This window comes from Quercus robur, chromosome 2 (genome assembly GCF_932294415.1).
Source record: "Quercus robur chromosome 2, dhQueRobu3.1, whole genome shotgun sequence".
Lineage (NCBI taxonomy): Eukaryota > Viridiplantae > Streptophyta > Magnoliopsida > Fagales > Fagaceae > Quercus > Quercus robur.
The window spans coordinates 496,384-563,113 of NC_065535.1; the positions used below are offsets into that span (position 1 = coordinate 496,384).

General features: G+C 33.9%; 3 protein-coding genes across 4 annotated transcripts; all 3 read left to right on the forward strand.

Annotated features, from left to right (window-relative positions):
• The first annotated feature begins 7,300 nt into the window (after window positions 1–7,300).
• LOC126707791 (aminopeptidase M1-like) lies at window positions 7,301–18,294 on the forward strand. The gene is made up of 20 exons (XM_050407612.1): window positions 7,301–7,436; window positions 9,138–9,689; window positions 11,181–11,326; window positions 11,864–11,966; window positions 12,081–12,267; window positions 12,345–12,438; window positions 12,622–12,775; window positions 12,892–12,996; window positions 13,265–13,381; window positions 13,488–13,604; window positions 14,176–14,358; window positions 14,511–14,793; window positions 14,885–15,006; window positions 15,085–15,182; window positions 16,238–16,415; window positions 16,499–16,613; window positions 16,702–16,769; window positions 16,871–16,945; window positions 17,658–17,735; window positions 17,943–18,294. Exons 1-20 carry the CDS (start codon window positions 7,383–7,385, stop codon window positions 18,081–18,083), a joined length of 2,970 nt encoding a protein of 989 aa, XP_050263569.1. The 5' UTR covers window positions 7,301–7,382; the 3' UTR covers window positions 18,084–18,294.
• A 10,872-nt stretch (window positions 18,295–29,166) lies between these two features.
• LOC126707834 (aminopeptidase M1-like) lies at window positions 29,167–58,925 on the forward strand. Of its 2 annotated transcripts, XM_050407615.1 has the most exons (19): window positions 51,602–51,979; window positions 52,061–52,206; window positions 52,649–52,751; window positions 53,134–53,320; window positions 53,404–53,497; window positions 53,671–53,824; window positions 53,948–54,052; window positions 54,141–54,257; window positions 54,363–54,476; window positions 55,433–55,615; window positions 55,769–56,051; window positions 56,146–56,267; window positions 56,346–56,443; window positions 57,348–57,525; window positions 57,605–57,719; window positions 57,803–57,870; window positions 57,985–58,059; window positions 58,236–58,313; window positions 58,483–58,925. In XM_050407615.1, exons 1-19 carry the CDS (start codon window positions 51,755–51,757, stop codon window positions 58,666–58,668), a joined length of 2,631 nt encoding a protein of 876 aa, XP_050263572.1. In that variant the 5' UTR covers window positions 51,602–51,754; the 3' UTR covers window positions 58,669–58,925. The 2 variants fall into 2 exon arrangements, with proteins under 2 accessions (XP_050263573.1, XP_050263572.1); XM_050407616.1 differs by lacking the exons at window positions 51,602–51,979; window positions 52,061–52,206 and adding an exon at window positions 29,167–29,283.
• LOC126707759 (aminopeptidase M1-like) lies at window positions 37,893–49,745 on the forward strand. Its single transcript, XM_050407610.1, has 20 exons — window positions 37,893–38,044; window positions 39,389–40,051; window positions 40,376–40,521; window positions 43,322–43,424; window positions 43,699–43,885; window positions 43,968–44,061; window positions 44,245–44,398; window positions 44,515–44,619; window positions 44,888–45,004; window positions 45,079–45,195; window positions 45,823–46,005; window positions 46,166–46,448; window positions 46,545–46,666; window positions 46,745–46,842; window positions 47,885–48,062; window positions 48,147–48,261; window positions 48,348–48,415; window positions 48,517–48,591; window positions 49,085–49,162; window positions 49,379–49,745. The coding sequence occupies exons 1-20, from the start codon at window positions 38,024–38,026 to the stop codon at window positions 49,517–49,519; spliced, it is 3,048 nt and encodes a 1,015-aa protein (XP_050263567.1). The 5' UTR covers window positions 37,893–38,023; the 3' UTR covers window positions 49,520–49,745.
• Window positions 58,926–66,730: the final 7,805 nt, after the last annotated feature.

The window sequence follows — 66,730 nt, forward strand, 5'->3', positions numbered from 1 at the left end:
ATGACGTGATATTCCAAACCAATACAATTAAGTTGCCAAATACAAAAATATTTTTTTCACCATATTTTTGTAAGCTTAAGTCATATTTTTGTTAGGGCTGTAAATGAATTAAACTATTTAATAGTAGCTTGGATTTTACTTGAGAAAATCTTTTGTTCATTTATTTAGCAATTGAGAAGGCTCTAACCTAAACTTAGGCTCACACTCTCAGTGTGACAAGTCCAACTCCATGAACATGGGTAACTAACTCTCAATTCTTATGGGCCAACTACACATTGTAGACATTGTTTTTTCTTTTTAATTTTTTATAATTATAAATATCTATTGGAAAATATCATTGTAGGGACACGATTTTTTTAACGGCCCAATAATGATGTTGGGCTCGTACATGAAAGATCCCTCACAATATGATTTGTAGAGAGTGGGCTTGAAAGGCTTGCCTTTGATCACAAGGCGATGGTCCGGTCTTGATTTTAGAGGAATTCATGCAGAAAAAGGAGTTGGGTTTGAGCATTTAAACCTTATAGCGTCGTATCCTGCGGGATTGGTCTCCTCGGACTTGGTCCGAGGATCATTAAGGTCTTACCCCGGTTACCCAACGGTGGGTTTTTTCTGTCATATGCATGAGTTGTTAAGATGTTTTCATCCATGGAGTCTTTTTCCTGGAAGTGGGATGGGAGTCCCTCCTTTTTCTCCAGGCCCCTTCCAGATTTACTTACTTTTTCTTTTATACTAGCCTGCGTTCGCTGTCCTTCGTCCACGTGTAGGGTCAACCTTTACAAGACTGATATTTGTCCCGTCAGTCTAATCCCAGAATTGTTGGGGATGGTTGATAAAGCTGAAGGATACGGCTCTGTTAGGTTCAGAGTCTTATCTGGGAAGGGTAGTAAGGGTAACTTTCCCAAGATATTTTAGATCTCCTTACAGATTTGTTCCTATACCTCTTTTTTACCCCTCTTCTCAAGGGAGCTTTGGGTCTGCCGAGGACTAAACTGTCCTCGGCAGCATCTCGGGGCCATTTTTTGCCTTATATTTTTGAGCTTGGGCCATGACCTTTTTCGGCTTGGGCCTTTGGGCTTCCCATGAGTAAGTGGGCCTGGCCCATAAACTGTTGGGCCCCACAATAGCCCTTCAAAACCCTGCTGTCCAACATCATGGTTGGAGAGGGGGGTTTTGGTAATACCGAGCCTTCATTATGGCTCATTTAATTCAGCCCCTGACTGACGCCGGCGACTCTTCACCTGCCCAGGGAGTGTACCGGTCTACAAGATGTTCCCCTTAATTTGCGCACGATGCGTTTATGCCGTTTGGTTATCCGAAGCGCGTCTTTAATATCTTCCCTTTACGAGACCTCCCAGATTCAACGGTTTTTGATGGCGTGGGGGAATGAAACGGACGTATTCCTGTTTGCAGATTTCCTTGGAGATCTAAACGCATTAAGTACTCTCCTCTTCGTCCCCTATATAAAGAGAAGAAACAAGAGTTGTTTCTCCCACAGATGAATCCCTTTAATCCCCCCAAAATTTGAAACCCTTAGATTCCTTCCGGAGTTTACTTTTACTCTCCAGTTATACCTTAACCTGAAATACACTCACCGTAGTAATAAGCAATGAAAAAACCATTCCCCTCCCAGAAACACCATGTTCTAACGAAGCTCGAAATGGCTCGGTCAGGGCAAGGATGGCGGAGACTCAAGATTTGTCTCGCCTTCCTTTTAGCCAAAATCCGAAGCAGGGACTCGTCACGTCACATTTTCGGCGTGACTGAGCCGAGGAAGCACATCATCAGTACCACCCGCTCTCTCACGAGCATATCTAACACGGCACCAGTGTGTTAGGAGTCAGGACTGGGGCAGGGACTAAGTGCCCCTGCTTCTTCCTCTCTTCATTCACTGACGCCTCCCTTTGCCTCTCTTTCTTCTTCTTTCCACCACCAGGTCCATCCTGGTGCTTTTCCTTCTCCCTCTTTTGCTTCTTTCTCTTTCTTTTCATCTCTTCCCTCTTCTTCTCCTCCATCTTCCTCATTCATCTCCTCCATCTTCCTCATTCATCTCCTCCATCCTCTTCTTCCTTCTCCTTCATCTTCTTCTTCCTTCTCCTTCATTTTTTTCTAAAGCAGGTTCTTCTCTCAACATGAGCAATACTGAGGCAGAGATTGGAGAGACTTTGAAGACGAGTTTAAAAGACACCTGACTGTTTACTTATCTGTATTGCGAATGTTATCGCTGCTTCGGCAGTTCACCTTTTGTATAGGCTTGTTTAAACCCCTCTTTGTACGTTGTAATAATTTTTCATATTAATAAAAATTGTTGTTATCTTACTTCGCATGTTCTGTCTCTATGTTTTTACAAATTTGCAAACGCTGCTCGGCATAATAGTATAGCATTTGAATCAATGATAACTAAGGTCAAAATACTTGCTAACAAAAAGATATCATTATAACTTTAATAGAATGGTTTGACACAGCAATGCCTACCTGTGAATAACGATACTTACCCAAAACAATGCCGAGATTAGAACTGGATGCTCTATGCGGTGTAGGAAGTAATCATCCGAAGACATATCACCCGCAAAAATGAACAGCCCCCTTAGGCTACCGAATAGTGGGGCGTCTCGCCATCATCCTAACACTTTTATTGGCCTTAACATTTTACAGTGTTTGAGCTGAGGACTTTCCCCATCCGAGTAGTTGGCGTCCCAATAGGCTTAGTCCGAAGACTTCGCAACGCCTTGGCTCTGTCCAACACCTAGTTTTGTCATCCAAGTAGTTGGTTTCCCCCATAGGCTTGAGTCCGAGGACCATGCAAGGCCTTGGTTCTGTCCAAAACTTTTTTGAATTCTTGGTTTCCCCGTAGGCTTGAGTCCGAGGACCATGCAAGGCCTTGGTTCTGTCCAAAACTTTTTGAGTACTTGGTTTCCCCATAGGCTTGAGTCCGAGGACCATGCAAGGCCTTGGTTCTATCCAAAACTTTTTGAGTTCAGTTTCTCCCTTTCCTCAGGTATTTCACGAGGTGCCGAGCAGGAGGTTGTCCTCGGCAACGGCTATTCCTCGACGTGGGCCATAGTCCCTGGGCCCCCATGTAGAACGGGTCTGGGCCGCGAATTCACTAGGCCCACAAATTAAGAGGTATTTCTGTAGTCTTTGGTCACGCGGTACTCTTTGGCGTCCCAGTGTTCGAGGTGCGCCTTCACGAGACTCCTTTAATCTCTTGGTTGCAGGTGGTGTTGGAAATTGAGCCAGAGCCATTTTTTCTGTAGCGTTCCTTGGGACGCTACGTGAATTAAATGCCACCACCTTATCTTTTTACATAAATAGGAGAGAAAGTTGCTTTACCTACGCACAAATCCTGCAGTTTCCTCCTAAATCACAACTCCCATATCCGGTGCTATCCTCCCTTAGTATAACATGTTTGAGGCGAGGGTTGGGGAAAAGGAACTCTCTTCGCCACAAAGGCGCCGTGTCCTCCTGAGACTCAAAATAGTGAGGTACGGGCAAAGGAGGCATAAATTCAAGAGAATATTCCGTTTCGACGGAGGGGAAAGGGTGTTTCTCCCCCTTTTAGTCAAAATCCGAAGCAGGTTCTGTTCATGCCAGAATTTTGGTGTGTCAGAAGAAAGATTCTCCGCCATCATCGCCTCTGCCTCGTTGCAGGCAAATTTTTGGTGAAGGCTCCTCAACTTTCGGCTCCCTGCACCTTTCCTTCAGCGGTGTGAGGCTCAAGTTGGGTTTCATGCACCTTTTCTTCAGCTACGCTAGCCTGAAGCTGGGCTCTCTCTGCACCTTTTCTTCGACGGTGTAGGCCCCAAGCTGGGTTCTTTTGCTGCCTGAGTTATGGGCATGTAAAAGCGTTGAGGAAGAACAAGGTCTTGAAGCAGTAGCCAACCTCTCCTCTGTGCCACCACCTCGGCTTTGCCTTATTCTCTTGTATCTTCCTTTTCAATTATGTAGTAAGCTTTGACATAAGCTGATTCCAACTTTTCATTGTACGCTGTACTATTTCTTTGTTTTAGTAAAAAGGGGAATTTATTTACTTGTTTTGAATACTATTCTTTTTGCAACACTATTTTGTGAAAGGGTGTGCTCTATGTGTGTGTTTCTTCAATGATACTTTAGAGCAGGAAAACTTGAAACATAATCCAACTAATTCTAATTTACCAACACTACCAGGCATTACGACGATAATTCATAGTAAGTTAAACTTAGGAAACTAACCGAGGTAACAACTGAATATTCTGTGATAAGTGCGAGAATACCGTCCAAGAATGATAATCTCTAAATAATCCATCCGAGGAGTTGACTGAGCAGTAGGGAACCCCAATCGTTTTTCAGGCGACATATTGCTCTATATTGCATCGATCCCTTTGGTGCTGAAGATTCGAAAGCAGACTTGAGAATCCTCGCAATTTAGGAACTACCCCAATTGCTAATGGAGAGTTTTCCTCGGATAAATCCTAAGGTCCCTGTAATGTAGTTTTTCCTTATAAGTAGTTGGTTTTCCCAGAGGCTTGGGTCCGAGGACCATGCAAGGTCTTGGTTCTGTCCAAAACTTTTTGAGTACTTGGTTTCCCCATAGGCTTGAGTCCGAGGACCATGCAAGGCCTTGGTTCTGTCCAAAACTTTTTGAGTACTTGGTTTCCCCATAGGCTTGAGTCCGAGGACCATGCAAGGCCTTGGTTCTGTCTAAAACTTTTTGAGTACTTGGTTTCCCCATAGGCTTGAGTCCGAGGACCATGCAAGGCCTTGGTTCTGTCCAAAACTTTTTGAGTACTTGGTTTCCCCATAGGCTTGAGTCCGAGGACCATGCAAGGCCTTGGTTCTGTCCAAAACTTTTTGAATACTTTTTTGTACTTATTTGCTTTTTCACAGGTCAGCCCCTTGACCATGGCAGGGAGAGCTGACTTGGGGTCAGAAGCCCCTAGAGCTGCCCGTGCTGTTGGCGCTACAGGATGTAAGCCCTGGCACAAGTTTATGTCGGAATAACAACTGCATGTCGCCGGAGATGGGGGAAAAACCCGCGAATCTCTGCTTGCTAGAGAGTTTATTCGAACGCCACCCGTGCCAACACGCAAGTCTTCCCACAGACGGCGCCAATTGTAGGGACACGATTTTTTTAACGGCCCAATAATGATGTTGGGCTCGTACATGAAAGATCTCTCACAATATGATTTGTAGAGAGTGGGCTTGAAAGGCTTGCCTTTGATCACAGGGCGATGGTCCGGTCTTGATTTTAGAGGAATTCATGCAGAAAAAGGAGTTGGGTTTAAGCATTTAAACCTTATAGCGTCGTATCCTGCGGGGTTGGTCTCCTCGGACTTGGTCCGAGGATCATTAAGGTCTTACCCCGGTTACCCAACGGTGGGTTTTTTCTGTCATATGCATGAGTTGTTAAGATGTTTTCATCCATGGAGTCTTTTTCCTGGAACTGGGATGGGAGTCCCTCCTTTTTCTCCAGGCCCCTTCCAGATTTACTTACTTTTTCTTTTATACTAGCCTGCGTTCGCTGTCCTTCGTCCACGTGTAGGGTCAACCTTTACAAGACTGATATTTGTCCCGTCAGTCTAATCCCAGAATTGTTGGGGATGGTTGATAAAGCTGAAGGATACGGCTCTGTTAGGTTCAGAGTCTTATCTGGGAAGGGTAGTAAGGATAACTTTCCCAAGATATTTTAGATCTTCTTACAGATTTGTTCCTATACCTCTTTTTTACCCCTCTTCTCAAGGGAGCTTTGGGTCTGCCGAGGACTAAACTGTCCTCGGCTGCATCTCGGGGCCATTTTTTGCCTTATATTTTTGAGCTTGGGCCATGACCTTTTTCGGCTTGGGCCTTTGGGCTTCCCATGAGCAAGTGGGCCTGGCCCATAAACTGTTGGGCCCCACAATCATCTTGGATATGGAAAAATTTAGAAAGAGAGAAAATAATTTAAAAATCGGTTGAATCACAAATAAGATCTCTTCATAATTTTATTATTAGTAATATAAAAAATACAACGACAAATTTATATTTTAAAAAAAAATCCCAAAAGAACAAGAAAATTATAAAAAGAGTTACATAACAATGAAATAATATAGTAAAAAGATATCAATGAAATAGATTATAGTAAAAAGATAACAATGAAATTAATTATAATGACGTTCAAAAATATGTATTATAAAAATTCTTGATTATATAGGAAGACTACAATATTTGTTATAGTTGTTAAGCAAAAATGATTTTTTCCAAAGTTAAAATTGTCAAAATCCTATTTAAGATTGATTATCCCACAAAAAGTTTTAATGAATTAGTCATATTATCAATTAAAAAGAAAATGTTAGCAAAACCTTAATTAGTAGTTTTGCAAAAAAAAAACAAGAAGAATGGATTTTAAATGAAAAAAAGATATAATTAAATAAATGATATTTATTAACATTTAAATACTATAAAAAAGTTTTTGAGTCAAATTTTATTAAGCCAATATAGTTCTTTTTTTTCTTTTTTCTTTTTTCTTTTTAATCTGAAAGGGTTAAATTTTTTTTTATCCATTTGTATGTATTGCTCTTGATTGACTAGGGTCTATGATATTACAAACTTCTCTCGTAAGAAAAGAAAAAAGTTTTAGTAGTTTTATTATATATGGGAAAACATATAAGTTAATAAAGTAGTTTGTAAATAAACTCGAGCTTGTTTAACAAGAAAATTTCCGGGTCATATGCAGTTAGTCGCACACAATTGAAGTAAACAATGGGAGATAGCTATCACACAAGCAACGCAACAATTTTGTTTTCGCTACAAGTCTACAACTAAGAAGAATCAATTCTTGTGATATAAAATTGAAGTGCTTTTAGTAGTACAGACTCAGGAAAAAAATTATGCAAAACCTTGATTCCTTGAAATTCCATTATTCATTCCCCTTCCCTCACGTGAGCTACAAGTTCAGTTTCATCCAACACCTTAGATTTACATTGAGGCTTAATTTGCATCTGAGTGAGAATCAGAATGTTTCAAACCAGTTTTGTTGCCTTTTTTCAAACTAAACTGATTCTTTAATAATTTTGATAATAGAGGAGGAAAAGAAAATTGATACAGAGACCAGTATATAGAATATAAAATCAAATCATAATAAAGAGTGGGAGAGAAAGGAAGCAAAATACAAAATAAAATTCGTGAAGACGAAAATTGGAATTTAGAAAAGAATGAGAAGAAGGAAAGAAAAGAATAGATTTCTTTCTTCATTCATATCAAGCTTAAGCTTCAATCACTTATCTGCTCCTATATTTAAGAAGCTTGGTCTGTCCTTACAAAGGTAACCTAAAAATCAGAAAACAATCCTTGTTAGAGGCTGCGAAAGCTCTGAAATTGATTCATAACATCTGACTTTATTATTTTCTATCTCTAAAATTCCCAAAATGGCCTTCCTCCTCCTACCGTTTGCAGCGGCCGCCATAGGTGGCATCATCGCGGTATGAAATTCATATTTCTTGTTATCAATTCAGTAGTATGAATAAAACCTGCCCTTTTTTTTTTTTTACTAGTTATCATATATATATATATATATATATATTTGGAGATAGTTATAATATGTTACTTATCTCGCAGTTCAAACCATTTACCTCCTAGATCCCAAACACTTTGTGCATGGAGATATGCCAATTAAACTACAACACTCTTGACAGTAACACAATTTTCTTAAACTTTAGTTTCAAACATTGAGTTTTTCCATATACAAAGTCTAAAAGCTAACATATGAGTAATAATAGATTATCCTCTAACCAATTTATTATATACGAAATTATCTTATAATAATAGATTATCTCCTAACATATTTATTGAAACCTTTTACAGAGTTCCTCATTCTATATTTATTGTCATCAGCATTTGACCATCTTGGTTGCTTTTTTTTTTTTTTTTTAAAGAACCACCATCTAGGATGATAGCGTGGATAAAGCTGTGCACTTAATATATAATGTAATTGTATATAGATTAATTATATTGATTTTACAATAACAGTAAGCAGCTTCGTTCTCAAAACTTTAGAAAGTTGGTTATAGATATTTAATAGATTAGTGAGGCTCAACTTATGTTTTTTTTTTTTCCTTCATTCTAATTTATCAAAAGACATGTTCTTCATCCCCCTTCCCCTATATATGTGTGTGTGTTTCTCAAATAATAATAAATAAATAAATAAAAGACATGTGCTATTTTTGGTTAAACATACTCATAATATTAATTAGAAACAACTAGTCGATTACAAAAAAGGTCAACTTTATCATAATATGAAGTATGTTCACTATTGGGGGAAAGGGGGGGGGGGGGTTTAATTTCTTTAAAATCACAAATCAAATTACAAATTAAATAAAAATTTAGGACTTGGCTTATCTCCAATAGTTTTTTTAACTTGACATCTTCTTTTGTTTTAATGAAAAACTGTCACATCACCCACTAACTAAACAAAATGTGGAGATTAAAATCCACCACCACATCATTTTATCTCAACAAGAAACTAACTAAATATCTAGTTGAAAAAATACTAGAGATAAGCCAAACCTAAAACTTTATTCAAGCCCCTAAATTTTAGATTAGCTTTTTCAAAATTTAAAATTGGCCCTCAAATTTTTATACTGGACCAATAAAAGTAAAACCCAACAAAATCAAAATTGATAATAATATAGGGTTCGGTTAATGTATGCTCTTAAGGCACACATTAACTATCCATTTAAGGAAACTTTTTATAGAAAATTGAAAAGGTAACAAAAAAACTAATCACTTTTCATTTTCCCATAAAAAGTTTCCTAAAAGTGTTTATTAATGTATGCTCTAAGGGCACACGTTAGTAAAACCCAAATAATAATAATAATAATAATAAACCACCAAAAAAGTAAGAAAATTCTTACCTAGCCCATTCCTCAACTTGTGGCCCTCCAAATATTAAAAAAACTCTAATTCTCCTCTATAACCCCCCTCCCCCACCTCCCCTCCACCCCCAAAAAATGAAGTTCACTAGTGTAACACATCAAATACTTCCAAGCATTTAATCACTGCTCAATACTTGAGCGAGTTGGTCCCATCTCCACACTTGCCAAATCCCAAATAAAGTTCCTAAATATATTCCCTTAGTTCCCATGCATTTTGCTCCATTGATGCCTTATTGTGAACTTTTGTAGGCGGAAGAGGAAAGAAAGCGGAAGAGGAGAAGAGAGGAGGAGAATGAAAGAAGGAGAAGAGAAGAGGAGGAGAATGCAAGAAGGAGAAGGGAAGAGGAGGATGCAAGAAGGAGAAGAGAAGAGGAGGAGAATGCAAGAAGGAGAAGGGAAGAGGAGGATGCAAGAAGGAGAGAGGAGGAGAATGCAAGAAGGAGAAGGGAAGAGGAGGATGCAAGAAGGAGAGAGGAGGAGGATGCAAGAAAGAAAAAAGAGGAGGAGGATGCAAGAAGGAGAGAGGAGGAGGATGCAAAGGAGAAATTTGAATCTCACAAAAAAAGGATGGAGCAATTAAAAGGGCAACCTCGGCTTCCGACATTTTCTGTCCCGAAACGCTACGACATATGGTTGAAACCAGACTTGAGCACATGCAAGTTTGAGGGGTCTGTGGCAATCGAGCTCAACATCATTGCGGATACCAGCTTCATCGTCCTCAATGCTGCAGAACTCTCCATTGATACTACCTCTATATCTTTCACTCATCCAGCTACTGTAAACTCTTCTAATTCTAACCAGGTCACGGTTATCTAACCTATCTTATCTTTCTATTACCCTAATTACTTTACTTTCAAAATTAATTTAAACTAGAGTTAATTGCAAAGCACATCCCTGAAATTTGGGTTTTTTGGATTTTATATCTTGAACTTTGAGAAACTTGATTTTACACTTTAAAGTTTGGTTTCATTAGTAAAAACATATCCTCAATTAGTTTTGGCTATAAAGTGATACATCATCGTGTTGACGTCTTTTTTCTTTTTTCTTTTTCTTTTTTGCTAAATTAACCCCAAAAAATGCTTCGTTTTGCCCAAAAATAAAAACACAATTCCACTATATTTACACGACATCATTTCATAGCTATTCCTAAATCAAAATAGCAAACAAACCCAAAACCCCAGATTTTCTCTTCTGCTCATCGTGAACCCCACAAACCCAGCTATTTCTAGAGGTTCGGATGGAGAGGTTTCTAGGAGATTTGAATTTGGCAGAATAGTAAGTTTTGCAGAAACTACTGCAATGAAATAAGAGAGATGAAGACGATGACAATACTCAAGTTGTCAAAGCACATGAATATAACGGCGATGAAGAATAAGAAGAAGCAAATAAAGGCGCCTCCATTTTCAAAGCTCAAAAATGTAACTCTCTCTGTCTCTCGAAGTCTTTGTGTCTGCCAGTGAGTAAGGACTTGAGAAAGTCAAAATTGGAGCAAAAGAGAAGAGAAGGAGAAAAGAAAGAAAACTCACCATTGCCATCGCCACCGTTATGGCGGCTACTGTGAACCTGATTTGGTTAAGCTGATGGGTGCATGTTCACGATAAGCCATAAAGTTTTTTTTTTTGGGAATAATTGTGAAACAGTGTTGAAAAAAAAATGTCAGCACGATGATGTGTCACTTAACAACCAAAACTAATAAAGCGTGTTTTTTGGGGTTTCAAATCCATTAGAGTTCTTAGGATACTCTTATCAAGTAGTTCTTCAAATCCTGATAATTCTTTTTGAAAATAAAGGTCTCAAATATTATGCGGTTAACATGAAGGACTATTGTAAAGAAAACTGAAAACAATGAAGCATAATCCCAATTCTATCACTTCATAGAAAAAAGAAAACTCGGATTTGTCAATTATTCCCAAACTTGACAAAGAAAGAGAGACAGACAGACTCCTTCGTGCGTAACACCAGATTTGCAAGGATTCACTTCCACCATTGATCGGCCTTTACCCTCTTTCGTTGATGTCTACACGAAGTGGGGACCACTATAGAGAGAGTGAGGATTTGATTCTTTTCTTGCAAACGTTACGTTACGTCTGGGTGTTTTTAGAAAGGGTAAAATTACTGTTTTAAAGGTTTTGTAAGTGAAATTCTGAGATGGTATGGCTTTGTCTAGACCTTATATTTTAAAAATAATTATTAGGAAATCTAAAAGATTTGAATCCGTGTTACACGTTACTAAGTAAAATAAAATAAAAATATGCTGAATGAATAAATGAATTAAGTTTTGGACTTGGGCAGGTGTTGAAGCCTTTATATGTTGATGTGGTTGAAGAAGATGAGCTTTTGGTTTTGGACTTTCCTGACACACTTCCTCTTGGGATTGGACTTCTCACCATCGCTTTTAAAGGAATTTTGAACAACAAAATGAAGGGCTTCTATACAAGGTACAATACTCGAGTGTTGCTTGTTACAATAATAATACAAATTTTATTACGTAACTCTTTTTATAAACTATTAGTGTGTGTGTGTGTGAGAGAGAACTTTTAAGCTTAAAATAAAAGAGAATATGCTATACCTACTGTTTGAATATGTGAGTAGTACCATAGTTGGTGAAGTAGTGAAGTCCCCACTGGATACTATTGAGAAGAGTGAGCAGTTAATATAACATAGTTGAACTTATACTTACTGGGTTAAGGGTGTCTCCATAGGTTATATTTTAAATAAAAAAAAGTGCATTCAAATATACTTAGAATGATTAGATTTTTCATTTTCAATGAAGATTGAGATTATCTGGCAGGCCTTTGACCATAGCAATTAAAGATTTAAGTTGATGTATATACTCTCTTTAATGGGATTGAACCTAGCAATGAGTTCAATCTTCACTATTTACTTATAAATGGAGCTAAATGTCTTCTATTCTCTGCTAAATGAGAATTTTACTAGTAATGTGTATATATTTAAGTTGTTATTTTGCTTTCTAGTACATATGAGCACAATGGTGAGAAGAAGAATATGGCAGTTACACAGTTTGAACCAGCTGATGCTAGGCGATGCTTTCCGTGTTGGGATGAACCTGCTTGCAAGGTTTCACAATCTCCCTCTCTTGGTTAATTTTAGATCTTGTGCTTCTTTTGCTAAAATCAATTTCAAAAGAATGCAAACAAAAGCTTATTTGGCCCTTCTTATTTGGCATTGCAGGCGATGTTCAAAATTACATTGGATGTGCCATCACAATTAGTAGCTCTTTCCAACATGCCAATTATTGAAGAAAAAGTGGATGGGGATCTGAAGACAGTTTCATATCAAGAATCACCCATCATGTCTACATATTTGGTGGCAATTGTAGTTGGCTTGTTTGATTATGTCGAACATCTTACATCTGATGGTAAAAAAATACACTATGTTCATTGGTTCTTGTATTGATCCTTGTTCTTGATAGTGTAATCTTACATCACTTTACAGGGATTAAAGTTCGAGTATACTGTCAGGTTGGTAAAGTAAATCAAGGGAATTTCGCATTAGATGTTGCTGTTAGGACACTTGAATTGTACAAAGAGTAAGTTTTACTGTGAATCATCACCAAACTATTGATCAAGAGACACAGTATACAAGTCTTTAGCAAAATAATGCATTTTAAGTGGACGCTGGATTATGGATATTGGCAATCCTTCAAGTTGTTACATTTTGACGCTTGTGTTGTGTTATTTGAAATTCCAATTAACCACGATAATTTCTGCAGATACTTTGCTGTGCCTTACTTTCTTCCCAAATTGGATATGGTTGCAATTCCTAATTTTGCTTTTGGGGCCATGGAAAATTATGGTTTGGTTACATGCTGTGAAACAAATTTGATCTATGACAATCAGAATTCCGCAGCTGCTAATAAGCAGAGGGTAATATGCATGTTGTGCATGCTGCTCTTTTTGTTAGGATTTCGTTTGGCTAATATAGTATGGAGCTGTTGTTTCAATAGCACTACACAAAGTGTTTAATTACTATTTTTCTCTAGGTTGTGATTGTCGTAGCCCATGAACTAGCACATCAGTGGTTTGGCAATCTTGTAACGATGGAATGGTGGACTCATTTGTGGCTGAATGAGGGGTTCGCAACATGGGTATATATTGCATTGGATTGCAACAGATCCAAACTGAGCTGTTTATTAAAATTTCAGATTGGTTTGTTTATATATCAAGCCTCAAAGGTTGGCTTGAGCCTGGCTTTATTATTAAAATAAACTAACGTAACTATTTTTGGTGGAACGTAGCCCAAGCTCTTTGTAAATGGTTCTGTTTTTTACAGCCAGCATGGTCATATCCCTATACATTATTCCTTATTACACTGCATGCTTTTAAATTATATATCGGCTATTTGAATATGTTCAGGTCAGTTATTTAGCAGCTAATCACTTGTTCCCAGAATGGGAAGTGTGGACTCAGTTTCTTAATGAATGTACAGAAGGTCTTAGGCTGGACGGGCTTGCAGAGTCCCATCCCATTGAGGTAATTCTGCATGCACTATTTTTTTTTTTCTTGGTATAATTGCTTTTTAAAAAATCAGTATTGTTACTTTTTTGAGTATATCTTTATATAAAGCATACTTTTTTAGGTGGAGATAAATCATACTAGAGAGATTGATGAAATCTTTTTTGACACAAAGAGTGACAAAAAAGGTGCATCTGTTATCCAGATGCTGCAAAGTTATCTTGGTGTTGAATGCTTCCAGGTTGGTTGTTGGATTTTCTTTTGGTATATGCTTCATGTCCCAAATAAAAATTTCTTGTTATTCAAGAAACTCTTTTCCCTCCACCTCAAATTCACATGAAATTTATGTCATGGAAACCTTTCAGAAATTATGTCTTCAAGAAAGATAGAGCAATAGTAACCTTCTAGTAGCAAGTTTAGGCAGAAACCATTATCATGATGAATGCTATATAACTACTATTTCGCAAAGTGCTCATTTCTTTTTTATATATAGTAACAATGGTGATATTCATCTAGATAAGAAATACTCTTAGAAAGTTTATCTACTTGATATCTGGCAAAATTGCCTTCAGCTTGATTAGCTTCCAGGTTCTTTCTTGGCTGCCATGTATTACTAAAATGATTGCAGTTACGGTTCGTTCTTTTATGGTCCATCTTTAGCGAATAATCATCTCCTTCAATATATGATATAATTGTTCAAATCTTTTCGTAGGATTAAGAAGCTCAGTTAGTTAATTTTTTCTCATTAGTAAAATATTTCTTATGTAATTGTATGTCAGTTAATTATCTTTTTTCTCTCATCTGTAAATCAGAGGTCGCTTGCTTCATATATAAAAAAATTTGCTTGCTCAAATGCAAAGTCAGAAGATTTGTGGGTTTCACTTGAGGAGGGATGCAGTGAGCCTGTGAACCAGCTAATGAATTCATGGACAAAGCAAAAGGGGTACCCAATTGTCTCTGTCAAAGTCAAGGATCAGAAATTGGTGTTTGAGCAGGTTTCTTGTGTCTGGTCTCTTTCACCCATTTTTTCCTGAAATAACATTTCTTAACCCTGATGCATACTGAGTCGTTTCATTTTGAAATTAGTGTCACTTAATGATATTTTGAGAACTTACTGAATTCTGAAAAATCAATGTAATAATGGCAGTCACAATTTTTGGCAAGTGGTTCTCTTGGGGATGGGCAATGGATTGTTCCAATAACATTATGCCGTGGCTCATATGACGTGCACAAGAATTTTCTACTGCAAACAAAGTCTGAAACTCTTGATATGAAAGAGCTCCCGAGTGATGGAAACAATTTAGCATCTTCTTGGGTAAAACTTAATGTCAATCAGACTGGCTTCTATAGGGTTAAATATGATGAGGACCTTGCAGCTAAACTCCGATATGCAATAGAGAACAAATACTTATCTGCAACAGACAAATTTGGTAATTTTGATATTTGTACTCATACATCTTATGATAGTATGTGTTTATGGTAGAATAGAGCACTTAACACAACCTATTTTTGTTTCAACAGGAATCCTGGATGATTCATTTGCCCTTTGTATGGCTCGCCAGCAGCCTTTGAATTCATTGCTTACCTTGATGGGTGCTTATAGTGGGGAACTTGAATATACCGTGCTGTCTAATTTAATCAATGTAACGTTCACCTCTTGTTTAAGACTTTGTAGATTTCAGTTGTGCTATTAGTCCTAATTCTAATCCCTCTATTCACAGATAAGTTATAAAGTTGAAAGAATTGCAGCTGATGCAAACCCCGAGTTGCTGGAATACATTAAACAATTTTTTATTACCCTTTTCCTGCGTTCAGCAATGTAAGTTGTCCTAAATACAAATAATTGAAATTCCTTTGGTGGTCCTTGTTTATTAGTCATTCTGGTTGCTCTGTCCACTGTTTTTTCGATATAAGTGATATCTTTGAAGTTGATTTTATTCCATTTGATTGAGAAAGACCCGTAAGATGTTAACTATTAAGGTACTAGAATGTTTGAAAATACGTTTCCACAGATTTATAGCATGAGTGTATCATTTCTTTATATAATGAATAATTAGAATTTTAATAGGTGATTGATATGCTACTATCGATAATATATATATCTGACATTTTCTGAATTATCTTTTTCTTTCTTAAATTGAGGTACTAATACCAAATATATAGCAGACAGGTATTTTTTTTCATTAAATCATTGGGACAACCGTAAATGTCTCAGAATGTAAAAAGTGTGCTGTAAGGAAGAAGAAAAAGTCACTTAAGGATCGTTGCGATTCCTCTTTCATGATTTGTTGTGATAGACTCACAAAGTTTTACCTCAAGATCTAGGATATAGATATTTCTTGCATTATTTGACTTATATGCCTATTTATTTCTTTTATTTGGAGATATTCTATATATGATTAGTCAAGCTTAAAATCGTCATACATACTAATAATTTATATTGAATAAACCTTAGACTTCACATCTGAAGTTGCATATTATGTATAAAACTTTCCAAGGAAGCATGTAGGAGGTTAGAAAAAGCTTTAGGGGAAGGGATCTTTGACTTGATGGTTGCAGAGCACCAACGAGTTATATCAGACCTTACATGCTAATGGATACCCGGTTTGTATCACTAACCCAAATAATGAGCAGTTAAAAACTTTGAGCAATTCCAAGAGCCTTATTGCTCAGTGGCATTGTTTGCTCTCCTTTATGAGGAGAACCAAGATTCAAATCTCCCTCCCCCATTGCTGTAATTATCGAAATATTAATAATATATATATATATGTATGTATGTATATTGGGCAAGATTAGCTTCTTCTTCTTTTCTTTTTTTTCTTCTTTTTTTTCAATCTTCCATTTATTTTGTTCAATGTTTGAATTCGTTGGCAGAAAGATTGGTTGGGAGCCTAAGAAAGGTGAGAGCCATCTAGATGCAATGTTAAGAGGAGAGGTTTGGACTGCCCTTGCTGTGTTTGGATATGATCCAGCACTAAAAGAAGGAAGTAGGCGTTTTCATGCATTCTTGGACGACAGAAATACACCACTCCTCCATCCTGACATAAGAAAGGTTGGTAAAAAAAGCATTGGTCAATTACTAGTAATTAATCATCTACAATACCTATCAAGTTTTCTAATGGGCTGTGGTTGCAGGCAGCATATGTGGCTGTAATGCGGAGAGTCAGCAGCTCAAACAGATTTGGTTTTGAAAATCTTTTGAGAGTTTACAGAGAGACCGATTTGAGCCAGGAGAAAACACGCGTCCTAAGTAATAATATATCATTGTTTGAAATATTGCAAAATATTATTTGAATCTCTCTAGTATGTTGGAGACACGTCTCTTTTTGTGCTTGTAGGTTCATTAGCATCTTCTCCAAATCCTAGCATAATTCTTGAAGCTCTCAACTTTTTGTTGTCTTCTGAGGTATAATTGCGAAGGTCAAAATGTTTTTCCATACAAGATGATAAATATTGTCTGATGGAGCTTGGAATGTTGATGCTGGCTTCACTTCCCATTTGATCTAGGTTTGCACCCAAGATGTTGTTCTCGGACTTGCTGTTAGTAGGGAAGGACGCGAAACAGCTTGGACATGGCTAAAGGTAATACTCCATTTGTAAAGTAAAATGCAAAAGGCACATTGTAGTGAAGAAATTCAGACGATCATGTGCATGCACAATATCCATGTTTCACATTGATGAAAATTGTTCTTAAACAATTTAGAGACTGATCTAAGATTTGACATGTGGATTTGAGGAAGACAAAGGAATAAATAGTATATAATTTTTTTTATTTTAAAGAAAGTAACTAGTAGTCCTTCTAGCTTTTCCTGGCTTCAAAGAATACAAGAAGAGCTGCCATTGAACCTTTACGACCTCTATGCCTAAGTGTTGTCCGATTTTTCTTTTTTAAATAAATTTAGGGCTCGAGTATTTGTGAAATCCCATTGGATTGATCAAAACCTGATAACTGAGCTCCAGAGTAGATGAAGTTGTAGGATCTTTAGATTCTGAAATATATCTCTGATTTTATGTCAGAAATATCAAGTGAAGCCACATCTATATCGAAATTGCTAGTTTAATTTTAAGTACAGTTATAGTTTATTTTGGTCAGAAATTCCATGATGCTAGTCGAACTATTCTTTCTCGAGCTTATTGTCGCTAAAATTTTTATGTATACATGAATGAAAGGGTAACTTGTTTTGATTTACTTTGGCACTAATACCCTATTGTTCTATTCACATGTTCATCACGAGTACATTCCACTTTGTTGTCTAATGCATTTTTTCTGCTTTTACATTTGATTGAAATGCAGGATAATTGGGAGCATATTTCAAAAACCTGGGGTTCTGGATATCTAATAACTCGTTTTGTCAGCTCAATTGTCTCCCCAGTTTGCCTCTCACTCCTCTTTCTCTCTTCTATTATTAGTTCCACAAGTATCTGTTTTTGTCCTTTGTATCTCAATTACAAATACATAGAAGTTAAGTTTCGAAACAAACAAAAAAAAAAAACAGATATATTGTTAAATTCAATTACATTTAGTTATTGTTATTGCTTATCATTTTCTTTTTCATGTTCTGTTCTATCTGTGCCTCAGTTTGCTTCGTTTGAGAAGGCCAAAGAAATGGAGGAGTTTTTTGCAAACTGTACTGAGTCCAAGATTGCTAGAACCTTGAAGCAGAGCATTGAGCAAGTTCACATAAATGCAAATTGGGTTCAGAGTGTTCAGAATGAATAACATCTTAGGAGTTGATACACTAGAAGCACTAGGAGACACTTTTATTTGGCCTTTGTTGTCAAGACTCAAGAAGAAAGCAAGTGGATTAAATTCACAACTTGTCATAATGTAAATTTGCCGAACAGGTGTGATAATAATGAATCAGATATATACATACATACATGTACGTGTGTGTGTATATATATATACCGTTTGTACATTAATATTATTATCTTCTGGAGTTGGTTCTTTCTATTTTTGGTCTCCCTTTTGTTTGTGTGAAAGTGTTTTTGTTTATTTTCTCTTTCTTCCTAATAGCGTTTTTGGTGTTAGTGTATGTTTCCTAGATTAAACAAAGTTATAATGGGCTTCAACCCTCTCTAATCCATTGTCATCTAGTGTTTTTAAAATCTCACTAATTAGACTTTGACGTCAGTGTTAATTTGATCTTTTTTTTCAATTTTTTTTACTAATCAGAAAATTTTATTCTTGTTTTAAATAATTAACCCATTGTATATTACATTTGTGATATTTTACAGTAAAGAGTAATGAAATTTAATCACATGGTGAATATATGAGTTCTTCTACCTTATACTTTTGGTCCATGATATTTAGGATATGCTCAATTTTGATCCTTCAAATTTAAAAAATTCAGATTAATTTAATCCATGAAGTTTCAAACAAAAAAAAAATTATGTCCCTCCATCTACAGGTCGATTTGATTCTGGTCCTCTAAACATGATATTTCTTATATACGGTTCAATTTGGTCCCTCAAAAATGGTGTTCTTGGATTAATGGTAGTTGGTCATGTAAATATAAAAAATTTTAAAAGAAAATGGAGGGACCAAATTGCTTCCTTTTCGAAATTTCAATGACCAAATTGGGACATTTTTAATTTGAGGGGCTAAAATCAAACCTATGCCAAATTTCAAATTCAAAAAGTATAATTAACCCTTTTATTATCTATCCAACGAAAACTTTACTACCATGGGCACCAAAACATAAAACACTACATATTTGCATCAATCTTGAACTCATATGGTTTTTTCATGGCTAAGTATCTTCAAAGGCATAAGGAAGAAATTAAAGGAATAATGAAACATAGGAAAATCACTAGGTACCTCAAGAGTAGAGGTAACATAATACTCCAAACCAATAAAATTAAGTTACCTAATACAATTTTTTTTTTACCAGACTTTTTGAGTTTCTGTTATAATTTTGCAATTAATCACTTGTTGTATTGATGTGGAGTAACCCTTTTCCAAAAAAAAAAAAAAAAAACAAACAAACAAACAAACAAGAAGAAGAAGATGATGAAGTAACAAGTCACCTATATTTTGGGTACCTAATACCATGAAATAGATAGACAATATTGGGCATACTTGGCATTTTGTACATTTTAATCTCTCTTACTAGAGAATACTTAAGACAAAAGGGGGGAAAATTGGAAGAATACATGGTGTTTCCTATAAATACCCTCCCTTAAAATCTTTCCACTTCATATTTTCATCCAAATAAATAGAGAAGCATATAACTGCTAGAGGTGCATATAATATTATAATGAGTCGTTAATTCCTTGATCGTTCAATGCTCAAGTGCTTGGCAATCACGCATATATTGCCATTAGTATCTTCAAAGGCATTAAGAAGAAAATAAAATGAATAACAAAACAAAGGAAAGTTATTAGGTGTTCAAGGAATATAGGTGATGTGATATTCCAAATCAATACAATCAAGTTACCGAATACAAAAAATATTTTTTTTCACCAAATTTTTGTAAGTTTTAAGTCATATTGTTGTTAAGGTTGTAAATGAATTAAACCATTTAAACAATAGCTTGGATTTAACTCAGGAAAAATATTTTGTTTATTTATTTAGCAATTGAGCAAGCAGCAGCCTAAACTTTGGTTTAATATGACAAGTTTAACTCCACCAACATGGGTAACAAACACTAAATTCTTATGGGACCAACTAAATATTGTAGACAGTGTTTCGTTTTTTTTCTTCTTTTTTTTTTAATTTTTTGTAATTATAAATAGCATTTTTTAAGGTTATTGACTTAGCTTAAAACTCTTCCAAAAATTATTCCTCAATATTCTCAATCATATCAAGAAAATATTTGGACTTCTACAAATTGCAATAATGTCCATCAACACATTGCAATTGACCCTTGAAGATTAGAGAATTACATATGAGGTCCCATTACTTACAATTTTATATATTTTTCCTCCCACCACACTATATTCCCCATAAGCCACTAGGACTGGATTAATGTTACTGTCATATCCCTAGCTTATGCAACCCTTAATTTCATAATTCTATTGGACTCCAAAATATCTTTCAAAAATACTTTTGAAAAAAGTCATTGGCCAATTTTGTCTTGAGTCTAACTCCAATATGAAAATCAACTAAATATACTACCTTCTTTAGAAACTAGTAGATTCATTATTAAGCATTTACATATTTTACTCGTTACACATATAAACCAGCATGTTTGTATATAGCCTTGGAAATAGTATCACCAATTGACATTGTCAAAGTTATGTGCATAATAAATAAATATACACAAACCTCTCATGTTTGAAGACAAAAAGAAATGGGTTGCGTGCTAGCTGCCCTAGCTCCCAACTCATCTGGAGAATGAATTGGGCCCTTGTGTTGATGATCTACTAGTTGATTCAAGATTTGGGTGATTCACCCCATTAACTAGTGTTGCAATTGGTCAGGAATCTGAAATGATTGTGATAAAACAACCTTTTAACTAACAGTGATCACTTCATAAGATGTTCTTGATCGAGTCTAGTTCAATGTATGTACTTGTTAAATTATACCCACTTGTTTGCTTAAAGTTACTACCTCAATGAGCTTACATTACACAAGCGTAAGCTCTAGTGGTGATATTCAATTAATATCAAGGATGGACCCAAGATTTCAAGCTAAGGTGGTCGGAAATATAAGGAAAAAAAAATTGTGACATGTTTAATATATTAATTAATTGTCTTTTTTATCTTTATTACTCACCCACGCCCCAAACACACCCTTACTTACCCACTACCGACATTATGAATATGAATATGAATATTTTTGAGCATTCTAAACTCACACTTCCATATCCGCTGATAATATCAAAAACACATTAAAAATTAACCAGCAATACCCAAACTTGTTAAAATCCTAAATGGACCTAATCCACAAGCCAAGCAAATGACATTACAAAATCCGTAAAATGACAAACATAGACGCAAAAAAACAACATTATGAATTTATAATGCGCTACTAACACACTTTTCCTAACTATTGGATTGTTTTTTCCTAAATCACTACCCTCTGTTGGTCTGTTTGTGCAATGTGCATGTTCCTCTTGTTACAGTCAAACAAATGAACATTATTTTATATATATTATTTTTTACAGCCCCTAATCTTTGTATATAATAATAATATAACTTTACTCACAGCAAAGTTATATAATTTTCGGTCTCTGAGAGTGAGAGACAGATTCACAAACACATTCACACGTTCACTAATCAATTATTCATATATTCAATTCACAATCATCCTCGGCAGTGGTGGTGGTTGTGGTTGATGCTTGCTAATCTCTCAGTCTCTCTCGTCTCTCTCTTTTATTTATTTTTATTTTTTTAAACGGCGTATCTTTCCTTGTTGGGCTGGGGCTTGGGCTGATATTTTCTTGGAGGGGCCCAAAGGCCCTAAACTTGACTTTAATACCCAATTTACCTACTAAAAAAATAAAAAATAAAAAAATTGCATTAGGGGTGGCCTTAGGCCCTATTGGATCCGTTGCTGATTAATATCCACACTTAGAATAATTAAATAATTTATGAAAAAGCATTACTCCCTATTTTTTGTTCCTTAATCATAAAAATGATTTTTTTTTTACATAGGTGACATTACATGCCACATTTAAACAATGAAAATACACATAATAATCATGTATGTGAAAATTTAATTTATTTTCAAATAAAAATGTATAATATTGGTTTTTGAGGGCACCTATTCTAACATAGCTATTGTAGGGGCAAGGGCCCAAGATCGTATATTGGGCCTTGGGCTTTATCCGAGGATACAAATGGGTCCAAGAAGAAGCAAATAATTATGAGATATTCCCAAACCAGGTCCCATTAGTATAAAGCAAATAAAGGGTCGTCTGAGGAGTATATCCTCCTCGAACTTAATGAATATGGTTCAAAATATATAATCTAGCAATTAAAGTGACCTTCCAGGAAGCTTCAATGACAGGGATGTGCTTCATGGAAACATGAGAAGAAAGAAAACCTAAAAATATCTAAGGGAAGGCTGTCACCACCACATTAAATGCACTGCAACTAATTTTCTGGCTGCATTTATGTAGAGAAGACCTCTGAACAGTGCTACTTTGGCTGCCGCAACTCACAGAGAGTTAGAGAGGGTGTCTGATGGGACAAGTACTCAAGTAGAGGTTCGGATGATCAATAAGTGGAGGGTAAAGATGATTCAAAAGAGGATATATAAGGGGAAGGACTCTTCATGGAAGTGGATTGGAAAAATAGAGAGAGACAAATAGTATAGCAATCTAAATCATTCTGATATCCAAAAGTGATCATTATATACAGATTTAACCTCCTCGGACTGAAAGTTTTTTGATAACAGCATACTTTGTTTGTGTTTGATCGTCATGCAATTCCAGACTAGCCGTTGTCCAACTCATTAGGACCTAGTTCTTTGATCCATTCTCTACAAATTCATTGTATTGGGCTCATTTGACCAAGGCTCCATACATTTTGGGCTTGGGCTTGGAAAAGGCACTCAGCGGTCTTAAGCCCTGCCACAGCGCTTAAACGCTCGTGCTCAGAGGTTTTGAGCTTCTCGGCCAGCTAAGTCTTTTCCTCCTTAACAGACCCGAACGCCTTCTCCACTTCGCGCCGGAAATTAGACTCGGCTTCAAATTTATTGTGGGCGTTTCTAATGCATTCTTCGGTCACAAAGACTTGTTGAGTGACCTGCATAAAAACAACAAGGGGATTACACATAAAGAATATATGTGAACGGAAAAGGGAAATGAATTAAAATACTTATGAAACTATACTCACCATTGAAAGGTCTCTTTTTAGAGACAAAAACAAGTCAGGCAGTCTCATCCGCCAGAGGGCATCCATATCCTTTGGTAGGAGGAGAGGCTGCTCTAAGGCTTGGGCCAGATACGTGGAGTGCCCCCTATTGGATTCCCTTATCATGGAATCAAAAGGGGTAGGGGCCCCGTCCATCTCTATCATGGGCGCCCATGTACACTGCTATCGACATACCTCAGCATCATCTCAGCTCTCCACAGATTTAGACCTCTTGTCTCGAGGGACTTTGGTCTTTTGTAGTTTTGCGCCCCTCTGTGGAAGCACCTCCCCCTCTTCCAGCTCCTGAGGTGGTCTTTTCTTCTTCGGGTCAGGATTGACGCGCAGACCTTGGTCAACGGAGGAGGAGGAGGGGGAAGAGGAAGGTTGGTAGAAGTTTAGGTCTTAGGAGCTTCAGGTGGAGTTGCTCCCTTACCCCTGTTAGCAATCAGACCCCTCAAGCTCGACCTCTTCTTAAGGTCCATGATCTCTGCTTCCTCGGAGCTTGTTTCAACCAAAGCGGCGGTCTGTCCTGGCTGATGAGCTGTAGAAAGCCTGTCGAACTCGATCTTGGAATCCAAAATCTCCACAGGCCTCTTGAGTTTTCTCTCTTCCTCGACAAAATGAAATCTGTCTATCTCCTCCTCAAGTGACAAATGCAAGGAGAAGGCTATCCCTTCCACTGTTGCTACGGTTGCGAACTGAACTTGTTGGAGCGGTATCACAAACTGTGGAGGGTTTTGTTGAATAGGCAATACCACGGGAGGTAGATCCCACCTCGCGAGGAATCCCGGTTTGGAAACATCTATCTGAGCAAGACGGGGGTTACTTGCTCTCAATGCTTGGCTTGCATCCTAGTATATGCGCGACAAGGGCTCGTAACCTAAGATAAGGTGAGCAGCTCGCAGTTGATTATCCTCACTCACGAATATCTCCAATCTCAGCAAAAAGTTGAGCCCGGGGATGTTGACAAAACTGAGCTTCGGAGAAACATGATCTTAATCTGCAAAAACATCCAAGAAGGCAAACATTGTTAAACCAATAATGAACATTATCCAAGAAGACAGACTATCAAAAATGAGTAAAGAAAGCTTAGAAAACTAAGGTCTCAGCCGAGAGACCTGATCCTAGTACCCCTCCTGGTGTTCCTGCCCTAACTGGGCAGTAAAGACCGCCGTGCCATCCCCCGGAGACAACTAGGTAATCATCCTTCATGCCTTTGTTGGACTTAGGGAGGCAGGATATCAGTCTCACTTCATCGGACCGAGATTTGAGATAATATCCCCCTGAAAGGGAGTGACACTCGTACAGATGGGCAATGTCGTGCCATGTAAGACCGAGGTTCATTTGGTCGTTTAGTGCATTTACACATCCTAAGACTCTAAACATATTGGCGGCACATTGATGTGGGCATAACCTATGATTAAGCAGATAGTCCCTAGTTATTCTACCCATAGGAAGAGTCATTCCTCTCTCTATAAAGGCGATCATTGGAATGACAACTTCACCTTCTTTTCTATCCGTGAGTATATTGTCTGGGGGACAGTATTGTAGGCCTACTCCTAAGGGGATGTGGTACTTGGCCCTAAAGCTCTCCATACTAGCCGGGGATACCAAATACTTAAATCTACCCATTTGAACAAAAGGAAATGACGTAGAAAGAAGTTTTTAAAACAAAAGAAAGAAGGCCGAGGAGGATGGCCGAGATTAAAAGGGAGAATATAAAGGAATAAGAACTTACGAGAATGAGTATGTTTATCTCTGTTGTTTTTAAAAAAAGACTTTCGAAGAAGTCTCGAAGAAAAGGTTTTGAAAGCTTTGTAGTTTAGAGAGTTCTGTGAGTTGGAGCGCTAGAGATCACTAGAGAGCTTGAAGATTGATAAAGTAAAGGGAAAACAAGTTCTCTCGAGGCTTTATATAGGGAATGGAAATGAGTGAAAGTTATCCCTCTCAAATTTCCAAGAAGAGGCTCAACCATTGGATCTAAGCTTCACCATTGGATCTGGGGGATAACACGCCTCCTAGAGCAATTAATGATGCTTCGGGGGCTGCGAAGCGTCAGGGGTAATCATAATGCACAAAAAATGGAACTTTCACACGTGCGATCAACAAATTCAAATGGTATTAGCTCTTAGAAAATCAAAACCTCACTTTTCTCCTCAGATGAGGAAAAAACCAAAGTTTTGAGGGGCTATTGTAGGGGCAAGGGCCGAAGACCATATATTGGGTCTTGGGCTTTATCCGAGGATACAAATGGATCCGAGGAGAAGCAAATAATTATGAGATATTCCCAGACCAATTCCCATTAGTACAGAGCAAATGAAGGGCCATCCGAGGAGTACATCCTCCTCAGACTTAATGAATATGGTTCAAAATATATAATCCAGCAATTAAAGTGACCTTCCAGGAAGCTTCAATGACAGGGATGTGCTTCATGGAAACATGAGAAGGAAGAAAACCTAAAAATATCTATGGGAAGGATGTCACCACCACATTAAATGCACTGCAGCTACTTTTCTAGCCGCATTTATGTGGAGAATACCTCTGAACAATGCTACCTTGGCTACCGCAACTCACAGAGAGCTAGAGAGGGTGTCTGATGGGACAAGTACTCAAGTAGAGGTTCAGATGATCAACAAGTGGAGGGTAAAGATGATTCAAAAGAGGATATATAAGGGGTAGGACTTTTCATGGAAGTGGATCGGAAAAACAGAGAGAGACAAAATAGTATAGCAATCTAAATCATTCTGATATCTAAGAGTGATCATTATATACAGATTTAACCTCCTCGGACTGAAAGTTTTTTTATAACAGCATACTTTGTTCGTGATTGATCGTCATGCAATTCCAGACTAGTTGTTGTCCAACTCATTAGGACCTAGTTCTTTGACCCATTCTTTACAAATTCATTGTATTGGGCTCATTTGACCAAGGCTCCATACATTTTGGGCTTGGGCCGCAAATTGTGACCCTACAGCTATATTTTGTTTTCTCTCTCCCTTGTGTGTATGTATGTTTGTTTCTCAAAAAATAATTCATGTGATATAAAACTGAATGGACAAAGTTTAGCTACAAAATTGGTTGTAGCATAAGTCTACAACCTTACTCAATAAAATAAACATTACTGCATGTTTTGAAAATCTAATCGTTGAATTGCATGTTCTTTACACTATTAATACACATGTCAACTTTTGTGTCAATTAAATATTATTTACTATATTATCTATAAGCTTATATTTTATGCATTATTTTAAACTACAAAAACTTGCAATTTAGACAATTTATTGATGACATAGTTATAGAACTTTAATTTTCTATAAATTTTACAAGTATGAGGATATAAGAAGAAGATGTAATACAATGGTAGATTTGTAAAAATTTGAATTAAATAAAAAGATATTATGTAATGTTATAGTTTAAGCTACAACCAATTTTGTAACTAAATTTTGTCCAAACTAAATTGCTTTTAGTAGTAGCTAGTAGTACGCACTAAGAAAAAAAAATTATGCAAAACCTGATTCCTTCTAAATTCCAAATTCCATTATTCCCATTCCCTCATGTGAGCTACAAGTTCAATTTCATCCAACACTTTGCATCTGAGTGAGAATCAGAATGTTTCAAACCAGTTTCATTGCCATTTTTCAAAGTAAACTGATTCTTTAATAATTTTTTATAATAGAGAGGAGAAGAAGAAAATTGATACAAAAACCAGTATATCAAAATATAAAATCATAATAAGGAATGCTAGAGTAAGGAAGCAAAATACAAAATAAAATTTGATAGTTTTTAGACCCCTTAAAACACAATTGATTTAACCTAGGTAATTAGCCAAATTATTACTTAGTCCAATTTAACAAATCTAGGTTATCACAATTACAAAGATCATATCATGCAAAGCAGGGAAAAAATAAATAACACAAGATATGATCACCGAGGAAACCAAACCGATAAAAACCTGGGGAGAATTTGACCTAGCTATCCTCAAGGTAAACTTGAATTCACTATCTTGAAAGAATCGAAGTTCATACAATAAGACTTACAAGCCCCCACACTCGACTTCTTATTGCTACCAACCAGTAGAACTTACTAACACGACCACGTGCAAGTTCCGAATCCACAGACTCCTTCTTTCTTGGATTCACCACTAGATACAAGCACACCCACTTGTGTTTTCTTTAAGCTTCAATGGCAGCAACCGAGTTGATCATCAAGGTGTAGATAAAATCTTCTCCTTGAAAAACCTAAGTTTGTGTAAAGGAAAGCTCCTCTAGATCTCACAAGAGATTTACACAAATCGCAATATGAACAACACTTAAACGTGGCTAGGGTTTGCCTTTTATACTTAGGAAAAATTAGAAAACCCTAAAACGTTTTAAAACAACTAGGGCTAAGTTGGAAATCTGCAGAAAAAAACATTCTGCCCGAGTTTCGATCGATCGAGCCAGGCCGAAATGCATAATTCTTTCTGCATTAGCTCGATTCCAACTTTACATAAAATACACAACTTTAAGCAAGACTAAAACACTTCTAAACACATTGTTTTGATCATGGTTTGCCAACAATACACATTAGAGTTCTAAATACATAAAATCCTAAGTCTTTAGAATCTAACAAACTCCCCATTTGGCAATCCGTGACAAAACACAACTAGAAGCTCAAAGTTTACAAAATAAAAGCCCTTTACAAAAATTAATGCTCATAAAACAAATTCAATCCTAACTACTATCCATCGTGTCAGTAAGTTTCTACTGGTGGGTAGCAATAAGATGTTAGTGGTCTAAGTCGCTATTGTAAAACTTCGACTCTTTCTAGTGGATTTGTTTTTTACGTTGAAGATAACTATGTTAAATCCTCCCCAGGTTTTTTACCGGTTTGGTTTTCCAGGGTTATCATATCGTTGTATTTTTTATTTTCCGCTGCTATACATTGATATGATATATTTGTGTTAACCTAGATTTGTTAATTTGACTAAATAATCACTTGGCTAATTACCTAGGTTAATATGATTGGTGTTTTAAGGGGTCTAAAAACTAACAGTTCCCATGCATTCTGCTCCATTAATGCCTTACTGTGAACTTTTGTAATAGGATAGGGAAAGAGAGCAGGAGAATGCAAGAAGGAAAAGAGAGGAGGAGAACACAAGTAGGAAAAGAGAGGAGGAGGATGCAAGAAGGAAAAAATTGGAGGAGGATGCAAAAAGGAAAAGAGAGGAGGAGGATGCAAAAAAGAAAAAAAGATGAGGAGGATGCAAAAAGGAAAAAAAGGGAGGAGGAAGCAAAAAAACAAAAAGAGGAGGATGCAAAAAAGAAAAAAGAGGAGGAGGATGCAAAAAGGAAAAAGGAGGAGGAGGATGCAAAAAGGAAAGAGGAAGAGGAGGATGCAAAGGCAAAATTCGAATCTCACAAAAAAATGATGGTGCAATTAAAAGGGCAACCTCGGCTCCTGAAATTTGCTGTCCCGAAACGCTACGACATATGGCCAAAACCGAACCTGAGCACATGCAAGTTTACTGGGTCCATAGCTATCAAGCTCAACATCGTGGTAGATAGTAGCTTTATCGTCCTCAATGTGGCTGAACTCTCCATTGATACCGCCTCTTTATCTTTCACTCATCACCTAGCTACTGCAAACTCTTCTAATTCTAACCAGGTCACGGTTATTAAACCTTTCTTATCTTTCTATCACCCTACCCACTTTTACTTTAAAAGTTAGTTTAAACTAATATAACTGCTTTAACATACATATAAACTTTCTAAAAATGTCTTGTTAAACTTTAGTTTAGTGCTTTGTTTGCTTTATTGATGTTGTTGATGTTGTTGAGCTCTAGTTTATTAAGCTAATCAAAGAAATAGTCAACCTTTTTATTATCTAAACGCATGACTGACTTATTGAGTTTGCATTTATCATGCCAAACCAAATGCCATGTTGTTTAAAAATAAAACGCTAAATGAATAAAGTTTTGGACTTGGGCAAGTGTTGAAGCCTTTATATGTTGATGTGGTTGAGGAGGATGAGATTTTGGTTTTGGACTTTGCTGACACACTTCCCATTGGGATCGGACTTCTCACCATCACTTTTAAAGGAACTTTGAACAACAAAATGAAGGGCTTCTATAGAAGGTACAATACTCGAGTGATGCTTGTTACGATAATACTAAAAAAATTATTACATAACTTTCACTATTAGGGTGTGTGTGTCAATTTTTAAGCATAAAATAAAATATGGGTAATTGCACTCCCGTCCTTTGAGGTTTGGGGAAATGACATTCCACCCCAAACTTGAAGGGAAAAAACACTTTCCTATCTTAACATCCGATTGGCCAAATTTTGTTAAATTAAAATTGTTTAAAATGTTGTGTGGTAACCTGCCATTTGTTTTCAAAAATTATCTTCCATTTCATAATTAAAATTCATTGTTTTAAATTTTTAATTAAAGTTTATTTAAAAAATATTAAGTATGAACTTTGCTTATTATTATTTTTTTCTTTTTTCAATGGGTTATGGAGAGATTTACCATTGCAAGTGTTTTGATACTTGATAAATTTTGCATTTTTATTCTAAATCAATCGATCATTTTTTTATTAACCATGATTAAAATTTTGTAAAGAGATTCCTATAGAAGTTTAGAATATTTCATTACTAATATAAACAAAATGTGGTAGTGTTAACTTTTTCAAATGTCAAGGGGGAGGAGTGTTTTTTTTTTTTTTTTTTTCCCTTTAAGTTGGGATAAAGTGTCATTCTCTCAAACCTTAAGGGATAGGAGTGTAATTCTTTCAATAAAAAAATAACATGCTAACCCCATTGATGGACTATTATTCACACTAGTCATAGACCCATGCAATGCATGGGAATAGATAATTATTTTATAATTGTGATATAAAATATAATTTTTTTTCTAAATTTTGTTGAAGATAATTTTGTTTTCCCTAAAAATTAAACAATTTCTAAAATTATTTCATCTTTCTAACTCTACCAATATATCATTTTATTATTTTGGGTTGCGTTTGATTAATATTATCCATTTATGAGGTGGTCCATATTATTCGAAATTATGTTATAGTGCACTATTTTTTCCAATTTTTTTTCTTGTGCAATTAAACTTTTTTTGAATAAATCATTCAAATTCCTCATTTTCTTAAAGAAGACTATTATGATAATAAAAAATCATAACAAAATTGCACTTAATATTACTCAAATAATTGATAGACACATTCAAATGCATAGCCAAGACTTTTTATTTTTATTTTTATATAAATTCAAATTCTCATTTACAAAATAACTAAGTAACTCAAACAAAAATCAAACCAAAACTATAAGAGGGAGAGAGATTAATTGTGATGGAACACTCGAAAATATAACACTAAAACGTATTAACCCAAAATAAAGTTATAAAAAATACAATAATTCATCAACCTAAAGTAGAGTTGCAAGAAAGAATAAAAAATCGAGAGAGAGAGAGAGAGAGAGAGACAAATTTATAAAAAATAAGATAAGAACAAAAAGAGTAAAAATATAAGATATAGTAATAAACATCAAATTATTCAAGTCATGGTTTCTCAAAAAAAAAATTTATTCAAGTCATGCTATAAATATAATAATAATATATTTTTATAATATCTTTATAATGTAATAAGATGGCATCTATTAAATCAAAGAAAAAAAAATACCATCATAAAAATACAAAACTAAATCACACCAATCTAAAGTAAAGTTCTAAAAAATATAAAAATTCATCAACTTAAAGTAAGCTTTGAAAACAACTTATGTTGATAATATGAAACTGAAATAATTCAATAACCTACAACAGATCGTTAATTATTCAATAACTAAAAATATACTTGCACTTTTTTATTGTGTAATATGAAGCTTTTCAATCCACAATTATCAATAATGCTTTGGAAATGAACTCATTATCTCAACCAAAAAAAAAAATTAATGAAAACTTCGAAACTTATACGGTCTAGGCATATTTGATAACTCAAAAGGATATGCATCTCAAAATTTGGCATGGTCATGTTCAATTTAGGCCAAGTATATAGGTTCATTACTTCAGTTCAACACATAACAATGATAAAATAAACAACAATTGTAATTGACAATTAACAATGGTATACTTAGGCTTCCCAAGCATTAGTGGTATACTTATTCCTTACTACCATATCTACATCAGATTGGCTGAAATCACAAACATGAATTCTATGATGTGGCTTGATGCAAATGAGTTGCAAACAAATATTAATGATAAATACAACCAAAAAAAAAAAAATCTGATACACTGAACCATGATCACAAAGGATTGGGAGTGGACCATGATTTCTTTAGCACAACAAATCCATAGGAGTCAAATAATAGGAGATAAAGACCATCAAAAAATGAAAAAAAAAAATTTTTGAGAGAAAGAGAGAGAAACAACATTTTGTGTGTGAGAAAACTATGCACCGAATGTGAGAGAGAATTGGAAATTTATAATAAGAAGATGAGAATAAGAAGAGCCAAAAATAAAGGAAAATAAAGGGATAGAAGAAGAGAGATATTAAGTAGTTAGTAGTGGGAAAATGAAAGGGTAAAAGGGAGGGGAAAAGGTTTGAGAATGTATAACAATAAGTTAAGAAAATTAATAAAAAGAAAAAGAGTTAAAAGAGAGAGAGAGAGAGAGACTTGAGAGAGAGAGAGAGAGTTGGAAGTAAGTGGATGACATGGCTGCTAATGTGTCTCAACAGAAGTGTAGCAACAATAAATGCTATGTTTCAGCTTTTAGAGAGAGAGAGAGAGAGAGAGAGAGAGAGAGATATATATATATATATATATATATATATATATAGATGTGCGTAATAGCGTGGGTTAAGTAGTGAAGTCCACAGTGAAGACTGTTTGAGCATTTTACCATTAATATTGTTTTTTGCACTTTGCACCAACAAAGACAAATGAGAACAGTTAGTAGTTAATATAATATAGTTTGGCTCATACCCATTGGCTTAAGCTTTTGGGTTAAGTAGTGTCTTCATGTGTTATATAAACTACTCAATTGCAGTCTCCCCTAAGAGTTCTCTCACCTCTATTTAAATTTTTTTTTTTTAATTTTTTTTTTTTTTAAAGTGCTTTCAAATATACTTAGAATGATTAGATTTCTTATTTCCAATGATGATTGAGATTATCAGGCAGGCCTTTGACCATAGCAATTAAAGATTTAAGTTGATGTATATACTCTCTTTAATGGGATTGAACCTAGCAATGAGTTCAATCTTCACTATTTACTTATAAATGGAGCTGTCTTCTGTTCTCTGCTAAATGAGAATTTTACTAGTAATGTGTATATATTTAAGTTGTTATTTTGATTTCAAGTACATATGAGCACAATAGTGAGAAGAAGAATATGGCAGTTACACAGCTTGAACCAGCTGATGCTAGGCGATGCTTTCCATGTTGGGATGAACCTGCTTGCAAGGTGCAAAATCTCTCTCTCTCTTGGTTAATTTAAGATCTTGTAATTCTTTGCTTCTTTTGCTAAAATCAAATTTTAAAACCGACTGCACCTTTTTCTTTTTCTTTTTTTTTCAGAAAATAACCGACTGCACTTAATGCAGCATTTTAGAAGCTAGCTTACCTCTCATGGAGCTAGTGTTTTGATTATTGAGACTAAATTATTTTTGGATCAGACTAAATTATTACAACTTGTCATAATGTAAATTTGCTGAACAAGTATGATAATAATAAATCAGATATATACATACATACATACATACATGTATGTGTGTATATATATACCGTTTGTACATTAATATTATTATCTTCTGGAGTTGGTTCTTTCTATTTTTGGTCTCCCTTTTGTTTGTGTGAAAGTGTTTTTGTTTATTTTCTCTTTCTTCCTCATAGCATTTTTGGTGTTAGTGTATGTTTCCTAGATTAAACAAAGTTATAATGGGCTTCGGCCCTCTCTAATCCATTGTCATCTAGTGTTTTTAAAATCTCACTAATTAGACTTTGACGTCACTGTTAATTTGATTTTTTTTTTTTTCAATTTTTTTTACTAAATAGAAAATTTTATTCTTGTTTTAAATAACTAACCCATTGTATATTATATTTATGATATTTTACAGTAAAGAGTAATGAAATTTAATCACATGGTGAGTATATGAGTTCTTCTACCTTATACTTTTGGTCCATGATATTTAGGATATGTTCAATTTTGATCCTTCAAATTTAAAAAATTCAGATTAATTTAATCCATGAAGTTTCAAACAAAAAAAAAATTATGTCCCTCTATCTACGGGTCGATTTGATTCTGGTACATGATATTTGTTATATACGGTTCAATTTGGTCCCTTAAAAATGGTGTTCTTGGATTAATGGTAGTTGGACATGTAAATATAAAAATTTATAAAACAAATGGAGGGACCAAATTGCTTCCTTTTCAAAATTTCAATGACCAAATTGGGACATTTTTAATTTGAGGGGCTAAAATCAAACCTATGCCAAATTTCAAATTCAAAAAGTATAATTAACCCTTTTATTATCTATCCAACGGAAACTTTACTACCATGGGCGCCAAAAAATAAAACACTACATATTTGCATCGATCTTGAACTCATATGGTTTTTTCATGGCTAAGTATCTTCAAAGGCATAAGGAAGAAATTAAAGGAATAATGAAACATAGGAAAATCACTAGGTACCTCAAGAGTAGAGGTAACATAATACTCCAAACCAATAAAATTAAGTTACCTAATACAATTTTTTTTTACCAGACTTTTTGAGTTTATGTTATATTTTTGCAATTAATCACTTGTTGTATTGATGTGGAGTAACCCTTTTCCAAAAAAAAAAAAAAAAAACAAACAAACAAACAAACAAGAAGAAGAAGATGATGAAGTAACAAGTCACCTATATTTTGGGTACCTAATAGCATGAAATAGATAGACAATATTGGGCATTCTTGGCGTTTTGTACATTTTAATCTCTCTTACTAGAGAATACTTAAGACAAAAGGGGGAAAAATTGGAAGAATACATGGTGTTTCCTATAAATACCCTCCATTAAAATCTTTCCACATCATATTTTCATCCAAATAAATAGAGAAGCATGTAACTGCTAGAGGTGCATATAATATTATAATGAGTCATTAATTCCTTGATCGTTCAAAGCTCAAGTGCTTGGCAATCACGCATATATTGCCATTAGTATCTTCAAAGGCATAAAGAAGAAAATAAAATGAATAACAAAACAAAGGAAAGTTATTAGGTGTTCAAGGAATATAGGTGATGTGATATTCCAAATCAATACAATCAACTTCAAGTTATCGAATACAAAAAATATTTTTTTCACCAAATTTTTGTAAGTTTAAGTCATATTGTTGTTAAGGTTGTAAATGAATTAAACCATTTAAACAATAGCTTGGATTTAACTCGGGAAAAATATTTTGTTTATTTATTTAGCAATTGAGCAAGTAGCAGCCTAAACTTTGGTTTAATGTGACAAGTTTAACTCCACCAACATGGGTAACTAACACTAAATTCTTATGGGACCAACTAAATATTGACTTAGCTTAAAACTCTTCCAAAAATTATTCCTCAATATTCTCAATCATATCAAGAAAATATTTGGACTTCTACAAATTGCAATAATGTCCATCAACACATTGCAATTGACCCTTGAAGATTAGAGAATTACATATGAGGTCCCGTTACTTACAATTTTATATATTTGTCCTCCCACCACACTATATTCGCCATAAGCCACTAGGACTGGATTAATATTACAGTCATGTCCCTAACTTATGCAACCCTTAATTTCATAATTCTATTGGACTCCAAAATATCTTTCAAAAATACTTTTGAAAAAAGTCATTGGCCAATTTTGTCTTGAGTCTAACTCCAATATGAAAATTAACTAAATATACTACCTTATTTAGAAACTGGTAGATTCATTATTGAGCATTTACATATTTTACTCGTTACACATATAAACCAGCATGTTTGTATATAGCCTTGGAAATAGTATCACCAATTGACATTGTCAAAGTTATGTGCATAATAAATAAATATACACAAACCTCTCATGTTTGAAGACAATAAGAAATGGGTTGCGCGCTAGCTACCACAGCTCCCAACTCTTCTGGAGAATGAATTGGGCCCTTGTGTTGATGATCTACTAGTTGATTCAAGATTTGGGTGATTCACCCCATTAACTAGTGCTGCAATTGGTTAGGAATCTAAAATGATATGATTATGATAAAACAACCTTTTAACTAACAATGATCACTCCATAAGATGTTCTTGATCAAATCTAGTTCAATGTATGTACTTATTACATTATACCCACTTGTTTGCTTAAAGTTACTACCTCAATGAGCTTACATTACGCAAGCGTAAGCTCTAGTGGTGATATTCAATTAATATCAAGGATGGACCCAGGATTTCAAGTTAAGGTGGCCAGAAATATAAGGAAAAAAAAAATTTGTGACATGTTTAATATATTAATTAATTGTCTTTTTTATCTTTGTTACTCACCCACGCCCCAAACACACCCTTACTTACCCTCTACTGACATTATGAATATGAAAATTTTTGAGCATTCTAAACTCACACTTCCATACCTAATACCGATACTGCTGATAATATCAAAAACACATTAAAAACATCCATATTTCAAAAGACAAAATTAACCCGCAATACCCAAACTTGTTAAATCCTAAATGGACCTAATCCAAAAGCCAAGCAAACGACATTACAAAATCCATAAAACGACAAACATAGACACGAAAAAACAACATTATGAATTTATAATGCGCTAGTAACACACTTTTCCTAACTATCAGATTGTTTTTTCCTGAATCACTACCCTCTGTTGGTCTTTTTGTGCAATGTGCATGTTCCTGTTGTTGCAGTCAAACAAATGAACATTATTATATATATATATATATATATATATGTGTGTGTGTTATTTTTTACAGCCCCTAATCTTTGTATATAAAAATAATATAACTTTACTCATAGCAAAGTTATATAATTTTCAGTCTCTGAGAGTGAGAGACAGATTCACAAACACATTCACACGTTCACTAATCAATTATTCATATATTCAATTCACAATCATCCTCGGCAAAAAAACACAAACACCACAATCACATATCGCACAAACTACAAACGTATGGTGCGGAGAAACAGAATCAGAGAAAAATCATATCAGTATTAGGTTTTAAATACTTGAAATTGGGTAGATCGGAATGGTGAGGCCGACGGCGTGGTCGGTGGGTCAGTGGCCAATGGTGGTGGTTGTGGTTGATGCATGCTAATCTCTCAGTCTCTCTCATCTCTCTCTTTTATTTTTATTTTTATTTTTTTTTTAAATGGTGTATCTTTCCTTGTTGGGCTGGGGCCTAGGTTGATATTTTCTTGGAGAGGCCCAAAGACCCTAAACTTGATTTTAATACCCAATTTACCTACTAAAAAAATATAATAAAAAAAAATTTTGCATTAGGGGTGGCCTTAGGCCCCATTGGGTCTGTCCCTGATAAATATTCACACTTAGAACAATTAAATAATTTATGAAAAAGCATTATTCCCTGTTTTTTGTTCCCAAACCATAAAAATGATTTTTTTTTTTTTTTTTTTAACATAGGTGACATTACATGCCACATTTAAATAATGAAAATACTCATAATAATCATGTATGTGAAAATGTAATTTATTTCAAATAAAAATGTATAATATTGATTTTTGAGGGCACCTATTCTAACATAGCTATATTTTGTTTTCTCTCTCCCTTGTGTGTATATGTGTTTGTTTCTCAAAAAAAAAAAAAAATTCATGTGATATACAACTGAATAGACAAAGTTTAGCTACAAAATTGGTTGTAGCATAAGTCTATAACCTTCCTTAATAAAATAAACATTACTGCATATTTTGAAAATCTAATTGTTGAATTGCATATTATTTACACTATTAATACACATGTCAACTTTTGTGTTATTTAGATATTATTTACTATATGATCTATAAACTTATATTTTATGCATAATTTTAAAATATAAAAACTTGCAATTTAGACAATTTATTGATGACATAGTTATTGATCTTTAATTTTCTATAAATTTTACAAGTACGAGAATATAAGAAAAAGATATAATCCAACGGGGTGGATTTATAAAAATTCAAATTAAATAAAAAGATATTATATAAGGTTGTAGCCTAAATTTACAACCAATTTTGTAACTAAATTTTGTCCAAACTAAATTGCTTTTAGTAATAGTAGTATACGCACTCAGTAAAAAAATTATGCAAAACCTCGATTTCTTCCAAATTCCAAATTCCATTATTCCCATTCCCTCACGTGAGCTACAAGTTCAGTTTCATCCAACACTTTGCATCTGAGTGAGAATCAGAATGTTTCAAACCAGTTTCGTTGCCATTTTTCAAAGTAAACTGATTCTTTAATAATTTTTTATAATAGAGAGGAGGAGAAGAAAATTGATCTACAGATACCAGTATATAAAAATATAAAATTATAATAAGGAATGCTAGAGAAAGGAAGCAAAATACAAAATAAATTTCTTGAAGATGAAAATTGGAATTTCGAAAAGAATGAGAAGAAAGAAAAGAAAAGAAAAGAATAGATTGCTTTCTTCATTCCATATCAAGCTTAAGCTTCAATCTCTTCTTCATTCACTCATCTGCTCCTATATTTAAGAAGCTCTGTTTGTCCTTACAAACGTAACCTAAAAATAATAAAGCAATCCTTGTTAGAGGCTGCGAAAGCTCTGAAATTGGTTCATAACATCTGACTTTATTATTTTCTCTAATTGGGTATTTCTAAAATTTCCCAGAAGTGTTATATATCGTAGAGTTAGCAGTGCCATCGTCATGGGACAATCACAATCTTCGGTATGAAATATATTCATATTTCTTGTTATCAATTCAACAGTATGAACAAACCTTTTTTTAACTATGTATCACATTACTTTTCTTTTTTCTAAACCATTTTTCTCCTAAACTCTCAAGCACTTCATGCATGAAAATATGCCAACTAAACTAAAAAGCCTCTTGCCAATCACCTAACTTTCTTAGACTTTAGTTTCTAACCTTAAGTTTTTCCATATCTAAAGTCTAAAAGCTAACATATGAGTAATAATAGATAGATTATCTCCTAACCAATCCAAAAATACCGTATTATTGAAATCTTTTGCATAGTTCCTCATCCTATTTAAATTGTCAACAGCATTTGACCATCTAGCTAGGTTGCTATTTATCCAAAAAAGAAAAACCATCTAGGATATAGCGTGGATAAAGATGTGAATTTAATATATAATGTAATTGTACATAGATTAATTATATTGATTTTACAACAACAATAAATAGCATCATTGTCAAAACTTTAAAAAGTTTGGCTATAGATATTCAATAGACTAGTGAGATTCAACTTATGTTTTTTTTTTTTTTCCGTTCATTCTAATCTATATGAAGTCATGTTCTTTTTGGTTAAACATGCTTATAATATTAATTAGAAACAACCAATCTATTACAAAAAAGCTCGGCTTTATCACAATACAAAGTCATGTCCACTATTGGGGAGGGGAGAGTTTAAAACGCAAATCAAATTACAAATTAAATAAAAATTTCATCACCCCACTCAAATTTTAGATTTGCTTTTTCAAAATTTAAATTGGCCCTCAAAATTTTCAACTAGTCCAATAAAAGGAAAACCCAACAAAATCAATCTATCAAAATATTAATTATAATAATTTTGATTAAAAAAAAAACCATCAAAAACGAAATAAAATTCTTAGCTAGCTCATTCCTCAACCCATGGCCCTCCCAATAATATTAACAAAACTCAAATTCTCTTTTAACAAATTCCAAATCACTGGTTCTTAAAACAAAAACAAAAATTAATAATAAAAATTCCAAATAACTTATACATACATACATCATATATACATATATACATATAAATATATATATATATATATTTCAGTTTTCACTTATGTGATAATTTTTAGGTTGCAAATACAAATCCTCTATAACCCCCCCCCCCCCCCCAAAAAAAAAAATTTAAGGTCACTAGTTGAACATATCAAATACTTCCAAGCATTTAATCACTACCAACACTTGAGAGTGAGCTAGTCGCATTTCCACACTTGCTAGATGTCAAATAAAGTTCCTTAATATATTCCCTTAGTTCCCATGCATTTTGCTCCATTGATGCCTTACTGTGAACTTTTGTAATAGGACGAGGAAAGGGAGCAGGAAAATGCAAGAAGGAGAAGACAGGAGGAGGAGAATGCAAGAAGGAGAAGAGAGGAGGAGGATGCAAAAAGACAAAAAGAGGAGGATGCAAAAAGGAAAAAGGAGGAGGAGGATGCAAAAAAGAAAAAAGAGGAGGAGGATGCAAGAAGGAGAAGAGAGGAGGAAGATGCAAGAAGGAAAATAGAGGAGGAGGAAGATGCAAGAAGGAGAAGAGAGGAGGAAGATGCAAGAAGGAAAAAACAGGAGGAGGAAGCAAAAAGACAAAAAGAGGAGGATGCAAAAAAGAAAAAAGAGGATGAAAAAAGGAAAAAGGAGGAGGATGCAAAAAAGAAAAAAGAGGAGGAGGATGCAAAAAGGAAAAAGGAGGAGGAGGATGCAAAGGCAAAATTTGAATCTCACAAAAAAATGATGGAGCAATTAAAAGGGCAACCTCGGCTTCCAAAATTTGCTATCCCGAAACGCTACGACATATGGCTAAAACCAAACCTGAGCACATGCAAGTTTACTGGGTCCGTGGCTATCGAGCTCAACATCGTGGTAGATACTAGCTTCATCGTCCTCAATGTGGCTGAACTCTCCATTGATACCGCCTCTTTATCTTTCACTCATCACCCAGCTACTGCAAACTCTTCTAATTCTAACCAGGTTACGATTATTAAACCTATCTTATCTTTCTATCACCCTACCTACTTTTACTTTAAAAGTTAGTTTAAACTAATATAACTGCTTTAACATACATATAAACTTTCTAAAAATGTCTTGTTAAACTTTAGTTTAGTGCTTTGTTTGCTTTATTGATGTTGTTGATGTTGTTGAGCTCTAGCTTATTAAGCTGATCAAAGAAATAGTCAACCTTTTTATTATCTAAATGCGAGACTGACTTATTGAATTTGCATTTATCATGCCAAACCAAATGCCATGCCGTTTAAAAATAAAACGCTAAATGAATAAATTTTTGGACTTGGGCAGGTGTTGAAGCCTTTATATGTTGATGTGGTTGAGGAGGATGAGATTTTGGTTTTGGACTTTGCTGACACACTTCCCATTGGGCTCGGACTTCTCACCATCACTTTTAAAGGAACTTTGAACGACAAAATGAAGGGCTTCTATACAAGGTACAATACTCGAGTGATGCTTGTTACGATAATACAAAAAATTTTATTACATAACTCTCACTATTAGGGTGTGTGTGTCAATTTTTAAGTATAAAATAAAAGATGGGTAATTACACTCCCGTCCCTTGAGGTTTGGGGAAATGACATTCCACCCCAAACTTGAAGAGAAAAAACACTTTCCTATCTTAACATCCGATTGACCAAATTTTGTTAAATTAAAATTGTTTAAAATGTTGTGTGGTATCCTGCCTTTTGTTTTCAAAAATTATCTTCCATTTTAGAATTAAAATTCATTGTTTTAAATTTTTAATTAAAATTTATTTAAAAAGTATTAAGTATGAACTTTGCTTATTATTATTTTTTCTTTTTTCAATGGGTTATGGAGATTCACCATTGCAAGTGTTTTGATACTTGATAAATTTTGCATTTTTATTCTAAATCTGTCAATCATTTTTTTATTAACCATGATTAAACATTTGTAAAGAGATTCCTATAGAAGTTAAGAATATTTCATTACTAATATAAACAAAATGTGGTAGTGTTAACTTTTTCAAATGTCAAGAGAAAGGAGTGTTTTTTTTCCTTTAAGTTTGGGATAAAGTGTCATTCTCTCAAACCTTAAGGGATAGGAGTGTAATTCTTTCAATAAAAAAAAATAACATGCTAACCCCATTGATGGACTATTATTCACACTAGTCGCAGACCCACGCGATGCGTGGGAATAGATAATTATTTTATAATTATGATATAAAATATAATTTTTTTCTAAATTTTGTTGAAGATAATTTTGTTTTCCCTAAAAATTAAACAATTTCTAAAATCATTTCATCTTTCTAACTCTTCCAATATATCATTTTACTATTTTGGGTTGCGATTGATTGATATTATTCCTTTATGAGATGATCCATATTATTTGAAATTATGCTATAGTGCACTATTTTTTTCCAATTTTTTTTCTTGTGCAATTAAACTTTTTAAGTTTTGAATAAATCGTTCAAATTCCTCATTCTCTTAAAGAAGACTATTATAATAATAAAAAGTCATAAAAAAATTGAACTTAATATTACTCAAATAATTGATAGACACATTCAAATGCATAGCCAAGACTTTTTATTTTTATTTCTATATAAATTCAAATTCTCATTTACAAAATAACTAAGTAACTCAAACAAAAATCAAACTAAAACTATAAGAGGGAGATAGATTAATTGTGATGGAACAATCAAAAATATAACACTAAAACGTATTAACCCAAAATAAAGTTATAAAAAATACAATAATTCATCAACCTAAAGTAGAGTTGCAAGAAAGAATAAAAAATCAAGAGAGAAACAAATTTATAAAAAAATAAGATAAGAAAAAAAAGAGTAAATATATAAGATATGGTAATAAACATCAAATTATTCAAATCATAGTTTCTCAACAACAACAACAACAACAAAAAATTATTCGAGTCATGCTATATAATATAATAATGATATATTTTTATACTATCTTTATAATGTAATAAGATGGCATCTATTAAATCAAAGAAAAAAAATACCATCATAAAAATACAAAACTAACTCACATCAATCTAAAGTAAAGTTCTAAAAAACATAAAAATTCATCAACTTAAAGTAAGCTTTGAAAACAGCTTACGTTGATCATATGAGACTGAAATAATTCAATAACCTACAATAGAATGTTAATTATTCAATAACTGAAAATATACTTGGACTTTTTTATAGTGTAATATGAAGCTAACCATACCACATCAACCACATTATAGGATGTAAAAAATTAAAAATAAATGTATAAAAGAAGGAAAATAATTATGAAACTTTTCAATCCACAATTATCAATAATAATTTGGAAAGGAACTCATTATCTCAACCAAAGAAAAAATAATGAAAACTTAGAAACTTATATGGTCTAGGTATATTTGATAACTCAAAAGGATATGCATCTCAAAATTTGGCATGGTCATGTTCTATTTAGGCCAAGTATATAGGTTCATTACTTCAGTTCAACACATAACAATGATAAAATAAACGACAATTGTAATTGACAATTAATAGTGGTATACTTAGGCTTCCCAAGCATTAGTGGTATACTTATTCCTTACTCCCATATCTACATCAAATTGGCTGAAATCACAAACAAGAATTCTATGATGTGGCTTGATGCAAATGAGCTGCAAACAAATATTAATGATAAATACAAAAAAAAAAAAAAAAAAAAAAAAAAAAAAAAAAACCTTCTGATACACTAAACCATGATCACAAAGGATTGGGAGTGGACCATGATTTCTCTAGCACAACAAATCCACAGGAGTCACATAATAGGAGATAAAGACCACCAAAAAATGAAAAAAAAAAAAATTTGAGAGAGAGAGAGAGAAACAATATTTTGTGTGTGAGAAAACTATGCACCAAATGTGAGAGAGAATTGGAAATTTATAATAAGAAGATGAGAATAAAAAGAGCCAAAAATAAAGGAAGATAAAGAGATAGAAGAAGAGAGATGTTAAGGCAGTTAGTAGTGGGAAGATGACAGGGTAAAAGGGAAGGGAAAAGGTTTGAGAATGTGTAACAATTAGTTAAGAAAATTAATAAAAAGAAACAAAGTTAAAAGAGAGAGAGACTTAAGAGAGAGAGAGAGAGAGTTGGAAGTAAGTGGATGACGTGGCTGCTAAACCTAGCAATGAGTTCAATCTTCACTATTTACTTATAAATGGAGCTAAATGTCTTCTGTTCTCTGCTAAATGAGAATTTTACTAGTAATGTGTATATATTTAAGTTGTTATTTTGCTTTCTAGTACATATGAGCACAATGGTGAGAAGAAGAATATGGCAGTTACACAGTTTGAACCAGCTGATGCTAGGCGATGCTTTCCATGTTGGGATGAACCTGCTTGCAAGGTGCTACAATCTCTCTCTCTTTGTTAATTTAAGATCTTGTGCTTCTTTGCTTCTTTTGCTAAAATCAAATTTTATAACCGACTGCACCTTTTTCTTTTTTTTCTTTTTTTGAGAAAATAACCGACTGCATTTTAGAAGCTAGCGTACCTCTCATGAAGCTAGTGTTTTGATTATTGAGACTAAATTATTTTTGGATCAGAAGTAGATTTGCTTCATTATGTTTCAAAAGAATGCAAACAAAAGCTTATTAGGCCCTTCTTATTTGGCATTGCAGTCGATGTTCAAAATTACATTGGATGTGCCATCACAATTAGTAGCTCTTTCCAACATGCCAGTTATTGAAGAAAAAGTGGATGGGGATCTGAAGACAGTTTCATATCAAGAATCACCCATCATGTCTACATATTTGGTGGCAATTGTAGTTGGTTATTTTGATTATGTCGAACATCTTACATCTGATGGTAAAAAAAATACACTATGTTCATTGTTTCTTGTGTATTATGATCCTTGTTCTTGATAGTGTAATCTTACATCACTTTACAGGAATTAAAGTTCGAGTATACTGTCAGGTTGGCAAAGTAAATCAAGGGAATTTCGCATTGGATGTTGCTGTTAGGACACTTGAATTGTACAAAGAGTAAGTTTTACTGTGAATCATCACCAAACTATTGATCACAAGACACAGTATACAAGTCTTTAGCAAAATAATGCATTTTAAGTGGACGCTGGATTATGGATATTGGCAATCCTTCAAGTTGTTACATTTTGGTGCTTGTGTTGTGTTATTTGAAATTCCAATTAACCACGATAATTTCTGCAGATACTTTGCTGTGCCTTACTTTCTTCCCAAATTGGATATGGTTGCGATTCCTGATTTTGCTTTTGGGGCCATGGAAAATTATGGTTTGGTTACATTCTGTGAAACAAATTTGATCTATGACAACCAGCATTCTGCAGCTGCTAATAAGCAGAGGGTAATATGCATGTTGTGAATGCTGCTCTTTTTGTTAGAATTTCGTTTGCCTAATATAGTATGGAGCTATTTTTTTAATAGCACTACACAAAGTGTTTAATTATTATTTTTCTCTAGGTTGTGATTGCCGTAGCCCACGAACTAGCACATCAGTGGTTTGGAAATCTTGTAACGATGGAATGGTGGACTCATTTGTGGCTGAATAAGGGGTTCGCAACATGGGTATATATTGCATTGGATTGCAACAGATCCAAACTGAGCTGTTTATTAAAATTTCAATATGGTTTGTTTATATATCAAGCCTCAAAGGTTGGCTTGAGCCTGGCTTTATTATTAAAATAAACTAACATAACTATTTTTGGTGGAACGTAGCCCAAGCTCTCCGTAAATGGATCTGTTATTTACACCCAGCATGGGTCATGTCTCTATATATTATTCCTTATTACACTGCATGCTTTTAAATTTATATCGGTTATTTGAATATGTTCAGGTCAGTTATTTAGCAGCTAATCACTTGTTCCCAGAATGGGAAGTGTGGACTCAGTTTCTTAATGACTATACAGAAGGACTTAGGCTGGATGGGCTTGCAGAGTCCCATCCCATTGAGGTAATTCTGCGCTTTTTAAGAAATTAGTAATGTTACTTTTTAGAGTATATTTTTACATAAGCATAATTTTTTAGGTGGAGATAAATCATGCTAGAGAGATTGATGAAATCTTTTTTGACACAATGAGTGACAAAAAATGTGCATCTGTTATCCAGATGCTGCAAAGCTATCTTGGTGCCGAATGCTTCCAGGTTGGTTGTTGGATTTTCTTTTGGTATATGTTTCATGTCCCAAGTACAAATATTTCTTGTTAACCAAGAAACTCTTTTCCCTCCATCCCAAATTCACATGAAATTTATGTCATGGAAACCCTTCAGAAATTTTGTCTTTGAGAAAGATAGAGCAATAGTAACTTTCTAGTTGCAAGTTCTGATGAGATTACAGTGGTTTTGGTAAAAAATTGTAGGATAGTATGAAACAGGTTTAGGAATAAACCATTATCGTGATGAAAACTATATAACTACTATTTTGAAAAGTGCTCATTTCTTTTATATATAGTAACAATGGTGATACTCATCTAGATAAGAAATACTATTAGAAAGTTTATCTACTTGATATCTGGTAACATATCCTTCAGCTTGATTAGCTTCCAGATTCTTTCTAGGCTGCCATTTATTACTTAAGTGATTGCAGTTACTGTTCATTCTTTTATGGTCCATCTTCGTCAACCAATCATCTTTGGCAATATATGAGATAATTGTTCTAATTTTTCCATTGGATTAAGAAGCTCAGCTAGTCAATTTTTGCTCATTTGTAAAATATTTCTTATGTAATTGTATATCAGTTAATTATCTTTTTTTCTCGCATCTGTAAATCAGAGGTCACTTGCTTCATATATAAAAAAATTTGCTTGCTCAAATGCAAAAGCAGAAGATTTATGGGCTGCGCTTGAGGAGGGATCCGGTGAGCCTGTGAACCAACTAATGAATTCATGGACAAAGCAAAAGGGGTACCCAATTGTCTCTGTCAAGGTCAAAGATCGGAAATTGGTGTTTGAGCAGGTTTCTTGTGTCTGGTCTCTTTCACTTGTTTTTTCCTGAAATAACATATCTTAAGTTCTTAACCCTGATGCATACCATGTCGTTTCATTTTGTAATCAGTGTCGCTTAATAATATTTTGAGAATTTACTGAGTTCTGACAAATCAATATAATAATGGCAGTCACAATTTTTGGCAAGTGGTTCTATTGGGGATGGGCAGTGGATTGTTCCAATAACATTATGCCGTGGCTCATATGATGTGCACAAGAATTTTCTACTGCAAACAAAGTCTGAAACTCTTGATATGAAAGATCTCCCGAGTGACGGGAGCAAATTAGCATCTTCTTGGGTAAAACTTAATGTCAATCAGACTGGCTTCTATAGGGTTAAATATGATGAGGACCTTGCAGCTAAACTCCGATATGCAATAGAGAACAAATACTTATCTGCAACAGACAGATTTGGTAATTTTGATATTTGTACTCATACCTGCTCTTATCTTATGATAGTATGTGTTTATGGTAGAATAGAGCACTTAACACACCCTTTTTTTTTAACAGGAATCCTGGATGATTCATTTGCCCTTTGTATGGCTTGCCAGCAGCCTTTGAATTCATTGCTTACCTTGATGGGTGCTTATAGTGGGGAACTTGAATATACTGTGCTGTCTAATTTAATCAATGTAACGTTCACCTCTTGTTTAAGACTTAGTAGATTTCAGTTGTGCTGTTAGTCCTAATTCTAATCCCTCTATTCACAGATAAGTTATAAAGTTGAAAGAATTGCAGCTGATGCAAACCCCGAGTTGCTGGAATGCGTTAAACAATTTTTTATTACCCTTTTCCTGCGTTCAGCAATGTAAGTTGTCCTACATACAAATAATTGAAATCCCTTTGGTGGTCCTTGTTTATAAGTCATTCTGGTTGCTCTGTCTACTGTTTTTTCGATATAATTGATATCTTTGAAGTTGATTTTACTCTATTTGATTGAGAAAGCCCCCTACGATGTTAACTATTGAGGTACTAGAATGTCTGAAAATACATTTCCACAGATTTATAGCATGAGTGTATCATTTCTTTTATACTGAATAATTAGATTATTAATGGGTGATTGATATGCTACTATCAATAATATTTAAATATCTGACATTTTCTGAATTAAGTCAATCTTTTTCGTATTTAAATAGGGCTGCAAATACCAAATAAATAGCAGACAGAGGTATTTTTTTCTTTAAATCTAAGAGACAACTGTAAATGTCTCAGAATGTAAAAGGTGTGCTGTTAAGGAAGAACAAAAAGTCACTTAAGGATCGTTGCAATTCCTCATTCAAGTTTTGTTGTGATCGACTCATAAAGTTTTACCTCAGGATCTAGGATACAGATATTTCTTGCATTATTTGACTTATATGAATATTTATTTCTTTTATTTGGAGATATTTTATATATGATTTGTCAAGATTAAAATCGTCATATATACTAATAATTATATTGAATAAACCTTAGACATCAGGTTTGAAGTTGCATAATATGAATAAAACTTTCTAAGGAAGCATGTAGGATGTTAGAGAAAGCTTTAAGGGGAAGAGATCTCTGACTTGATGGTTGCAGACAACCAACGACTTATATGAGACCTTACATGCTAATGAAAACCCAGTTTGTATGATTGTATCACTAACACAAATAATTAGCCCTTAAAAACTTCGAGCAAGTCCAAGAGCTATATTGCTCAGTAGCATTATTTGCTCTCCTTTATGAGGAGAACTAAGATTCAAATCTCCCTCCCACATTGCTGTAACTATCGAAATATTATTTGTGTGTGTGTGTGTGTATTGGGCAAGATTAGCTTCTCTTTTATTTTCATTCTTCCATTTATTTTGTTCAATTTTTGAATTCCTTTGCAGGAAGCTTGGTTGGGAGCCTAAGAAAGGTGAGAGCCATCTAGATGCAATGTTAAGAGGAGAGGTTTGGACTGCCCTTGCTGTGTTTGGATATGATCCGACACTAAAAGAAGCAAGTAGGCGTTTTCATGCATTCTTGGACGACAGAAATACACCACTCCTCCATCCTGACATAAGAAAGGTTGGTAAAAAAAAGCATTGGTCAATTACTAGTATTTACCCATCTACAATACCTATCAAGTTTTCTAATGGGCTGTGGTTGCAGGCAGCATATGTGGCTGTAATGCGGAGAGTCAGCAGCTCAAATAGATTTGGTTTTGAATCTCTTTTGAGAGTTTACAGAGAGACTGATTTGAACCAGGAGAAAACACGCGTCCTAAGTAATAACATATCATTGTTTGAAATGTTGCAAAATTATTTGAATCTCTCTAGTATGTTGGATACATGTCTCTTTTTGTGCTTGTAGGTTCATTAACATCTTCTCCAGATCCCAGCATAATTCTTGAAGCTCTCAACTTTTTGTTGTCTTCTGAGGTATAATTGGGAAGGTTAAAATGTTTTTCCGTGCTAGTTGATAAATATTGTCTGATGGAGCTTGGGATATTGATGCTGGCTTTATTTCCCATTTGATCTAGGTTCGTACTCAAGATGCTGTTCTTGGCCTGGCTGTTAGTAGGGAAGGACGTGAAACAGCTTGGGCATGGCTGAAGGTAATACTCCAATAGTAATGTAAAATGCAAAAAGCACATCGATGTGAAGAATTGAGAGGCCGTTTCTAAGATTTGATAAGCATATACAGGGGACAGGGCACTCATCTTCTTTCCTGTGGGAAGAACATGCGTCGTTGTGCATCTCATGTACTTATTGCTGATAAAAAGGAAAGCTGAGAAATGCTAGAGGTGTAAATTAATCATTTGGGTTGATGTGCTGAGAAATGAAGCCACATCTATATCGAAACTGCTTTTTTAAATTAAAGTAGTGTTTTAGTTAATCTTGGTCAGAAATTCCATGATGCTAGTCTTAAACGATTGTTTCTCTAGCTTATTGTTGCTAAATTCTTTATGTATACATGAATGAAAGGGTACTTTGTTTTGATTTACTTTGGCACTGATCCCCTATTATTCTATTCCCATGTTCATCACGAGTACATTCCACTTTGTTGTCTAATGCATTTTTTCTACTTTACATGTGATTGAAATGCAGGATAACTGGGAGCATATTTCAAAAACCTGGAGTTCTGGATATCTAATTACTCACTTTGTCAACTCAATTGTCTCCCCGGTTTGTCTCTCCCTTCCTCCTTTCTCTTTTTTCAGTTGTTAGTTCCACAAGTATCAGCTTTTGTCCTTTGTATCTCAATTACATATGCATAGAAGTTAAGTTTAGTAAAAAAAAGAAAAAAAAAACAAATGTATAGTTAAATTCAGTTACACTTTGTTATTGTTATTGCTTATCATTTTTTTTCTTTTTAAATGTTCTGTTCTATCTATCCCCTAGTTTGCTTCATTTGAGAAGGCCAACGAAATAGAGGAGTTTTTTGCAAATCGTGCTGAGCCCAAGATTGCTAGAACCTTGAAGCAGAGCATTGAGCAAGTTCACATAAATGCAAATTGGGTTCAGAGTGTTCAGAATGAATAACATCTTGCTAAGGCTGTGAAGGAGTTGGTACACAGGAAGCACTAGGAGACACTTTTATTTGGCCTTTGTTGTCAAGACTCAAGAAGAAAGCAAGTGGACTATAAATTTCACAACTTTTCATAGTGTAAATTTGCCGAACAAGAGTGATAATAATGAATCAAACATATATATACATATATATAAATATATATTGTTTGTATATAAATATCATATCTTTTGGAGGGTTCTTTCTTTTGTTTGTGTGAATGTGTTTTTGTTTATTTTCTCTTTCTTCAATTTATTTTTTGTAAAAGACTAAAAATATTATCTCTGCACTACAATGAAGTATACCCTGTTTCAAGTGTAACCTTCCTCCCACTCACAACTGAGTGGGTCCCATAGCTAGTGGGTCCCACCAACGGTGAGTGTGAGGAAATATACACCCGAAACCAGGTGTATTTTTTTCCAGTACTACAAGCTGATTTTAGCGGCCTCCCTTAAATGACATGCACTATCTTTCTCCTAAAAAAAAAAAGAGTAAACAAAGTGATAATGGGTTTCGGTCCTCTCTAATCCATTGTCATCTAGTGGTTTTTTTTTTTTTTTTAGCAGTGTCATCTAGTGTTTTTAAAATCTCATCCTCAGACTTTGATGTTAGTGTTAAATTGATCTTCTTCTTCTTTTTTTCTTTTTTTTTGGTCATGTCTATGTAGCATCTTTTATACTCCTGTTGAGTCACATCAATGTAGCATCTTATTCCATCTCAGTCCATTCAATCCACTTCAGTCCAATTTGATCCATCCAATCCATTTCAATTGTAAAATCTATTAGTAAATAAATGAATGAGTTAACTTAATTATTTTGTCCAAATCTTTTAGTACAAGAAATCATTTAAGCAATTTTTAAATTAATATTAATCAAACAACGAGATCTTTTAAATAATACATCTTATGAATGTTTTCATTTAAATTTTTAATCGTAAATATAACATTTAAACAATATCATTTACTAAGTAAAAACTTTACAAAGTGAAATGATTTGTTAGTTTCACATCAACAACATAATAAACAAATTCCTAATTATATTTTAGCGATATTGTGTGTGAGGACCAAAGGGACATACAGTAAATTGGGCCTTAGCTGGACTTTAAATGGGCCCAACTAAAGGTCTAAACGAGCTACACAAGCCCATATAAACCAAGGGGAAGAGTCTACGAGCTACACAAGCCCATATAAACCAAGGGGAAGAGTCTGAGAAGGTAGTTAGTCCGAAGAAGGAACTTGGAGATGGATTAGCCAAGGAAGCTAAATAGTTTATGGGTTGAGCTGAATGTATCGAACCAAGTAAGGTAACACTGTAACAGTAACTAGCCTGAATGAGGCTTGGAGGAAACTTCCTAACGAAGTTGTTGTCACCTCCACATTAAATGCACTACACCAACATGAGCCTTTATTTGGTTATTGTTACAAGATAATAGTTTTTTATTTAGGTGTTATTATCTTATATTTAATAATTATTATACCAATACAATTTATTTATTTTGTTATTATTATAATAATTATTTATTTGGTAATGTTTATCAGAATAAATATAGAGTATCTTTTCATTTTTTGGTTTAATATCATAATTTTCAACTCATAACCAAAATTTTTTACAACATCTTTCATATAATTCACGCTTCATAGAATGTTATAAAGTTATCAATTCACATTATATGTAGTTGAGAAAGTACAATATAGTAGATTCCAGCTAGTTTAATTGGTAAAGTTTTTTATAGTTGAATAAGACATTTAGTGTTCAATTGTGATTTGTTTGTTTGTTTTAGATGATGTGGGTAGTTTTTTTTTTAACTTTTTTTTTTTTCTAAAAACTAACACATACCATTTACTCATTTTTAAATTCTCTAACAATAGACAAATTCAAATTAAAAAATTACATTAAACTCATAAACAAAAACAAAAAAAATCTCATTGCACAAACATAACGCGTGTGATAAATCTAATAATATATTATTATTATAAGTTTATGATTTTTTTTTTTTAATAAATATTATAAGTTTATAATAAAACCTTGCAAGGACGGAAGTTTATCTAATATATTGCACCTAACAGAAGAGGAGGATAGAAACAAAGATCCACCGGTTGCGTAAAGACTGAGAGAGAGAGCATTGGTTGCGTTGTGTGACTTGTGTCCTCATCCAAAATCTCTATCTTTGCTTTTGGTTTTGGTTTAACAGAGAAGAGAATCTCAAAATCTATGGAGCAGTTCAAAGGGCAGTCTCGCCTCCCCAAATTCGCTGTTCCGAAACGCTACGACATACGCCTCAAACCAGACCTCACCGCCTGCAACTTCGCCGGCTCCGTCGCCATCCACCTCCACATCGTCGCCGATACCACCTTCATCGTCCTCAATGCCGCCGATCTCTCCGTCCATTCTGCCTCCCTTTCCTTCGACTCTTCTTCTTCTTCTTCTTCTTCTAAGGTAATCATCATCATCATCTTTGACCTTTCTTTTCATCTTCAGATTGATTTGAGATGATATTATTCATGTTTATTCGTTTAGGTTTTGGAGCCTTCAAAAATTGAATTGGTTGAAGCGGATGAGATTTTGGTTCTGGAATTCCCTCACCCGCTTCCCCTTGGAATCGGAGTTCTCAATATCGCTTTTCAAGGAACTTTGAACGATAAAATGAAGGGCTTCTATAGAAGGTATAATAATAAGCTTTATACAAACAAACATGTATCTAATTCCTCCCACTCTTATTTCTCAATTCAATTACATCGTTTTCATTTCTTTTTTTGCATTCAGCTCAGCTCAGTACTACCTAGAATTATTGAATCATTCCAATTTTCAAGTTTGGATTTTCGAACCATAAAAATTGTTACAAAATTTAAAGATAATATCCTACATATGTGTGTATCTATTATAGGATTGAATCTATGACTTCACCATCCACCGTTTACCTTATGGGGGAGGAGATTTCATTGGGTCCATGTCCATGGAATTTTTCTTAATCTACTATACAATTTTTTTTTTATTTTTTTCTTTCTTTTGTTTAGAAACATGTACTATACAATATTTGAAGTTTCTAGTTGCTTCTTCTTTTTATTAGTTACATCTATTTAATTGAGTTCTTCTTCTGCTTCGTAGTACATATGAGCATAATGGTGAGAAAAAGAATATGGCAGTTACGCAGTTTGAACCAGCTGATGCTAGGCGATGCTTTCCATGTTGGGATGAACCTGCCTGCAAGGTGTCAGAATCTCTCTCTCTCCCCCTCTCCCTCTCCCTCTCCCTCTCCCTTGGTTTATTAAGATTTTGTACTTCTGTTGCATCTTTTGCTGAAATATGAAGTTTTTTCCTCTCATTAAGATAGTGTTTTGGACCTAGTAAAAAATAAATAAATAAGATGGCGTTGGTCTAGCTCAATTGACATCTCCTCCCCCTGTAAGAGCTAGGTGGCGGGTGAGTCCATGGGTTTAAGACCCATTGGGTCAATAAAAAAGAATGGAGCTAGTGATTTGATTTTGTGGCTAAAGAATTCTTTGATTGAAAGTAGATCTGCCTGATTATGTTTCAAATGAACACAAATAAAAGCTTATTTGGCCCTTCTTTTGTGGCATTGGGTGTTGTAGGCTACATTCAAAATCACACTGGATGTGCCATCTGAACTAATAGCTCTTTCCAACATGCCAATCATTGAAGAAAAAGTGGATGGGCATCTGAAGACAGTTTCATATCAAGAATCACCAATAATGTCTACATATTTGGTGGCAGTTGTTGTTGGATTGTTTGATTATGTGGAAGATCACACATCTGATGGTACACTTCATCTGCTATTTTCATTGCGTCTTGTGAGATTACAGCATTTTTTGTTGACATTGTAATCTTACATCTCCATATAGGGATCAAAGTTCGAGTATATTGTCAGGTAGGTAAGGCAGATCAAGGGAAATTTGCGTTGGATGTTGCTGTGAAGACACTTGGATTATACAAAGAGTAAGATTTTCTGTGAATTACTGCTAAATTAACAATTGCTTGTCAGAGAATTGCAATTATATAGCTGAGAAATACATATAATTGGACACTGGATTGTGGGTGCTAGTGATCCCTTAAGTTGTTGCATTTTGGCACTTATCAGGAATTCAGATTAACCATGATACTTTCTACAGATACTTTGCAGTGCCTTACTCTCTTCCCAAATTGGATATGATTGCAATCCCTGATTTTGCTGCTGGGGCCATGGAGAATTATGGTTTAGTTACATACCGGGAAACAGCTTTGCTCTACGACGAACGGCATTCTGCAGCTGCCAATAAGCAGAGGGTAATGTGCAATTGTGAATGTTGCTCTTTTTGTTTGTATTTAGTTTGGCAAATGTAATATGGAGCTATTGATATAATAACACCCCCACAAAACTTGTAATCATTTCTTTTGGATACTATGAAGGTTGCAACTGTCGTAGCCCATGAATTGGCACACCAGTGGTTTGGCAATCTTGTAACAATGGAATGGTGGACTCATTTATGGCTGAATGAGGGGTTCGCAACATGGGTATATTCATTGGTCATATGTCCATGTAATCTTATACATAGGTGCAAAATATGCTTGTAAATTATGTCAATTATTTGTATGTGTTCAGGTTAGCTATTTAGCAACTGATAGCTTGTTTCCAGAATGGAAAATATGGACTCAGTTTCTTGATGAATCCACAGAGGGTCTGAGGCTTGATGGGCTTGCAGAGTCACACCCCATTGAGGTAACTGTGCATGGGCTATGTTTTTGTCTCAGTATGATCTATTTTAAGGAATTAGTATTAGTAAATTTATGAGCATATCTTAATTTAAGTGCTCTGTTTTTTTAGGTGGAGATAAATCATGCTAGTGAGATCGATGAAATTTTTGATGCCATAAGTTATAGAAAAGGTGCATCTGTTATCCGGATGCTGCAAAGCTATCTTGGTGCTGAATGCTTTCAGGTTGGTCATTAGGTTTATCACTTTTATATGTGTCTTGTACAAGTAAAATATTTCTTATGATTGAAGAAACTTGTTTTTTTTCCCTCCATTAACCAAAATTCTCTTGAAATTTATTTTATAGAAAGCCTTATAAGCTTTCAGACATAGAAAAATAGGCAATTAAATCTTCTTATTGCGACTTCAGAAGAGGTTAAGAGATTTTTCTTTTAGAAAATGGTTTGATGGTAATGTGGAATTATAAAATTTATTTTTTGAAAGAGGTTTTGGAGATAACCAATAATGTGATGAATACTATGTAATTAATAATTTAAAAAGTATTTCATTCTAGTTATATTGAAATGAAGTTGTGATGGTCATCTAGATTAGAGATAATTAGAAAGCATATCTACCTGATATCTGGTGACATAACCCCTGCTAGAGTAGCTACCAGGTATTATTGAATTGAGTGCTGTTGAGGCTTGTGCCTTTTCATTTTCATTGGTGTCAACCAATCACCTTCTGCAATTCATGGGATTAATTTTTCAAATTTTATTTGAAAGAATTATTAGATTAAGTCGTACTTCAATAGAGTATGCTGGTTGTTGGATCTGAGTTTGTGCGATCAGCATTATTAACATCCATCATATGGTCAGTTAATGTCAATGCCTTTCTAACAAGCGATCAATTCTTTGTAGAGAACGAGAAAGTATCTCCTTGTACCTTTTGATTTCAGGTGGCTTGTAAGGAAAATATACAAATATGGTTTTTTTATATCTGATAGTAATTGTGATTAGGTGGTTGATTCTGTATTGAAATTAAGAAGTATACTATGGCCTGCTCATTTGAGATGAAAAATATTTGTGATGTACTTGTCAGTTAATTATCTTTTTTCTTGCATTACCAATTTTTTTGTAGTTTTAATTGACCATTTATGCTTCTTCCCCCCCTTTTTTTTTCTGATTTGTGTATGTAATCAGAGGTCACTTGCTTCATATATAAAAAAACATGCTTGCTCAAATGCCAAGACAGAAGACTTATGGGCTGCTCTTGAGGAGGGATCTGGTGAGCCTGTGAACAAACTAATGAATTCGTGGACAAAGCAAAAGGGATACCCAGTTGTCTCTGTGGAAATCAAAGATCAGACATTGGTGTTTAAGCAGGTTTCTTGTGTTTTCTCTCTCTCGGCCATTTTTGTCTTGAAATAACAACTTTAACTTAGTTGTGTATTCAGTTGTTTCAATTTGTAATGAGTTTCGCTTAATAATATGTTTTAGAAGTTTCTAAATTGTCACAAATGTTTGTTTTAATGGCAGTCGCAATTTTTGTCAAGTGGTTCCCATGGGGATGGGCAATGGATTGTCCCTATAACATTATGCTGTGGCTCATATGATGCGCGCAAGAATTTTCTACTGCAGACAAAATCTGAAACTCTTAATATCAAAGAATTCCTGAGTGATAAAAGCAATTCAGCATCTGCTTGGATAAAACTTAATGTTGATCAGGCTGGTTTCTATAGGGTGAAATATGATGAGGACCTTGCAGCAAGACTTAGATATGCAATAGAGAACAATTACTTATCTGCAACAGACAGATTTGGTAAATTGGCTATTTTGTAATCGTACTTGCTTTTTTTCTTTTTTTCCGTTGATGCTAGAAAAGAGCACTTAACAACAACAACTTCCTTTAACAGGCATTCTGGATGATTCATTTGCCCTTTGTATGGCTCGCCAGCAGTCTTTGACCTCATTGCTAACCTTGATGGGTGCTTACCGGGAGGAAGTTGAATATACCGTGCTGTCTAATTTGATTAGTGTAATGTTCACCATCTTACCTCATCTATGTTTATTTCAGTTATGCTCTTAATCCTAATTCTGGTGTCTTTGTTCACAGATAAGTTATAAAATTGTAAGAATTGCAGCTGATGCAACCCCTGATTTAGTGGATTACGTTAAACAATTTTTCATTAGCCTTTTCCAGTGTTCTGCTGAGTAAGTATTTTTACATACAAATAATTGAAATTCTTATGGTGGTCCTTGTCTATAAGTCTGTGGGGTTGTGCTGTCGACTGCTTTTTTAGCATGACCTTTTAGAGTCCAATGAGATATTGACTATAAGTATTAGCCATTAGGTAATTTGAGGTACTGTAGTGCACAAAGAGGCAGCCCTCATATTCCAAGCTTTTTATATGTGTGTGTGTGTGTGTGAGACATTTTCTGATTTAAATTTCTTTCTTAAATAAAGCTGCCATTAGCAAATAAACAGGTGGAGTTAATGCTTGATTGCGTCTAGAGATATCTATTAATGTCTCAGAAAATATTAACATTTATAAATGTGGATATAAACAGCTTTAAGGAAGAAGAAAAAGACCCAAAGAAAAAAATAGCAATCGATTAAGGTTTACTTTGTTTTACTGTCAAGTTTTGTAGAGATAAATGTACAAAAGTTATATATATATATAAATTTTGTAGGGATAACTTTACAAAGTTTTGCCCCAAGATCTAGGATGTAGATTTTTCTTGCAATATTTAATAGGCAAATTGTTTTTTCATATTCATATTTGTTTTTGAGGATATCTTACATATACTTAGTCCGGAAAAATTTGTCATGCTTACTATTGAGTATATTGAATGAACCTTAGTGGTCACCTTGGAAGTTGCTAGTATAATCTGTATAATACTTGCTAAAGAAGCTGCAAGGATGTCAGAAAAGTTAGTGAGAAGAGGTCTTTGACATGGAAATTGAAGACCATCAAAGAGTTATATGGGACCTTACATGCTAATGGAAACCCAGTGTGTCTTTAACCCAATTAATGAGCACTCAAAAACTTTTAGCTTCTTTTTTAATTTATTTCTCCATTGATTTTTTTTCTTTAATGTTTGAATTTCTTTGCAGGAAGCTTGGTTGGGACCCTAAGACAGGTGAGAGCCATCTAGATGCAATGTTGAGAGGAGAGGTTTTGAATGCCCTTGCTTTGTTTGGACATGATCTGACACTAAATGAAGCAAGCAGGCGTTTTCATGCATTCTTGGATGACAAAAACACTCCACTCCTCCCTCCTGACACAAGAAAGGTTGGTGAAACAAGCATTGGTCCACTAGTATTTCTCCATTTACAATTGCTATTGATGTATATTGTGGGTTTGATTGCAGGCAGCATATGTGGCTGTAATGCGGAGGGTCAGCAACTCAAACAAATTGGCTTTTGAATCTCTTCTGAGATTGTACAAAGAAACTGATTTAAGCCAGGAGAAAACACGCATCCTAAGTAATTATCATATCATTATTTAAGATGTTGAGCATCAGATTCTCTTTACTGAATTAGAACCATGTATCTTATTGTGCTTGTAGGTTCATTAGCATCTTCTCCAGACCCCAACATAATTCTTGAAGTTCTAAACTTTTTATTGTCTTCTGAGGTATCTTGGTTTAATATAATTGTGGAGGTTAAAAAAATTTTCATTTGAGTTGATAATTTGTAGTCAAATGGAACACTGGACACTGATGTGGACTTCATTTTCCACTTGATTAAGGTTCGTAGCCAAGATGCTATTTTTGGACTTGCTATAAGTATGGAAGGACGTGAAACAGCTTGGACATGGCTGAAGGTAATACTCGATCAGTAATGTAAAAAGCACATTGCGATTTGCATAATATTTGCATGATATATTGTCCTTGAAACAATTAGGAGTAGTGTTGTTAAAAGTCGAAGGCATACATGAGCTGCTTGTTATCTGATGTATTTTTATTTTTTTCTCCCCTTATAAATATGATTGAAATACAGGATAACTGGGAGCATATATCAAAAACCTGGGGTTCCGGATTTCTAATAACTCGCTTCGTCAGTGCAATTGCCTCTCCGGTTTGTCTCTCACTCCCTCCTCTGATCTCTTCTGTAGTTAGTTCTCTATTATCAAGTTTGTGCCCTTTTAATCAATTACAGATGTTATGCTGAATTTAAATTCAAATGAAGTTAATTATTTATTACGAATGCTTAGCCTTTGTCTCATTTGGTTCTTCCACTCCCCCAGTTTGCGTCATTCGAGAAGGCCAAGGAAATAGAGGAGTATTTTGCAAGCCGCAGTATGCCCTCTATTACAAGAACTTTGAAACAGAGCATTGAACGAATTCACATCAATGCAAATTGGGTTCAGAGTGTTCAAAATGAGAAACATCTTGCCGAGGCCGTGAAGGAGTTGGCACACAGGAAGTCCTAGGAAACACCTTATTTGGCCTTGTTGTCATTTTACAAGAAAGCAAGTGGATCAAATTTCCTTTGTTTTCATAAATTCAAATATGCCCTAACAAGTGATTCCCGAGCAACAGCACTCTTAATAATATTTTCTGGAGTCCGTTCTTAATTAGGGTTTTGCCTTTATTTTTCATTTTTTCTTCCTGTTGTATGTTGCGTGTATGACAGCTGTATGGATGAATTTATTTTACCCCCTTCCATAGAAGTTCAAATTGCATATTATTTCATTTATTTATTTTTATAAATAGTTTGATAGTTACAAGTTACAACAACACAGACAATATAGGAGAGAGAATTTGAACTCCGGTTATCCTTATAAGAGACAACATACAATGCTACTAAAAGTTATTAAGTTTTTTGACAAAGTATCACTATTGAAGGAGATATATGATTCAAATAGGGGTGTCAATTCGGGTTAGCGTGTCGGGTTCGTGTCGTGTCGAAGTAGGGGTATTCGACTAAATAGCTCAATCCTAACCCGATCCATTTAATAATCGTGTCAGGATCCTTCAACCCTAACCCGACCTGTTAATAAGGCGGATTGACTTGACTTAACCCATTTGACATGCTTAATAAACGAGTCGTGTTGGGTTGACACGAATATAATACAACTCATTTCAACTTGCATAATATTAAATATAACATCTATCTAGATATAATTTTTTTTACATCCCAAAAAGCAGTGTATACACTTTAAGTCTTCAACCCACATTCAAAATAATATAGTTCAACAAAAATATAACATTCATCTAGAAATAAGTTATTTACACTCTAAAAGAAATGCATACACTTCAACCCAAATACAAAATAACAAAGTTTAACAAAAATAAAAATAATACAGTTCAACAAAAATATAATATTCTTGGAACTCGCCAAATGCTAAGTATCAATATTGAAAGAATTTGAGCAAGCAATAGACTAATTCTGACTATGACCATGATTATCATCCATAGATTCTTTGTTGATGTTCAAATTCATAACATCTTCCACAAGCTCATCCAATTTCATTTGTGTAAGTTCTATGCCCAAAAAAAAAAAAAAAAAAAAAAGTATTAGTAGTTCTAGAGCTTATAAAGTTTCAATTTCCAATTATATCCCTTGTAAATTTTTGTAATTACTTACTTTTCTTTTTAAATTTAAAATATATGTTGGATATAAAAGGTATTTGACAAATCTAAAATAAAATAAATATTTATTTGTTATACGAGTTAAACAGGTTGTGTTAAGTGTGTCATTTCGGGTTGACACAAATAAATTGGCGTGTCAAACGTGTCTATTGCGGGTTATGCAGGTTGACCCGTTTATGACCCGTTTCTTATCGTGTCGCTATCAGGTCGACTCGTTTATGACCCAAACCCATTAAGGCCCAACCCTAACCCGAAAAAACCCGTGTCGGGTTCGTGTCGTGTTCACGGGTTGGGTTGAACATTGACACCCCTAGATTCAAAGGGCGTATATGTGTTAATACATGTTTGCCACTAAAATAAAACCGTCATGTTCTCAAAAAATATATATATAAAATAAACTTGTCAGTTATTTTTTTTTAAAGAAATAAACCCATTTTAAAAGTTAAAATCCAAGGTCGAAAGGAAACCAATGGATATCATTTAAGATTCACTGCTATGCTAAAACTTGCATATTATAATCTAACTAGTCTAAGTTTCTTAGACCCATGATAAATGAAAATAGTAAATGAGACTTATAAATATTAGTCACAGACCCTTCTTAAAATATTGTCATTATTTTCTAACAAAGTATAGTTGACATAATATATTAGGTTTTTTAAATTAGGTAATCTATATTTGTTATTTGAAAGTGTTTCAAATTTTATAAGTTTTTTATTTTATTTTTTTAAAGAAACATAATACATTTTACATTCAATTATTTATTTTGTAGATAATGTAATATGCAGTTGAAATTTTTTTTTAGTGCTTCTTACAAATAGTCTGTCCTCTATATGTCTTGAATGGCCTAAAGATGAAGTAGATATAAGTAAATCCATCACTTTTATTAAAAAAAAATACTATACTCTAATAACATATAAGAAAAATGTAATTTTATTAAGAACTTACCAATATTACACTAAAAGTAAACAATTTATAAAAGTAATTTCTATCTCTTTATTTTTACAAATATATAATTTTATCATTTTTGGTTTTTTGGTTTTTTTTTTTTTTTTTTTTTTTTTTTTTTTTTTTTTTTTTTTTAAGTGATTCATATTCTTCTAACTATCATTATTATGCATTATATTTTCCTAATTTCTTTGGCTGGAACTAAAATTTTTAAGCTTCAAATTTAGTATTCAAATTCATCATTATTTTAAGGAGATTATTATGATAATCAAAAATTATCACATAATTACAATTAATATTACTCTAATAATAGGTAGGCACATTCAAATACACAGTCATATAGATTGTGTTTTTATATAAATTCAAATTCTCACTTCCAAATTAACAAAGGATTAACTAAAAAAAGATCAAACCAAAGCTATAAGAGGGAGAGAGAGAACTTATGATGAGGAAGTTAAAATACACAACACCAAAACATATCAACCCATAGTATAGATATTAAAAAATATAAAAATTCATCAACCTAAAGTAAAGTTGCAAGAAAGAATTAAAAATCTAGAATGAGAGATAGCATAACCATTTTTTTCTTAAGGAGAGAATATGAGAGAGAGTAGCAAATTTATAGAATAAAATATAATGAGAATAATATTCAAAATAAAAAGTATAGATGTAAATACCACATAATCCAAGTCATGCTGTGTAATAAAATAACATTATATTATTATATACTATATTTATTATAAAATAGGATTATATCTAACAATCAAAGAAAAAAATGATAACAACTTTATTTATTTTTAGTTTATACTCATCTAGAAAAAAAATAAAAAATAAAAAATAAAAAATAAATCATATTCCACAATTCTATTCATATCTGTATGCTAATGATTCAAGGCTAAGTTGAAATGTCCAATTTCGCTCTCGCTTAAAGAACCATATGTCATTCTCATCAACTTTAAGAAATAGAAATAGTAAAGATAACAACTTTACTTATTTTTAGTTTATACTCACCCGAAATGGACCAACATGGACTGAATTGGACCAAACTAAACAAAATTTGACCAAATTGGATTGAAATGCACCAAATTGGCATAATTAAACCAAAGTGGACTAGAATGGACCGAAATAGACCAAAATGAACTAAATTGAATTGAAATAGACCGAAATGGACCAAAGTGGGTGTTTATTATCCCTATCTCTTGAAGTTAATGAAAATGATATGTGGTTATCTAAGTAGGAGCCAAATTGGACCCTTCAACGTAGCCTTGAATACTACACTAGCATACAATTATGAATATAGTGGTGGAATAGGATTTTTTCGTGTGAGTATAAACTAAATATAAAATAAATGGTGTCTCTGCCCAAGTTGTTTGTATTATATGTATTTTTTATTATAAGTTACATTTAGGTTCAAGAATGTGTAAAGTTATGGTAGTAAAAAGTGATGGTCCTATCATGATTAGTAAGTTACAATTAGTTTTGACTTTTGAGAATGTGTAAATGTATAATGTATTATTGCATACATTAATATATATATATATATATATATATATATATTAATTAATTAAAAGATGGGAAGAAAATGATGGCATAGCCGCTAATGTGGCTCGACAGATGACCAAGTGGTGAGTTCTTTTCCTACTTTTAAGTTTTAACCAAAAATAACTAACTTTTCTGCCAATAATATAAAAGTTATAATAATAGCCATATTTCAAAAATTGATTGTGAGTGGTGGGCATTCATTTTCATATGAATTCACCACTTTTTCTTTACCCATAGTTGACCACATCAAAATCTATATATATCTAAAAGTTGAAGCATAACATTTATTATTACTACACTCCTATTAAGCCACCTCATCCTCCACATCATTGCCACATCATTATTGTTTTTCATAATTGTAGGGACTGGATTTGGAGCCCAACTCCGGATTTCCTAGAATCTTGATCCAAAGAGTCCAATACAATGAATTTATTTAGAGTATGGGTCGAAGAACTAGGTTAAAATGAGTTGAACTACGACTTGCATGGGATTTAAAGGTAAATGAACATGAAGTAAGATCTGTCACGGTCAAAAGACCTTTTTCCGAGGAGACTAGAACTTTTAAGATCACAAATCACCGTATTAGGGTTCTTTTACATGCTCTCGATCTCTCCCTCTCCTTTTTCTTCCTTCTCACGTGTTTAGGGAGTGTGCCTCAACAGTTTGAACGTACGTTTGCTCCAGATTTTCAGCGTCCAAGGAGAGGTCCCTCCTCGGACCTTCTTTCTTTGTCTCCCATGACAAGGCTTGTAACGTAAATCATCTAAGTCATGTTGTCGCCTCGGACTCGCTAATGTCCTCGGACAAGCCCAAGGCCCAACTCGTCACTTTGGGTCATAGCCCCCACAATAATTATTTTTTACCTTTAATTTTATTTTTGACAATATTAAATATATAAATACATTGGCTTTACAAATTCATCTTAGACAGTTTTAACTTTACATATTCACCTACTTTAATTTTGATGTTATAACTAAGTCTTGTCTATATATATTCTTCTTAGACGGTTTTAACTTTACATATAATTTTGTTCATTTATCTTCCTTTATTTTGACTTTTCTTATTCTCATTTTCTTACTACAAATTTGTCATTCTCTCCCATTTTATGCATATTTTTCCCACACAAAAAAAGGTTATTTCTCGCCCCCTCTCTCTCTCTCTTTTATTTTTTCATTTTTTGTTGGATTTTTTTTTATGAGGTTTGTACTCCCATTGTCTTATTATTGACTAATTTATATGTGTTACTTAATGCAAGTTTTTTTTTTTTTATCATTTTATTTACAACACAAAATAGTTTTAATGTTGTTGACCAGATTTAGGGGAAAATCATTTTATAATATGTCCATATTTTGTGTTGTTGTCAGGTTTTAGTTTATTTGAAAAACAGTAAAAAAGCTTGGATAATACGATGAAGAACGGTTAATGTAGTTGAAGAAGATAGTATTTGTGCAATTTCCTTTCATTATTTGTAAATATTTAGTTTAACAAATTAGTAGCAAATTGTTATGTCTTTATTATATGATATTTTTAGATGCTTGAGTAATTGTTTTAAGCATTTACAAATATTTTGTATTGCTCATATTCCTTATCTCATTTGTGTATTCTTTGAGATTTTTTTTATAAAAAAAAAAAAATCCAATTTTGTGTTTAAAATTATTTATTTATCTACTCATTTTCCATATGTTGGATTAGGTGTTAGATTAGATTATGATGGTATTAACACAACACTTCTTATTTTTACAAAAAAAATTTCTCTAAATTTCCCCTTTGTACTCTTGGTTACAATCATTATATATAAAGTTAAAACCAACACTTTTTTTCTTGGGAATAATGACATATTTCTATTGCATCACTTCAAAATCTTATTAAAAATTTTGAATTTGATTATGCATTGGATATTTGGCTTGATCGCATCACGTTTGAAATGTTTTGCATAATCAAAAGAAGTTTGACTTTGGTGTGATTTTTATTTTTCCCTTTCTTTTTTTGAATTGTAATTTTTGTTGATTTTTTTTTAATAAGTTTTTTGGTGTTTTTTATTGTACACTAGATACAATTGGATTTGAAAAAAAAAATTTAAAACTAAAAAAAAAAAAATCAAATTTTATATACTTTTTAATGATACACAAAATGTTATGAATAATTTTTAAGGATAAAACCCTTTTTCATCCCTACATTTTCACACGATTCTCACTTTGGTCCCTAACTTTTTTTTTCACCGCTTTTAGTCCCTAAAATCAAAAAAGCAATCTCATTTTTGTCCTTACCGTCAATGCCCTAACAGCAAAATCCTAGGTGGCAGACGGAATAGTCTATTAGTTGACGTGGCGCTTATGTAGCACTGATGTGGCGATTTGACATTTTTATATGCCACGTCAGCATTTTAATTATTTTTTTTAAAAGCCACGTCAGAAAATTTAAAAAAAAAATTAAATTTAAAGAAAAGATAGGGACCAAAGTGAGAATCGTGTGAAAATGTAAGAACGAAAAAGGGTTTTATCCTTAATTTTTATTAAAAAATTAATATTTTTAATACCTTTTGAATTCTTGAGAAAAATTATATTGTTTTCATTTTGGTACGACAAAAATTATATATATTACATTTGTGATTGTTTATATAATAAATGAAAATATGATTATGAAATATGTAGGGATAAGGGGCCCAAAAATATATGTTGGGCCTTAGGCCTTGTCCGAGGAGGCCTAGCAAGGTTTTGCAACCCGGACCGGACCGGGCGGTCCGACCGGAAAAACTGGGAACCAGACTGAAATTCGATTTTTTAAGCCTAGAGAACCGGGTATCAATGAGTTGTGAGAGAAATAGACAAACCGTAGGCCGGTTCAACCGGTCATGGAATAGGGGAAAATTAAAGAAAAATGCGACTACCAAGATCCAAACTTGAGCTCTCACACCTTGTAAGCAAGACTAAAGCCATGACCAATAGACCAAGTGCTCTTCTTGGGAGCTAATATGCAATATTATTAAATTTATATTAAATTTACATGATTTATAGTTTCTAAACTTCTATGTCATCTTTCTCAACATATTAAATATTACTAAATTAACTTTTTATTTAAGAAAAATACCTATGCAATTTATGAATTAATTTTAAAAGTCGTGTTTAGTTAATTGAAATGATTTCTCTTAAAGGATTATTATAAAAATTTCTTTTTATGCTTATTTATGTTGTACTATTTTTTATTAACCTTATAATGTACTATTTTATGTATTTTGTTTCAATTTTTAAGATATTTTTAGTAAATTTTGCTAATATTTACAAATTTAATATATTTATTTATATTTAAATAATTATTAAATTAATTATGACGTCATCACGGTTCGACCCCAGTTCGACCTCGGTTCGACCTCAAAAACCTTGAACCTCTCCCTTTTACAGTTCAATGAACAGTCCAGGTCTGAAAACCTTGAGGCCTAGTGGTCCGAGGACAGATCAACAACAAGGAAGATGTAAGACTTTGAACTTCACAAGCAAACTATGACTGTGAAGGCTGGGGAGGTAGGTCGAGAAAGAGTATCTTCTCAACTAAACGAAGCAGAGGTCAGAAAGTGTGTTCTGTCATCCCAAGTGACGTTTTAGGAAGTTCTATTGATAAGAATATGCATTGTGAACGTACAGGACAAATAGGAGCTAGAAAATATCTAAGGAAAAGCTGCTACCACCATATTGTATGTTCTGCAGCTAACTCTCTAGCAACATTAATGAAAAAGTGATATCTGAACAATAGTTTTCAGCCTTACAGCTACTCCCCAAAGACTTCAAAAAGGTGCTAATATGACAAGGATCAACATCAACAATCTAATTTACACATGGATGGTAGAGATGAAAGGGAAAAGATAGTATAAAATAGAAGGGAAACCCAGAGAGAAAGGGGGTGGAAGAATAAAGAGAAAAACACTATAGCAATAAGAACTATACTTGTAATCAATTTCAAGAATTATATACAAAAACTGATCTCCTCGGACCGTGCCGAGGACGATTTTCATTAGATACAACCAGTCCGTTTTTACTTTATTGTCATTTAGACCCATTATAATCGTTACCTAACTCATTAGAGCCTAGTTTTCCAACTCACTCTCTACAAATTCATTGTATTGGGCTCTTGGGACTTGGATTCTTTTAACTTTTGAGCTTAGGACTCAAACTGTACCCTTACAAAATACATTACTATTTATTAAATTAGTCTAAATTGCAAAAAATAAATTTAATGAGATTATTCTAAAAATATTATCATACGCAACACGTGGACCCGCAACTAGTTGTGATAAAAATTGTAACACAAAAATTTTATTGTTATTGTTATTGTTAGACTTTCTGTGAGTAGAAATGAAACAAGAGGATGTTTAATGCATGGTTGAGCGGTTGGATCTAATGGCCCTACCATAAAAACAAA

Coding starts and splice junctions, on each gene's coding strand:
- LOC126707791 (XM_050407612.1), top strand. CDS start 7,383: ATGGCCTTCCTCCTCCTACCGTTTGCAGCGGCCGCCATAGGTGGCATC. Junction 9,690..11,180: donor ACTCTTCTAATTCTAACCAG/GTCACGGTTATC, acceptor GGACTTGGGCAG/GTGTTGAAGCCTTTATATGT. Junction 12,439..12,621: donor ACACTTGAATTGTACAAAGA/GTAAGTTTTACT, acceptor TAATTTCTGCAG/ATACTTTGCTGTGCCTTACT.
- LOC126707759 (XM_050407610.1), top strand. CDS start 38,024: ATGGGACAATCACAATCTTCG. Junction 46,667..46,744: donor TGCTGTCTAATTTAATCAAT/GTAACGTTCACC, acceptor CTCTATTCACAG/ATAAGTTATAAAGTTGAAAG. Junction 48,262..48,347: donor GGAGAAAACACGCGTCCTAA/GTAATAACATAT, acceptor TTGTGCTTGTAG/GTTCATTAACATCTTCTCCA.
- LOC126707834 (XM_050407615.1), top strand. CDS start 51,755: ATGGAGCAGTTCAAAGGGCAGTCTCGCCTCCCCAAATTCGCTGTTCCG. Junction 52,752..53,133: donor GGGATGAACCTGCCTGCAAG/GTGTCAGAATCT, acceptor TGGGTGTTGTAG/GCTACATTCAAAATCACACT. Junction 58,060..58,235: donor CAGCTTGGACATGGCTGAAG/GTAATACTCGAT, acceptor ATTGAAATACAG/GATAACTGGGAGCATATATC.